Genomic DNA, 70,044 nt, shown 5'->3' with positions numbered 1-70,044 from the left:
TTCAACTCCAACACCGGTGGCTCCTCAATGGATGGTTTAGTTGGTGGAGTTTTGCGGTTTTCAAGATCCAAAGATAGCTTCCTAGGCTCATATGAATATGAACCCATACCATGCAATGCATTCACGCACTCCACCCTACTAGCATCATCGTCTACATCCATGCCAAGAAGTACGGCCTCAAGGGGATCCTCAACATTCATCATGGAACTTGTGTCATCCACTATCACAGATGTGACAATGTCTACAAGTGAACATACTTCCGTGCTATTGGGTTGCCTCATTGATTTGCAAACATGAAATACCACCTTTTCATCACCCACTCGAAATGTCAATTCACCTGCTTCAACATCAACCAACGCCTTCCCCGTAGCTAGGAAAGGTCTCCCAAGAATGATAGGCACTTCAAAATCCACTTCACAGTCCAAAATGACAAAGTCGGCCGGCAATATGATTTGTCCACCCGGACAAGCACATCGTCAATTATTCCCAAAGGCCTCTTCATCGACCGATCCGCCATTTGAAGTCTCATTGAGGTTGGCCTAGGTTGCCCAATTCCCAAAGTCTTGAAGACTGAGTACGGCATCAAATTAATGCTAGCCCCCAAGTCACATAGGGCCTTAGCAAACTCCGCACTCCCGGTAGTGCAAGGAATAGTAAAAGCTCCTAGGTCTTCAAGTTTCGAGGCCATAGAATGCACAATCGCACTAACTTGGTGCGTCATCTTTATTGTTTCACACTCCATAGAATGCTTCTTGGTGACTAAATCCTTCATGAACTTTGCGTAACCAGGCATTTGTTCGAGTGCCTCCACCAAAGGAACATTGATTGTGAGGCTTTTCATCATATCTATGAATTTCTTGAACTGATTGTCACTCTTTTGCTTTGCTAACCACTGATGATAAGGTGGAGGTGGTCTAGGCAGGGGTGCCTTGGCTTTTGGCACCACCGGTTCCGGAATATCAATTATGTGTTCCCTAGACGGGTTCACGGCCTCTTGAGTTTCCACCTTGGCCTCATCAATATCTATTCTCACTTCCTTGTTCACATTTGTCTCAACCACAACTTCATCAATCAAAGGATCCACATCTTCTCGGAGCTCAATATCATCATTCACCACTTGCTTTTCATTTGAGGTCGGCATTGCACCACCTCTTCCACTTCTAGTTGTAACTGCCATCACATGATTGTTACCCCCCTTCGGGTTCACTACCGTGTCACTTGGTAGCGCACCCTCAGGTCGGGTATTTAAAGCTTGAGAAAATTTTCCTAGTTGCACCTCTAGGTTCCGGATAGATGTGTTATGTGAAGCCAATTGTGCGTCAGAATCTTGGTTCTTTTTCATCATCTGCTCGAACATCATTTCTATCCGTCCCATATCACTCCCGGAAGAACTAGATCCTTGCGACTGAAAGGGAGGTGTATTGTTTGGTTGTTGGAACATGGGGGGCCTTTGAAAGCCTTGCCCCCTACCACCATTATTCCACCCTCCTTGATTGTTATTGTTGCTGCTCCAATTGTTGTTGTTCTTGTTCCAATTGCCTTGGTTGTTAACTTGATTACCCCAATTGTTGTTCTGATTGTTATTGTTCCAATTGTTACCACCTTGTTGTTGATTATTGTTATTCCAATTTCCGCCGCCTTGTTGATTGCCCCAATTGCCTTGGGGGCGCCATTGTTGATTCCCTTGATTTCCTCTATTTCCTTGGTAGTTATTGACATATTGGCATTCCTCACTTTGACCGTCATAACACTCGTTCGAATAACCACCACCATCATTGTTGTTGTCAAATTGCTCACCATTACCTTGAGATTGTTGTTACCCTCTTTGCCTCCTTTTTAGCATAGAAACATTCTCCATTGCATTGACTTGGCGCGGATTTTGTACTTGTTGCAATTGCGCCTTCGCCAACTGATTCATTGTTGTTGTAAGTTCGGCAATAGCTTGGCCATGGTCATTCAATTCCTTGTGCAAATGGATGACCGTGGGGTCACCTTGGGCACATTTGCTCGGCTTTGCCATGCCGAAGAAGTGTCAGCCATTTCATCAAGTACATCACAAGCTTCTTGGTAAGAAAGTTTCATAAAGTTCCCACCGGCCAATTGGTTCACAATGCAATGATTCGTGGTGTTGATGCCCCTATCAAAAGTCTGCTGGATCATTGCCTCAGTCGTGTCGTTGTTAGGGCACTCCTTCACCATTGTTCTACATCATTCCCATATCTCGTGCAAAGGTTCCGTTGGCATTTGCTTGAAAGCTAGAATTTCGTCCCGAAGAGCTGCCATATGACTTGGAGAAAAGAACTTGGCAATAAATTTGTCCGCCAATTCATCCCATGTGGTGATAGAATGATTGGGGAGCCTTTCCAACCAATCCAACACTTTACCCCGAAGAGAGAACGGGAAAAGACTCAATCTCAACGCATTCTCGGACACGTTTGTTTGTTTACTCCCCCAGCAAGTATCTACGAACCCCTTCAAGTGCTTGTAGGCATTTTGGTCGGAGGCGCCCGTAAAATACCCTCTTTGCTCGAGCAAGGTCAACATAACATTTGTGATTTGAAAGTTCCCCGCCTGGATTCGGGGAGGAACAATGGCACTAGCATATCCTTGATTTGGCAACACCCGTGGGACCGCTCTTGGAGGTGGCGGAGGAGGGTCTGGAACGTTGTCATTTATATTGGCCTGGTGGCCTCTCCTTGGTCCGAGAGGTACAAGAGGCACCTCCTCATCTCCAATATCCTCTACCTCCTCCCCCGTAATCACGTTCCCCAGAGGGTCATTTCCGTTTAAAGCCATAGTACCTGATTAATTGACACAAACAAAATTAGTAATCAAGAAGGAAAGAGAAGCAAAACACAAAACTAACCAAACCAATAGTCAACACCGTAAGCTCCCGGCAACAGCGCCAAAAAGTTGATCGCTGCCGAATCAACACTACACTAAGGTAGGAAGAGCGGGTTGCAACAGCTTTTACCCGATAGTGGATCGGGATCGATTTTCCACAGGGAGCTAGAGAGGGAGTTGTATTATCTTCTCAGTTTATAATTGTAGTTGTGCTTCTAATATCACTTCTAACATTTTCGGTTTTGGTTTTTATATCTTCTACTTTAAGACTAATATTTGAAGCTAAATTATGCTATGGAGATATTGCTAAGTTGTAATTAATATAGAGAAAGGCACTAGGGTCGTGGCATTACCAAGGTGGCTAATTAACGGGTAGATGCTACTAAGGGGAAATTGACTTATTTGGGACTTATGCTATAACCATTGCTCAATTGTACTCACTCTTACACCTCTCGGTAGAGAGAGTGATTTTGCCCAATTGACTCTCTTGAGACCAATTGGGTAGGCCAATTTGACCAAGCGACTAGGGTTCAAGTGGGGTAATTACTCTTTCGAGGTTTAACTCGTTAATTGGGACTACCATATCTCATGGGTCCATCCCAATTTCTTGTTGGGTCAACTTTGGGGTCATAGACTTTCTTTCTCAAGAAGAGTCAAACCCACCAAGCTAAAATCAGTGTTTGCAACCACCAATCCTTAATGAAAACCTAAAATTAACCCAAATAGCAAACACCCAATATCAATCTAGCCTTAGATTGCAACACCCATTAATTACCCACACTAGGGTTGAGCCACAACCCTAGCTAGTGAGTTTAGCTACTCATGCTAGATGCAAAAATTAAAGAAATAGATGAAGAAGCAAACATAATAATTGATAATAAGGAAGAAATACAAAATTAGAGGTTAAAAATGCCAAAAATGGCTGAACCCAATGTTCTCACGAGCTCAGCAGCCTTAGGTATCTAAAACTTAACCTAAAAATGGAAAAAGGATCTATTTATAGTGGCTGAAAAACTTGGACAAAAATACCCCTGCGGGGTCAGCGCGGGCCGCGCAAAAGTGTAGCGCGGCCGCATGAGATCTGGCGCGAACTGCGTAAATGTGACCGCGGCCACGTGGCTTGCTTTGGTCCCCAAATTTCATCTCTCTGAATCTCTTCACGCGGACCGCGTGAGCTGAACGCGGACCACGTAAATCCAACCGTGGCCGCGTTGTGAGAGTCATGAATTAACACTTCTCTGAATCTCCTAGTGCGGCCGCGTGCACTTTTGTGCGGTCCGCACTAGGATCTTTTTCCTTCATATTTCTTGGCCTTTGATGCTTGAGCAGGTTTCACTCCGTTTTGAGCCGATCTTTGACAATTCAGTCACTTTGTCGCTAAAACCTGCAATCAAGCACAACCTGTGAGCATTTTAGGATTATTTTGTATCAAATTATACTCAAAGCATAGGCAAGTAGGGGCATAAAACACGTTAAAATCCTACTTATCAGATACCTAGAACCATAGGCTAGAAAATATGCCACCGATGACGCCACTATCATTCTCGGATACTGAATCCCAACGTTTCTAGCCCTCCATCTGAAGTATGGATTATTCACTATCTTTTGCTCCTGAGTATCTCGTACGTTGTCCACCTTTACCTTACTTACCTTAAAATATTGCCTCACCTCTTCTAATCCTTCCATAACCTCCCTTACATATAGGTATAATTCGCCTCCACAACTTGAAGCTCGATTATCATACTTGCACCTCTGCTGCATATACAATCAAGCTTCATATTGACTTCTTACGAAGCTAGTACTCTTCAAACCGGCTTTATTGTAGAGCCGTTATAGAATATAGCTATTGTACTATCTCTCTTGTACCTCTGATATTAAGAGAGATTCTGCCATGTTCTTAATCATGAGGTCTATTATTTTCTAGGTCCAATAATCAGACTCCTGGTTTACTTATTTGGTGTAACTCTTTAGTTTCCTCTTTCTTCTGATCAGTCTTTATGTAGGCTTAAGCTATCTTCCGATCTGTGGCTCCTAGTATTAGTCATTACCTTAGCCTTTCATGGGCGTTAGGGAATATCCATGATACAATCTTCTAACAACTCGATCCTTTGTCTATGCCCTGGGTTAAATTCTTTCTTTTAACTTATACCGGAGTCTTCTACGGCTGTATGATTGTAAACATATATGTTGCATGGATAATAATCCAAAATCTTTAGTGTATCCATAATGTACTAACTCTGGATCATTGGTCGAATAATTCCTTTTGTTCCATCTCAGCTTTCTTTAAACATATGCAATTACTTTTTCTGGTCTTTCCGCCCCCTTGTTGCGTGCATACTTAACTTATCCTAGTTCCCACGTATGCCGGAATTTTTGTGCAACTCATATCGTCTCGAATATTACCTTTGATTTATTGTGAGACTGCTTTTACATGACCATTTCTCCTTCGAGTTACTATATTTAGGTTGAAGCCTTCTTCATTATTTCCTCGGCTAGTCTCCCATTGTAGTACTTAGGGAGGACCCTCTGACTCTTGTAAAGATGTGAGCTTATTACATCGTATACCCGATAGAACTTTTAACGTTCTTTCTCGCCTCTAATTATTCGGAGTTACTTACCTTTACGCCCTTGTGCTTGTAGGGTTGCTTCTGAACTGATATTTCGACTATCTTCCTAGTGACACTCTCTTTTATTCCCGTAATACTCATACGATACCATTAACAATCCCAACTCCTATCTAAATATTTCTTAAATATTACAATGATATTACTGCGAGGCTAAATTCACTATATTGGGTTTTACTATATTTATCTTGCACGACCTGCTGACTCATCTGTAACCTCATCTTTAGCCATAACTAGGCTCTTCCTTAATCAACTACCAACTACTCGTTGGCCCATTCTCATATCAATATTTTGCATAATCTTTCTTGGGTCATTTCCTTTGTCTTAACTTACGTCTTGTACTGGCTCCTTATCTATCAATAACATCTCGGAAGGGACCCTTACTTCCTTTCCTTGACGTCGTGTTTGCATAATATTTTGGAATTGTAGCGTATCTGTAGGCTTTGAATAAGTGCAATCTCATCCCTTTTTCATTTTCTTAATCGAATTCTCCCTTTACCATTCCATAATTACTAGAACCACTTAATTCTGACTTAATACCACATCACTCCATATTCCCCCCCTTTAGGGGAGTACTAAGACATGGAGCTAGGACGATCTACCTATAGATGTTTTACCTCTTCATCTTTGGCGTCCTTTCACATCATCGATGACCCTTACTCGCCTTGCAGTAATCCTTTTTGTACCAAGGATAACCACTTTCCTTACTCGCGGGGGTGACACTTAAGTATGACTGGCACATACAGTCCCTTAAGCTTATCTTTGCTCACATTGCTTGCTTTAGGGAAGCGTCTTCCTGAATGACCTTTCTCTGAATTCCTCATGAATATTCTTCTGTTGTCCATTCTATTATTGCCGGAACGCAATCTGAAATTCTCGTGATGTCAACCATTATCAAATCACTTAGTCCCTAATTCATGTTTAGTTTATCTTGTTCACCAGCCCAAACTGATTTCTATTATTCTGGGGTTTAACTTTTCCTTCCGGTAGTTGCGTTAGAGTCACGAACTTATTTCTCAAAGTGAAGATATGACTTTATGGCCTATATTCTTTTGTTGTCTCAAGGCCTGTCACCTCTCATTTTTTCTTCACTTGACTATAGTCTCTGCAATACTATCATTTTAATTTTTTTTTTATCTACCGTTGTCATCCATGTATCACATCTTACTCATAATACTTCATTAACTCTCTTCTTATTTCCTGTTAGCATTTCTGTCTATCACTTTATTCTGAAAACTTCAACAAGATATTCTTTTGCTTTTAGCTCCCCTTTGTTCCATCCACTGGCTCTTCGGGTTGCCTAGCATTATCTCTCTACTAGGGACGTGAGTCATACTAAGATAATATTTATCCTTTCTAGGCTTCCAGTGCCTATCTTTGTAGCACTCATATCTAGCTGTACTATTTTAGGGTGCACCATCTAGGTGTCTCACAAGGAGATCCATTACCACGTTTGCACTATCCTTCGAAAATGTCAACTAACTCTGCCAAGCCATCCACTATTTTGGGTTACTCTATGGCCAGCCGGATCCTGATAATCCGTCCTTCTCTTAAACTATGTCTGTTAGCTCCCAATAGGGCATAACTGAGATGGGTGTGGCCAATTATACATACCTCTGTTACTGTTGAGGGTGACTCAAAATGCTTATTTTTTTCTGCTGGAACTGTAATACTGATAATCTTCATTAACTAGGTGCCTCGTACCCTTCTTCACCTTGCTTCTTTTACTTCTTGAAACTTGTATTTGTCTTTTGAATCTCTCATTTTCTTTCACCATAAAGGTGGATAAATATTCTTGCCTTAAGGTTCCTTATCAAGAGGCTTACACGTCTTTGTACACACATGATCTACTGAGGACCGTACATTTTCTCATCATAAGCATCACGAAACATCGAGTTCCTCTGACTCAACTCTTCCATAGCCACATTCAATCTCTTACCAACAGTCTTTCCGGATGTAGGTAACGTCTTATTACGAATAAGATAGAGCTTAGGAAATTGAGTTCTTACAACTAAGCTCTACCACACGATCTAGAGTAAGAAGAAAGAGTGACAGTCCTAAATGCCCTGTAGCCTCCTGCTTATAAGTGTGGTGCACAACACACCCATAAACAAGATTCTACTAGACACGGCTTGTAGACTCCCTAGGACAGAACTGCTCTAATACCACTTTTGTCACGACCCAAACTGATGGGCCATGACGGACACCCGGTAGCTTACTCAACTGAGTACCAACATAACGTATCTTTTCATGTCATACTATCATAGATAACTGAGCCGAAAGGCTACCGTGAGATAAGTAGAATACAACATGTAATACCATCTAATACATCAGACATACGGGCCTATAAGATAAAAATAACCACTCGCACACTGAACATAGGCCGACAAGGCCATAAAATCTTTTACGTACATGACATCTGTCTACAAGCCTCTAAGAATACATAATTTTCATAAAGGTCGGGACAGAGTCCCTCCATACCAAACAATACACATCTAAATCATACTAACCGAACAAGCAACTCCAAAGCAAATGGAGCGCACCAACATCTTCCGCTGAGATGATAGCCTGCTTGGAGGGCTCTCGACTTGTCTATCGGGACCTGCGGGCATGAAACGTAGCGTCCCCAGGCAAAAGGGATATCGGTACAAATAATGTACCGAGTATGTAAGGAATGAAAATCAGTAAATAATAGACGTGAGAGAAACATGGAGTAAAAGACTCGACATGTATGTTTGCATAGCTTTGTGAATCATTTCATTTTTATAATGTCATGCATATGTGTATAAATGCCAAACCATGCATAGGTATATGCGTTCATAACATCATCACGCCTCTGAAGGCATCCCATCATATCATTTCGGCCACTATGTGCAAATCATCAATGTATACCAACTGATCAGGTGATGGTACATATATAATACCGTAACCTTTTTCCATATCCCATATAAATATAATATACATATATACGGGTATATAACGCCATCTGGTCATGGGTCAATGTACATGTATAAATGCATGAAATGCATAAGAAATACGTTAATAAGATTTTATCAGAATGCCATAAAAATCGATATGACTTTCGAATAAACTTTATCAAATACGTATTTTTCTAAGACCAATGAACAGAAGATATAATAATAATTCACATGGGAAATCAAGAATATAGACACCCCTAGTATTTCTATGAATAGGGTCATTTATGAAAGTTGCGTATTTTTCTCGTTTCATTTGTATTATTTGGATCATGCCAAAAAGAAAGAAGGGATAGCCTTAACATACCTCAACCGATTCTCTTGTAAATCCCTCTAACACACCTCAATTGCTACAACACATAACGGCGGATTGAAGTAGGGGAAAATTCGTATGATATTCTTGAGAAAGATTGTAGCGTGCTCTCTTAGAATTGCAAATCCCGTCGCTATTACGCGGTGTAACTTTGTATGAAAATTTTGCCCAAACGTCTTGGATATCGGTGTTACAGACCGCAAAAATAACAACCTTGTGTGATTGATGTAACCAACCATATGTTTCTTTGACATGAAATGAATGCTTAAGAAAAATGGATCAAGCTTTGCAATAAATAATACTATGTGGTAACATAACTAAATTTCACATCCAACCTAAATTTTCTATATCTAGATTTAGTTGCAAGCTTTCCCATCTCCAAATTAACCGATGTATCACAGAACATACAAGTTTAATTTTTCTTGGGTCTTGATGCATGAGTAACACCTTCTCAACAACTCTTTTAATATGATGTCTCTTTGTTAGAGATATATTTTGTTATAATTTATGTGGGCCTCACCTTATGTGGCAGCTTAACCACATTTTCTTAGTCTTTTGTCTTGCCACCTCTCAATAATGACTTAAGAGTCATGTATATTTGGGTGGTCTGCTGTCACGTTAAGGATGATATCCTTATCCAAAAATTAACCACCAATCATCTTAATTAATTATTAATATCCCACTAAATAATTACACGATTATCCAAATTAATTAAGAATTATCCCAAATTATTTATAATACTACTCACTTTAAACACACCTTATTCACCTTACCATCATGGCCATGTGGTACCTTATATGGTACTAGTCCATAAATACCAGATATTATAGCTCGGACCGTATTTTATCCCAAAATGTCAAACTTCGGCGAAACTCATTTTTTTCGATTTGCTTACCCTCTCACCTTCACAAATTTACTCATCACTTGTTTAAAATAGCATAATTCTTATAATTTCAAAATAATTTCATTTCCGAACTTGCGTCGATTAACTTACGACGAAACTTTAAATTCGAAAATGTGGGATGTAACATCTCATTTCCGAGCTTTCATCAATTTACCTATGGCGTGCTTTCACGTACGAAAACATGGGGTGTAACAGGGCCGGTTGTACTGATACTGCACTCTGCACTTCCTGTGCATATTTTGGAGCTGGTTGTGGCTGATCGAGAGGTCGATTGCAGGTATTCTTCATCCAGGAGACCCAAGGTAGTCCTGCAGGCCTTGTCGTCCCCTCTTATGTTTTCCTCATTTTTGTTTTATTTTCTTTCAAGACAGATGTATTTTTCCTTCAAACCCTTACTTGTAGTATTCATAGAAAGTTCGAGGGTTGTGACACCAGTTTCTGGGTGGTAACTGTTTTGGTTTTGTTAGTAGTATTAGGATAATCAATTAAGTATGTACTTTCGCTTTTATTTTCGTTGATTTGGTTTTGTTAAATTTTAAATTATGAAAAATAAAGTAAAAAGGTGAATAAAACTCTAACGTTGGCTTGCCTAGCGAGTGTGATGTTTGGCGCCATCACGATCCCAATGGTGGGAAATCGGGTCGTGACATTGTTGCATTTCTTTCATACTCTAGATCATGCAGTTAGAGCTATGCTTTCAGGAATCCTTTTAACTCATACGAATTACGTATTTCAGAAAAAAGCCTGCAGAAAGAAAGTACACCAGGAGGGCCTCAGCTACTAGCCAGGGGGCTCGACTAATGCTGCTCAAGAGGAGGACACTCCGGCCCGGGGGGGTGCATCGGGCTCCGTGCCCTATGCATTAGACATGGATGTCAGGGGAGCTATCCAATTGCTCACCCATATTGTTGCTACTCAGGCCCAAAGGTAGGGAACAAGTGTTGTTCATGAGGCGGGTAGTTCTAGGTCCAGGGAATTCCTCAACATGAAACCTCCAATTTTCACAGGGTCCAGAAAGGATGAGGATCCGCAAAACTTCATTGATGAGCTTCAGAGATATTTCGAGTGATGCATGCTACAGAAACTGAGGCAGCAGAGCTTGCTGCATACCAGCTGAAGGATGTTGCTAACACTTGGTACGAAACATGGGAAGAGTCCCGAGGAAAGGATGCGGCTCCTACGACTTGGAAGGAGTTTGCAGATGCGTTCCTTGAGCATTTTCTACCCATTGAGGTCTTGGAAGCCAAGGCTTTGGAGTTTGAGAGACTCAGACAGAACGATATGGGTATGAATGATTACTACTTCAAGTTCATCTCTCTGGCCAAGTATGCTCCGAAAATGGTACGTGATATGAGAGCCAGAGTTAGGCAGTTTGTGTTGGGGCTTTCAGATGATTTGTTTGATGATGCTAATATAGCTGCTCAGAATAATGACACGACCATCAGTAAGATGGTTTCCTTTGTTCAAGGGAACGAAGACAGGTTGAAGGAAGAAGAACGGCTACAAAGAGAGAAGGAGAGGGAATTCAGCAAGAGAGCTAAGTCTGCAGGAAATTTTAGCCATGGGGGATCTCAAGTAGGAGGAAATCGCTGGTTCTTCAAGAAATCAAAATCGGGACCTGCTCCATATTCAGCTAGTGCACCAGTTTAGAGGTCAAATTTTAACAAGTAAAACTAGAATTTTAGAGCAGCAGACTCACAGTCACATGCTAGTGTGGGCTACAAAGTCCCTGGTTACCCTATTTGCAACACGTGTGGTAAGAGGCACCCGGGGTTGTATCGTTCGGGCATAAATGGTTGCTTTGGGTGCGGTCAGCAGGGTCACTTCTTGAGGGATTGTCCATCAGCAAAGCAAAACAACGGAGGCAATGTAGTTCAGTCCACTAATTCAGCAGCCTCTTATAACTCTTAGGCCCAACAAGGGCGTGGTGCAGCAAAGTCTAGTAATGCAGGCGGTGGTCGAAACCACTTGTATGTACTGGCAAGCCGTCAGGATACAGAGGCTCGTGGAGATATTGTCACAGGTATGCTAACACTATTCACTTTTGATGTCTACGCTCTTATAGATCTGGGATCCACCCTATCTTATGTAACCCTATATATTGCTAAGAAATTCGAGATAAAACCAGAAAAGTTGTGTGAATCCTTTGAAGTGTCCACTCCAGTTGGAGAATCAGTTATAGCAAGATGTATCTATAGGGGATGTCCAGTTAAAGTGTATCATCGTCTTACTGTAGCAGACTTAGTAGAATTGAAGATGGTAGACTTCGGTGTAATCATGGGAATGGATTGGTTAGAGTATTGTTATGCCACAATGGGCTGTAGAACCAGAATAGTAAGTTTTGAATTTCTCGGTGAACCAGTCTTAGAATGGAAGGGTGGTGCAGTAACACCTAGAGGTAGGTTTATTTCCTATCTTAAAGCCAGAAAGATGATCTCCAAAGGGTATATCTATCACCTGGTTCGAGTTAAGGATGTAGATGCTCAGATTCCCACTCTCCAGTTGGTAACAATTGTAAATGAATTCCCGAAAGATCTTCCTAGAATCCCTCCCGATAGAGAGATTGACTTTGGAATCGATCTACTTCCAGGCACTAAGCCGATAACTATCCCGCCTTATAGAATGGCTCCAGCAGACTTGAAAGAGCTAAAAGTCCAGTTGAAAGATCTTCTAGACAAGGGATTTATAAGGCCAAGTGTCTCACCTTGGGGCGCACCGGTCTTGTTTGTCCGAAAGAAGGATGGGTCTTTGCGCATGTGCATTGACTATCGTCAGCTGAATAAAGTCACTATCGAGAACAAGTACCCTCTTCCCAGAATAGATGATTTATTTGATCAACTTCAGGGTGCCCAGTGTTATTCCAAGGTTGACCTCAGATCGGGATACCATCAGTTGAAGGTTAAGGAAGTTGATATTCCAAAAATAGCTTTCAGGACTCGATATGGGCATTTCGAATTTTTGGTAATGTCATTTGGTTTAACAAATGCACCAGCAGCTTTCACGGACCTTATAAATAGGGTCTTCAAGCCTTATCTTTATTTATTTGTTATTGTGTTTATTGATGACATCTTGATTTATTCCTGTAGCAACATTGACCATGAAAAACATCTCAGAATTGTGTTGCAGACACTGCAGGATCACAAGCTATAAGCGAAATTTTCTAAGTGTGAATTCTGGTTGAAAACGGTAGCGTTTTTGGGCCATGTCATCTTATGGGAGGGCGTGAAGGTGGACTCTCAGAAAATATTGGCAGTGAAGAATTGGCCTAGACCTACCTCATCATCCGATATAAGAAGTTTCTTGGGTCTAGCAGGCTATTATAGGCATTTCGTATAGGGATTTTCTTGTATCTCGTCCCCTTTGACTAGATTAACTCAAAAGAAAGTCAAGTTTCAATGGTTGGATGCTTGCGAGAAAAGTTTTGAGGAGTTAAAGAAGAGGTTGACTTCAGCTCCAGTCTTGACACTACCGGAAAGAACTGAAGGGTTCGTTGTTTATTGTGATACTTTAGGGGTTGGTCTTGGGTGTGTATTAATGCAGTATGGTAAAGTCATTGCCTATGTATCGAGACAACTCAAGGCTCACGAGAAGAATTATCCGACTCATGATCTTGAATTAGAAGCTGTGGTATTTGCGCTTAAGATCTGGCGCCATTATTTGTATGGGGTGCATGTTGACATTTTTACAGATCACAAGAGTCTCCAGTACATCTTCAAGCAAAGAGAATTGAATCTACATCAGAGGAGGTGGCTTGAATTACTTAAAGATTATGATGTTGATGTAAGGCCCCGTGAAAAACCTTGTACTCAAAACTCAAAAGCTCGTAGTGCCAAATTAGGAATATGTGTTAGGAATGTGTAAAATTCTTCGCGGCGAGCTTGCGAGTCGCGGTTCGGACCCTTTTGTACTGATCTATGCGTTTAAAAATCAAGAATCAAAGTTTTCCAGAAAAGTGCAATTATGCGGTCTAGAATGCGGTCGCATATCAGGTATGCGGACCGCATATCTGCCGCAAAGTGAGTCAGTATGTTGGGCAAAATTGAGGTCAACTATGCGGTCAATTATGCGATCGCATAATCGATATGCGAACCGCATAGTCGTCGCATAATCCCCTTGGGATTTTTGTAAAGGTCAGTTTTGCGGTGCATTATGCAACCGCATAATGGGTATGCGGACCGCATTTCCGTCGCATACCCAAATAGTGTCTTCAGGTTTTGGGGAGTATTTTACGGTCCATTCTGCGGACCGCATGTCAGCTTTGCGATCACAAATGCGATCGCAGATCTGAGTCGGGGCTCCAGTTTTCTAAATTTTAAACCCGACCCCCTGTCGTTATATCCGGTGTAATAGCTCATTTTGAGCCATTTTCCTGATACTTCTAGAGTGAGAGAGAGGGGTCTAAGAGAGGGAAATCACTTCCCATCAAGTTACTCCATGAATCCTTGTTAAATCATTGAAGATAATCAAGGGAAGGGCCTAAAACTTCATCCCAAGAGGTAAGACTTCATCACCTTAGCTCTTATTCTTACACATAGCTATAAGGGATCACTAGTGAGGCAATTCATGGGGATAAGGGGGATTACAGCGCATGCATGTGTTCTTGAAGAATATGGATAATTATAAATAAAGAGGAATGGGTAATGGGCTAGTATAATCTTGCATAAGAGAACCATAAGGTCTTAATGAACACTAAAAATGCTTGATAAAATGCTCAAGAGAGCCTAGATTATGATCTTTTCCTGATTATGAGTTAAATTGTGCTATATTGCTTAAATAGATTGAAGTGCAAACACTCCGGAACATTATAGGATTAAGGAAAGCTCGGTTGAGGTATGTATGGCTAAACCCCGTCTTTTAGAAATCGAGCTCCGTTGTTGCTTATGTAAATGTGTTAAGACTGAAATTTGGGTTCTTGTATTGATTGATACTTTACGTGAATTTGTGATATAACCTTGTATGGGGGAAAGATGTGTTTCAACATGAACGATGTGCTATCTTGATAACTTGAAAAGGGGCTAAAGATATGAACTACGTATTGAAATGCTTAGACCTTAAATTTGAGTTGAAGTTGCATATGTTGTGTTATCCATGTGAAGTCGCATTTATGCTTACAGTCCTAAATGCTATTGTGTGCCCATATTTGTCTAAATTGCGAATCTATCATTGAAATTGAAAACGATGTGAGATATGGCCTAGTGCCAAACATATGATGTGATAGCCACGGCCCCAAGTGCCTATGAAATGATTTATGAGAAACAAAGGGTGATATGAGATGAGTGATGGAAAATGGAAACGCCTCGGTAAGGCGGCCTAGCCGATCGGGCCGTGATCGGACGCCATGATATATATACACATGGTGGTAATGTATTGATGATTGAAACTGGAAAGTGTGAATGAAATAATGGTAACGTCTCGGGGAGACAGCTTAGCCGATCGGGCCGTGATCGGACTCCGCTCAAGAAAGCGGTGGTATTGTGAATAATGATGAACATAGTAAAAGCCCCAATCTAAAGCTATGAAAATTATGTGAAAGCTGTGTGATTCCTTTTATTTGATGATATAGTGATTGTTTAAAGCTTTTGTTGAATCCTTATGATTTATTTGTCCTTATATGGTTGTTCTTTCTAATGAGATGGTGTTTAGATATACATACTAGTGCTATTCGATGGCACTAACGTCCCTTTTGCCGGGGGCGCTACGTCTTTAAATGGATGTAGGTGTTTCTATAGCAGGCAGTGTTGGCCGCAGCTAGTGCCACATCATCCCTTCAGCTGACTCGGTGAGCCCCACTTCATTTCGGGGTCCTGTTTCATCTGAATCATGTACTTTGTATTTGAGGTATAGCCGGAGCCTTGTTGTCGGCATTTCCATATTATTCTTCAGTTGTATTTAGAGGCTCCATAGACAGGTTGTGGGTAGTGTCGGGTATTGGAATTAAAATAGAAATATTGATGTTTGGCAATGATGTATAAAACTTGTAATATCTTCAAAATTGTGAATGAAGTTGCTAATGAAAAGGAAATGGAAATCGTTAATGACATGTTTATAGAATTTGATTAATGGAGTCCATCTCCTATTTATTCATGAATTAGTTTGGTAGAATGAAACCTAACAGGCTTGCTCAGTCGGGTTTACTCGGTTGAGTGCCGGTCGCGCTCCTCGGATTTTGGGGCGTGACAATTGATATCCTCGATCATGCGGGGAAAGAAAATGTTGTAGTTGATGCTCTCAGTCGGCGTTCTATGGGAAGCTTAGCTCATATTGAGGCAGACAAGCGAACTATGATGAAGGAAGTCCACCGCTTAGCAAGTCTAGGAGTTCGACTCTTGGACTCCGAAGATGGTGGCGTTGTTCTCCAGAAGAGGGTCGAATCCTCCTTAGTAGCTGAAGTGAAGGAAAAACAGTTCAGTGATCCCTACTTATTGCAGTTGAAGGAGGAAATTCACAAACACAAGACTACGACTTTTGAACGAGGGGGAGATGATGGTACTTTGAGGTACAGAGGCAGAATATGCGTTCCAGACGTAGATGGTCTCAGAGAGCTGATTATGTCAGAAGCCCACAATTCCAGGTATTCTATTCACCCAGGTTCCACAAAGATGTATCATGATCTTAAGGAGATTTATTGGTGGAACGATATGAAAAAGAATATAGCAGATTCCGATGCTAAGTGTCCAAATTGTCAGCAAGTGAAAGTCGAATACCAGAGGCCTGGTGGTTTAACTCAGAGTATAGAAATTCCCGTTTGGAAATGGGAGATGATAAACATGGACTTCATAACAGGTCTACCTTGCTCATTTCGGAAGCATGATTCGATTTGGGTGATTGTAGACTGACTTACCAAGTCAGCACACTTCTTGCCAGTGAAGACAATAGATTCGGTCGAGGATTATGCCAAGTTGTATATCCAAGAAATTGTCCGATTGCATGGGACTCTTTTGTCCATCATATCTGATCGTGGTGCTCAGTTCACAACGAACTTTTGGAAATCCTTTCAGAAGGGATTCGGCACGAGGGTGTACCTCAGCACCACTTTTCATCCTCGGACATATGGCCAGGCAGAACGCACCATTTAGACTCTTGAGGATATGTTGAGGGCGTGTGTTATCGATTTAAAGGTAATTGGGATGATCATCTACCTCACATTGAGTTTGCTTATAATCACAGCTATCACTCTAGTATCAAGATGGCACCGTACGAAGCTTTGTATGGGCAAAGGTGTAGATCACAAATTGGTTGGTTTGAAGTTAGAGAAGCGGAGTTGTTAGGACCCGATTTGGTCTATCAGGCTATGGAAAAAGTCAACTTGATGCAAAAGCATTTGAAAACGGCTCAAAGTCGCCAAAAGTCCTATTTGAACGTGCGGCGTAGAGACGTAGAGTTCCAAGTTGATGATTGGGTTTTTCTAAAAGTTTTGCCTATGAACGTTATGAGATTTGGGAAGAAGGGGAAGCTTAGTCCCCGCTATATTGGGCCATATAGAATCCTACGAAGGATCGGGCAGGTGGCTTATGAGTTAGAATTGCCACAAGAATTAGCTGTTGTACACCTAGTGTTTCATGTGTCCATGTTGAAGAAATTCATGGGAGACCCATCACTTATGGTTCCTACGGAGATTATAGGGGTTAAAGACAGCTTGACTTACGAAGAAATTCTAGTGGCTATTCTTGATCGTCAAATCCGCAAGCTCAGAATTAAGGAAATTGCTTCGGTAAAAGTGCTTTGGAGGAATCAAAATATTGAAAAGGCTATGTGGGAAGACGAAGAGGACATGAAGTCCAGATATCCCCATGTCTTTGAAGAGCAAACGGAAAATGTGGAAGGTAATTAACCTTTCCATTTAGACCTTATATTATAATCTCCATGTCTTTCAGTATTTACTCAGCTTAGTATTCAGTGATCACGTACTCATTCAGTTTGATATACATGTATTCATGATATTTCAGTATTCACATTTCACCATCACACCCGTTTAATGTCCATAGATAGTCGTAGTTGAAGCCAGGACCATCATTCGAGGACAAATGATTCCAAGGGGGAGATAATGTAACACCCCGTAAATTCGGCTTAGGTGTGAATGTGTTAAATGAGTAGTAATGTTATATTTTAGACTTGTGAAGTTCTATTGGTATGAGTATCAGTGAAAATAGTTATTTTAGAATCAATCTTGTAGCAGAATTTAGTGAAAATGTGTAAAGTATTTGGGAAAACTCAAAACAAGAAAGTTGTAGGCCTTTGAAACATCTTTGCAATGATATATTGTGGAGCCCAAACTAATCTCTGTGCAAATAGTTATGTGCGTTTTACAAAATAGTGTGCAATATGCACGCCCAGTGCGCGGCCGCGCACTTGTGGTAGTGTTACTGCCATTTTGCGTGGTCAGGTGCACGATCAGGCCTTCAGGTGCACAGGGGGAGCACTTGGGGGGTCATTTAAAACCCTATTTCGTCCCCCACACCCCCAAAACACAAAATCTTGCTCTAGAAAGGAGAGCTCTCAAAAACCTAACTCCTCAAGGCTCCCTCCACCATGCAAGGTAAGTTCTAATGGTGATTCTAAGTTAATTTCAATTTCCCAACATCTTATTAACATGGGTAAACCCTCCATATCATTACATATTCGATTGGGACATCATTGTTAGAGAATGAACCCTAGAACTCGAATTCCAGTGGATTGAACTTCAAAAAGGTAATGCTTCACCCTCTAATTGATTCTAGCATTGGATTAATGATTATAGACTCTAGTTCATGAGATATGAGTTGATGGATTTGATAGAAAATCATGAACGGTTACAGATTTGGGGCGTTGATTGTTGATTATTGGTTAAGGGTGTTGTTTACCTTATGGTTGATAAAGAATGATGTTGATTATAACCATTTGAGACTTTAGAATTTATTTAGGAGCAAGAGAATGGGCTATTGGGTGTAGAAACACCGTACTAAGGACTATGAAGCTTTATTCTCACCAAGTGTTTGATAAAATGCTTAAGTGATCAAAACATGAGTATCATAGCTAATATAGAATCCCTTTGACTTGTATTGCTATAGATTAAAGTTGAAAGGGTTGACAAACGTTGTATTACGCTCAAGAGCAGGAAGTTAAGGTATGTGAGGCTAACTCTTTACGCTTGGGAATGTCTATGATTCTCCCTACGTCCCATTAATTATGACTATTACTAGTTTCCTTAGAAAGTAATTATGTCTTAGTTCCATGAATAGTCATAGAACTTCTATTCTCTAGATGGCATAGTTTCATAGTCATTCAATATTCTATGAGTTTCAGTTATGACAAATCAACTTATTATGAATCCACATCTCAGTCTAGCCCTATTCATTATTCCGGTATCATGTAACTCAGTATGGTTCAGTATTTCAGTATGATGTATTGCGGTATCATTCTCAATTCCTGATTCTAAGTTCCTGAATGTTGGACACCTGTATTTGGGCTCGGGGCCGCAGTTTATGCTTTATGCATTTTTGGGCCTGAGGCCGCAGTTATGTATATGTATACTTGGGCCCGAGGCTGCAGTTTGTGCAATATATATATATATGTTGGGCTTGAGGCCGCAGTCTATTTATTCAGATAAACAGTTGGTTCATCATTCAGAAGAGGGATTATTCATAACCTTACTTCCTATGTTTAGTTCAGTTATCAGTTATCAGTTTCAGTTTCAGTATTTACAGTTCTTTCCTTCAGTTGTTTTACATACCAGTGCAATTCAAATGTACTGACGTCCCTTTTTGCCCGGGGCCTGCATCTCGCGATGCAGGTAACGATTTACAGGTTAACGATTATGTTTGCTAGGACATCTCGTATCAACTATTGGTGAGCCCCAGTCTGTCGGGGCATTATCCCTCCCTTTTTCAGTCATTATAGTATTTCAGTTAATAAGGTATACCAGGGACCTTGTCTTGGTAAACAGTTAGCATTTCAGTGTTCTTTAGAGGCTTCGTAGACTATAGCCCAGCCAGTCAGGTATTAGCAGGCTTTTATGTGTTAGCCTTGTCGGCTACTCGTTTATATTTGCAGACTATTCAGTACTTTCCGCATTTATGATATTTCACACAGACTCATTAGTAGATCAACATGTTGAGTGTTTCTATTCAGCTTACAGTTATACCACATGTTGATATAGCCACCCAGTTGGTTTGCTCGGTCATATGTAGTTAGGCACCGAGTGTTGTGTTACGCCCATGCCATGGTTCAGGTCGTGACACCAAAATCAAAGGGAAACGAGGTTGCAAATGGATGTACTGGAGATCGTTGAATCCAAAAATCAAGGGATCTATCACAAACCACTCAAGTAACAAAAAGATATGCCTATCGGATGAAAAACTCGTCAAGACCACAAATCAAGGAAGATCAATGGAAACTTAACTTTATTCTTAGAAAGAATCAATCTATGATTCCTTTCAAGGATCAACTCCCTTGGGTTTGCAATCTCTCAAGATTCACGAATCAAGAAGGCCTCACGAAGTATAAATATATACATATGTTCTAGACTTGAAGAAGACATACTTTGAACGAACCATTACCACTCCTTTTGTTCTACTCCAAACAAGCACTATAGTTCTTTTAGATATGCTGTGTAATTAGTGAGAGAAGAAAAAGAGTCAAACACTGGTGAAGCATTGTATCAAGAAGAGAAAAGTGACATAGAGATCAAACTGTTGGTGTAATGCTACATCAACCATTCCGTACTCAAGAAACTTTGATCACTGAAAGAGAACACCATTGCAACCCAAGGGTACTGGAGCAGCATTCACATTGAATCCGAACCAGTATAAAATTCTGGTGTCTTTATTTCCTGCATTACTATTTTCCTGTTCTTATCTCTAATTGACTAATTGGTAAACTAGTCAACTACTTATAATACAAATTTTAAATAGGCAATTCAAAGCCCCCCCCCTCCTCTTGTACTTTCAATTGGTATCAGAGCTAGTCTCACACTTTTTGCTTAACAGCTTGTGAGAAAAGATCATGGCAAATCAAGTAATTGTTGGAGCACTCTTTCAAGAAGGAACATCGCAAGTTAGGCCACCGTATTTGAATGGACAACACTTTTCTCACTGGAAAGTGCGTGTGGAAATATATGCAAAATCCTATGATGTCAAAGTATGGCGAGTTATCAAAAAGGGGAATTATCCACTGCCAGTAACAACTCAACCACCTGCTGATCCAGAAGATATAGATGAGTACATAGACGAGCAAATGGCAATTGTTCAGGTTAATGCTAAAGCACGAAATTTACTCTATAATGCTATAACTGGAGAGGAATATGAAAAAATCTCAAGTTGTGATACAGTCAAAGAAATGTGGGATAAACTAGAAGTTACTTATGAAGGAACCAGCAAAGTGAAAGAAACTCACATCAACATGTTGGTTCATGACTATGAACTCTTCTAGATGAAAGAAGGAGAATCCATTGAGGAAATGTTTGCAAGGTTCAGCAAAATTATTAGAGATCTAAAAGCTTTGGTAAACCATGCTAAAGTGGTGATCAAGTTCGGAAAATTCTAAGGAGCCAACCTACCACTTGGCAGACAAAAGTAGTTGCACTCGAATCACAAGATCTAAACAAACTTTCAAATGATGAGCTTCGAGGAGATCTTATAGTATTCGAGAAAACTCACCTCAAGAAAACAAACTAGGATGAAAAGAAGAAAACAGTAGCCTTCAAAGGTACAACTGAAAGACCAGAAAATGATATTGATGACCCAAAATCTCTTGAAGAAGAGATTGCCATGGTATCAAGAAACATAGATGGTTTAATGAGAAGATACAGGAACACACGAAGAGGTAGGACTCCCCCCAAGCGAACCAGGCAATACAATGAACAAGACAAGAATGATGGAAAATGTTCTGAGTGTGGAAGATATGGGCATGTTCAAGCTAAATGCCCAAATCTTAAAAGAAAGGTTTCTAGAGGTTTCAATAAAAATAAATCTTTTGGAATCTGGAGTGATGAAGACAGTTTGGAACACGAGGAAATAGCAAATCTATGCTTCATGACCATTCTGGAAAATGACATGAACAAATACTCCGGCTGCTGGACCAATGAAGATGCATCAGACGATGAATGCAAAGATGATAATGAAAATTGTTTCACAGCACGAGGTGAAACAAGAGAGGTAAGATCTTATAACTTGATAGATGTAACGAATTGCAGGATATTCTTGAACTTACTCTAAAAGGGTCTCAAAAAATAATGAATGAACTAAGGAGACTCAATAGGTAAAAGAAAGACAGGAAACTCAAGCTTGAAGTATGTGAAATTGAAAAAGAGGTACTTCAAGATGAAGTTTAGGAATTGCAAATGCAACTTAATGGCATGCGCAAGTCCACCAGTCACAGTTCCGTCAAGTCTAACCAAGCGACTTACAAGTCAATTGGAAAAAGACCGATTAGAACTGAGTCCATAAGTACTAACATAAGTGGTAGATCAAAAAATGGATTAGCCCCTATGTGTCACTACTGTAATAAAAGTGAACATAAATATTCTTTCTGTTGATTTCGTAAATCTAATGTTTCAGGATGGATTTGGGAACCCAAAAACAATTCTGATCTTAGTAGAACTAACCAACAAGGACCTAAGCAAGCTTGGGTACCTAAAAAAAGTGATAATTTTGTTTTGCAGGAACACGACAGGAAGAGCCACAAAGGAAAATGGTACTTAGAGAGTGTGTGTTCCAGTCACATGACATCTGACAAAAGCATGTTCAAAGAAGTTACAAAGATAAATGGGGGAAGTGTCAAATTTGGCGATGACTCAAAAGGAAAGATAGTTGGCACTGACACAGTTCCATTCAATAACAATTGTGATATTACTAAAGTGTATCTTGTAGATGGACTCAACTACAATCTCCTGGGTATAAGTCAGCTATGTGATTCAGGGTACGAAGTTAAATTTAAGAAAACAGGTTGTGCCATTGAAGACGAGACAGGTAAAATAATACTCCCAGGGAAAATGTATGGAAATGATTATATTCTTGATGGTTGTGAAAATCTAGATAGTCACGTCTTCTTAGCATCTATATCTGATGATCCATGGTTGTGACATAAGAAACTTGGTCATGCAAGCATGCATCTTATTGAGAAACTCTCCAAGAATAATTTAGTTATTGGTCTTCCTAAACTCAACTTTTCTAGAAATCATGTATATGATGATGTCAAATTGGTAAACAAATCAGAAACTCCTTCAAAAATAAAAATATTGTGTCTGCCACCAAGCCTTTACAATTGCTCCATATGAATTTGTTTAGACCCACCAAAACTGCTAGCATAGGAGGAAAATGATATGCTTTTGTTATTGTTGATGACTATTCACGTTTTACATGGGTGATTTTCTTATCTCACAAAGATGAAGCTTTGAAAAAACTTTGAGATTTTCTGTAAGAGAGTTGAAAGAGAAAAGGGGTACCTTATTACAACCATTCAAAGTGATCATGGAGGAGAATTCGAAAGCAGAGCATTTGAAGATTTCTGAAATGATTAAGGATATACTCACAACTTCTCAACTCCAAGATCACCTCAACAGAAGGGAGTACTTGAGTGGAAAAATAGAACCCTACAAGATATGGCCAGAACAATGATATTAGAATACTCCTTGCCAAATCATTTTTGGACAGAAGCAGTAAGCAAAGCCTACGACATTCTCAACAGATGTCTTATAAGACCTATCTTGAAGAAGACTTCATATGAACTATGGAAAGGTAAACGGCCCAACATAGGTTATTTCCATCCTTTTTGGCAGCAAGTGTCTTATCCATAATAATGGTAAGGACAATCTTGGAAAATTTAATCCAAAAAGTGAAGAAGGTATTTTTCTGGGTTATTCCGTAAACAGTAGATCTTTTAGAGTTTATAATAAACACACTTTATCTATAGAAGAATCATTACATGTCATATTCAATGAAAATAATACTACAGCCGAGAAAGGAATTATTACAGGTGATAAAGATATCAGTCAAGAAACATCACGGTCAAGCAAACCTCATAAGTCGACTGATAAGATAGACGGTGTCACAGAATCAACTAATGAGCCTGTTAACAGTCAACCAGAATCACAGAAGGAGTCAACTACTTATACAATTGCAACACATCCAAATGAGTGTAGAAATGAACCGGAATATCCCCAAAATTTTATCATAGGAGATCCAAGCGAATGAATGAAAATCAGGGGAGCTCTCAAGAAAAAGGCAAATGTAGCACTCATTTCCCAAATTGAACCAAAGAAGGTTGATGAAGCCCTAAAAGACTCTAACTGGGTACAAGCAATGTAGGAAGAAATCGATCAATTTGATAAGAATAAAGTCTGGGAACTACTACCTAAGCCTGCAGATGCTATTGTAGTTGGAACAAAATGGGTTTTCAGAAACAAGCTCAATGAAGATGGAAAGGTTATGAGAAATAAAGCCAGATTAGTAGCTCAAGGCTACTCACAATAGGAAAGATTTGACTACGATGAAATCTTCGCACCAGTAGCTCGACTAGAATCTATACAGAATCTTCTTGCATACGCATCCTTCAAACGATCTAGACTTTTTCAATGGACGTCAAAAGTGCCTTTTTGAATGGCTTTATTGATGAGGAGGTATATGTAAAAAAAACCTCCTGGTTTGAAGACTCAAAATTCTCTTACCATGTGCATAAGTTGACTAAAGCTCTGTATGGACTCAAACAAGCTCCACGAGCCTGGTACGAAAGGCTTAGTTCATTTCTACTTGATCATGGGTTTACAAGAGAATTCGTTGGTCTTATGCAAAGTGAGTTTGAAATGAGCATGATGGGAGAGCTTACGTTTTTCCTTGGACTTCCAATTCAACAATCTAAAGAAGGAACGTTTGTGTATCACATGATATATACAAAGGAGTTAGTTCAGAAGTTTGGCATGAGCAGTGCTAAAGCAATTGGTATGCCAATGAGCTCGTCAACAAATCTTGACAAGGACAAAAAAGGAAATCCAGTTGATGAAACTAAATATCGTGGAATGATTGGCTCCTTGATTTACTTGACTGCCAGCCGACCAGATATTATGTTTAGTTTGTGTAAATATGCCAGGTTCAGTCAGCTCCTAAGGAATCGTATCTGACTGCAGTAAAGAGAATAATCGTTATCTCATCAGAACTATTTCTTATGGACTATGGTACCCATGTTCTAACAATTTTAAGCTGAAGGTTTTTCAGATGTTGATCTTGCAGGTGATAAGGAAGATTGAAAAAGCACTAGCAGAACATGTCAATTACTGGGAAAGGCATTAATATCATGGAACAGTAAGAAATAAGGCTCAGTTGCATTATTCAATACGGAGGCAGAATATATTGCCATTAGGCAATGTTGTGCACAGTTATTGTGGATGTCTCATCAATTGGGTGACTATGAACTATTTTTTAAACCTATTCAAATATTTTGTGATAATTCTAGTGCTATATGTCTCTCAAAGAATCCTGTGCATCATTCTAGGGCTAAACATATAGACATCAAACATCATTTCATTAGAAATCATATCCCCAAGAGAGATATAGAAGTATCATTTATTGGCACCACTGATCAATTAACAGACATTTTCACTAAGCCTTTACTTGAAGCTAGATTTTTCTCCCTAAGAGAACTACTTGGTATTATTTCGCTTGATCATAAAAATTAGGACCTATGTGTATTCTTGTGTGCCTAATGTTTTAATCTTATTCTTTCTGTAAGTATGCATTAATTTAGCGCCTTAGATTTCCCTCTCTTTTCCCACCAGTCGCAGCTTTCAAGAAAAAAAAAAGAAAATCATCATGACCCTTCATTGACACCCTTTCTTTTCCTGCACTCAACCGTCAAAATCCCTTCCTTTTAATCCCTTGAACCACTCTTCTATGTCTTCATTGTTCCTATCACTCAGAAGCCCTCCTCAAAATCCTCAAACCCTTCCTAAAAAACTTTCAATGTCTAAACATTCCAAGAATTCGTCTGCCTCTACTAGAAAAAGTACTCGTTCCAAGGGAAAACTCTTTTCTCAGCCCCTAGAACAAGTAGACCTAGGTCTGACCACTGAGAAGGGTTTGCCTCTTTTCAGGCAGAACTATCAGACCACTCTCACCAAATAGGAGAAAAAGGTCCACATTGTTGCAACTACTCTTCTTCCTCGTACTGGATTATTCTCCACCTTCTCTCAATGAGATACCTCTCTTGTCTACTGTCTTATGACCAAACTAAATGTTAACCTATCCTCATGGGGTTCATAAACTTCATGATTGAGAGTGCTGATGATCCCACCAATTTTTCCTATGGTATGGCTATCACCCACATTTTGGAAGCCCACAACATCTCTATCTCAGAATACCCCTTTGTCTCTGTTTCAAAGTCCTACAACTCTAGAGCTTTTGCTAGTACAGGGTATGTGTGGGCTAAGAGTTCCTGGGTGAAGAAACAGGAAGGTGAAGTTAAGGACGTTCAGCCTGATTCCAAGATCAAAGCCTCTGTTTCCCATCATAGTGTAAGTGATCCTAGCCTTATGGAGAAAGTGACTGCTATTAACAACAAATTGACCATCATTAAGGACCTTCTTGCTGCAATCAATCCACTGTTGGGGACATCCACGCGATCTCCAAAGAGACTGGGTCCGATATTTCAAAGATAAGGGTTAAAATTCTCAAACTTGGAGAAAATGTAGTCAAAGCCTTCAAGGAAGTACATGACATTATTGATGGGGTGATAGTTTCAGCCAATGCCAGCTTTGAACGTCTGAAGGAGGCGATTTTAAACACTCTTACTTATTTCTTGCGTCGTTAGTTCTGGAAGTTTCAAACAATCTCTTTTTGCTATTTTGCTATTTTGGACTGAATAACAAGTCGCTGGATATTTTTCTTATTTTTTCTAAACTCTGCATGCCTATAATTTGCAAATATTTGCCTAAAATGTGTCTGTTTGTGCTTTATTTGCCCATAATTTATATATATGCATAACCCCTCTTTGCTGATGTCAAAAGGGGGAGAAAGAAGTTGTACATTGCATGAGAGATAGTTAGCAACTCTTGTTAAAGGGGAGTCGACTAAAGTATATGCAACACCTGTTCAGCGGGAGTCAATTGAATATGCAGCACCTGCTGCTGGGGAGTCGACTACAGGGAAGTAAACTATTATTTATATATTATTTTTTTGTCATCATCAAAAAGGGGAAGATTGTTAATTATGAGTTTCGATGATGCAAAAAAATATATCACATTTGGTGCAGGATCACAATGAATAAAACAAAGGAATCAAGAAGCAATATCATTCAAGAATAGATTAAGGAAACAATCTATTAACGGGAGCTCTAAAAGCAACGCAAGTAAAATAATAGGGATGAAAAAGGAAGAAGCAGCGGAGATCCGAAAGAAGAATCAATCAATGATTCTATAAATGATTGACGGAAGCTATTACTGGAAGGTCCCAAATCAAAGAGAAACGAGATCGCAAAGGGATGCACTGGAGATCGTTGAAGCCAGAAATCAAGGGATCTATTGCAAATCACTCAAGTAACAAAAAGATATGCCTAGCGGATGAAAAGCTCATCAAGATCACAAATCAAGGAAGATCAACGGAAACTTAACTTTCTTCTTGGGAAGAATCAATCTATAATTCCTTTCAAGGATCAACTCCCTTGGGTTTGCAATCTCTCAAGATTCATGAATCAAGAAGGCCTCACGAAGTATATATATACATATGTTCCAGACTCGAAGAAGACATACTTTGAACGAACCATTACCACTCCTTTTGTTCTACTCCAAACAAGCATTGTAGTTCTTTTAGATCTGCTGTGTAATTAGTTAGAGAAGAAAAGAGACAAACACTGGTGAGGCATTATATCAAGAAGAGAAAAGTGACAAGATATCAAACTGTTGGTGTAAAGCTACATCAACCATTCTGTACTCAAGAAACTTCGATCGCTGAAAGAGAACACCCTTGCAACCTAAGGGGACTGGAGTAGGATTCACATTGAATTCAAACCTTTATAAAATTTTGGTGTCTTTATTTCCTGCATTACTATTTTCCTGTTCTTATCTCTAGTCGACTAATTGGTAAACTAGTAAACTACTTATAATACAAATTTTAAATAGGCTATTCACCACCCCCCCCCCTCCCGTACTTATACAATGACCTCCTTAAGTCCTACTCATGGGATTATACTGGGTTTGTTGTTGTTGTGTCGTTGTTGAAACCCCTTTCTCCTTTGTAAAAGATGCGATCTTTACACAAATAGCATGCCATGTTCGTTATTTACTTTTTCTAACCATATACATATACTATATTGATTATACACGATCATACACATATGTACATATATTATACCTCAACTGGGTATTTTCCGTTTAAGCGAATGGGTGAGCGGCTAATCGGATTAATTCTTCTTAAAAGATTGGAAAATCCTTGACCCGAAAAAGACAAGAAAAGAAAAATAGCAGGAAAAAACGGAAAAGGGCCAGATATGCCAGTGAACTATGCGAATTAGGATAGATATGTCCGTCGTTATTAGTTTGGCACAGATAATCCAATACTTGCTCATTCATGCCCTTAATTAAACGTAACCCACTATTTTGTCTTTCTTAAATAATTAATAACCGGACCCAACCAAAATCTACTAACCCGATCCATTATGACTCGACCCACCCTTATTTCTAGATGACCCCACTAGTTATTCCCTTCATATCCGTATATTTTTATTTCTATTTCTATTCACTCAAGCTTCTCTCCTTATTTTCACAAGTAGGGTTTCCATCTTTGAGGGATTTTTGACCGAAGGGTGTATGCCTGTCTATTTTCCGCTAGTCTCGACTAAGGTATGACTATTTTATGCTTTCTTTGTGTGTTATATATGTGAGTTCAAATTTTTTCTTGTGTGTTTCATATGTAGGGATTGACTATGCTATGTTAGAATTTATTAAAGAGTGATGTTGTTTATGATATCTTTTTGTATTTTAATACACTAAAGAACAAAATACAGTCAATAATGTTGAAAATTTTGACGGTTTTGTCGGGTTTAGGTCTTGGACAGTATCTGTAATTTTTTTTTGGTCTGCAGTTGAATATGACTTTATATGTACTGATGTAGTCCCTTCTTGTATCTTTTTCTATGCCTTTGCATGTGAAGTCCGTTGAAGATGATTGATAAAGTGGACTTGATGTTTCACTATGGGGGTAACTGAATCTTTTCCCCTAAGATAGTATATAACAAGATGTTGGTGCACACTTTTTCTGGTTATGTCTCTTATCTGGTTAAATATGATTTTATTTCAAGAGCTAGCATCATATAACCCAATTGAGACATTGTGGAATAGGCTAAACCTCTCTTAATGTCTTTTTGAGCAAGAGCTAAAGTAGCCAGATCATTGATACAAAAAATATCCAAATACCAAATCCGACTTCTATATACTCCCCATAAACTAGAAGAAGCTCGTGGGAAAGTCAAAGAAAGAACTTGTTCTTCCGAAGTTAAGAATTCTTCCAATAATTCCGAGCCCGATCTTTTCAAAAAACTGCTTACAAAAAAGTTAGGGTTTAGCTATATAAAACAATTTTTTAGTGACCGGACCTTCGGGGAGGTACTACCTGGGAACTGATGACGAAGGTGTGATGACTCTTCAGTACTTTTTTTCTAAAGAACTTCGAGGTGATTAATTTCTTTATTGTTGGTGAGTCTAAAGGTGTTTGCTCAAAATATTACTCATCATACAGAGACATATTCTGTAGACATTGATGTAGCTTTTGAATGTGAAAATAGTCTTGGGGGAAGTGACTTTGATGAATCATATAGTTTTGATGGTCATTCTATAGAACTTGGTGGTATTATCAAAGAAAAGAAGATGGTTGTAACTGATAAGTTGGAACGTTTCAAGGAGTTAGAGCTAAGTATGACATTTAAGGATATTGTAGAAGCTAAAAGGCAGTAAACTTCTATCATTGGTAAATAAAAGAGTGTTGAAGTTGCTCAAAACGATACAACTAGGGCTAGTTACAAGTGTGTTGAAGGCTGCCCTTTTAGACTGTATATTTCAAATGATGCGAAGTGTCCTACCATTAGAATCAAAACACTTAGAGATGAACATACGTGTGATACACGTTTCAAAAATCCTAGGGCTGGTCAGAATACTTTGGCTCAATTATTTTTGAGAAAGGTGCAGTACAATTCTAAGTACAAGTTAAAGGATATGAAAGCTGAGTTGGAGACTAGTTTTGATTTAAAGGTGTCCAAAAGTAATCTCAAAAGGGCCAAGGGGTTGGCTCTTAAGAAGTGGAGGGAAGTTTTGTTGATGACTACAACAAAGTTGAGGCATATTGTCAAAGAGTAAGGCAATCTAATCCTAATAGTGATGTTCTGATCAATTTATCAAAGGATGCTCTTGAAGAAGGGAAAATAAAGTTCTTAAGGATGTACATATACTTCAATGCATTGAAAAATGGGTGAAAAAGTGGCTCGAGACCACTGATTGGACTGGATGGTACCTTTCTAATGGTCAGTTGCTAGCGACTATTGGTCAAGATTATATGAACTAATTTTATCCTTTTGCATGGGCTGTGGTAAACAAGAAAACTGCCAGGACTTGCATTTGTTTTTAGAGTGTTTGAAGCTTTCTCTGGAGCTAATTGATGGACAAGGAGTGACTTTCATCTCGGATATGCAAAAGGTAAACACTACAACTTTCATCTCTAATTTCTGTTGTTCTCTTTTATACACTTAATATTTTACCTTTTCTGACTGTTTGTTCTTATTTTATCGTAGGGGTTAATTGATGCTATGGAGAATATACTTCCTAAAGCTCATCATAGGTATTGCGCAAGACATATTGAGGCAAATTGGCAGAAGAAGTGGAAAAGTGGATAAATGAAGAGTAGTTGTGTGGTGTACTTAGAACACTTATGAAGAAGATTTCAAAGATCAACTAAAAAGGATGAGTGAGCTATGTGAGGATGATGATGCTTCTGGTGCCAAATATCTCCTGCATTATCCTCCCATTCTTGGTGTAGAGCATATTTTTACACTCGGTGTAAAAATACGATGGTCGACAATAATTTTACTGAGTCGTTTAATGCATGGATTCTTGAAGCTAGACATATGCCAATTATCAAAATACTCGAGGAGATTAGGACAAAGGTTATGAATCTTTTGGCTATCAATGAAGATAAAATCAGGTAATGGCTAGTTATTATGAAATGTTCTACTTCTGTTTTATATAATGTTAATTTTCTTATATTTTCTTTTGACTCCTTGTATCTATTTTGTCAGAAAATGGAAAGATGACTTTCGTCCAAGTGATACTTTACAATAACTATAGGGAAATAGTTCATTATTGCAAGGTTGAGTTTAATGATGACTTTGGATATGAAATCGCAGAAGGTGATGATAGACATACTGTGGATCTTGAACATAGAAATTGCACTTGTAGATTATGGCAACTTTCTGGGATCTCTTACCCCTATGATATCAAAGATATAATATATGATTGGGTATGAAATATTATAATTTAATTTTCTTTTTTAACCTTATATTTTTCAAGTTATCTAATTAGTTTTATTTCTTACTTCTGAAGGGTGATCCTAAGGCATAAATTCATTGGTACTATATCAAAGAAGCATATTCCTTGACTTACAAGCACAAGTTTCAACCAGTTAGGGGTGGTATAAAATTCTGGAAAATTGATCCTAGCTAAGCAATGGAACCACCTGAAATTTTCAAGACTGTGGGTAGACATTGTAAAAAGAAATAGAGAACCCGATGAAGCAAGGAAGAGGAAGGGAGAGTGGAGTAATTCAAGAAAAGGAACCGTGATGACATGCAACAAATATAGCAGAGAGAACCATAATTCTAGGACTTGTTTCAAGGTAAAACAAACTTATAATGAAATTTTAAAGTATGACAAATTCTTATTAACACATTCTTTGGATGGCAGGGCAAAATGATGGAGAGATTACAATATCAAGTAAAAGGAAGCAAAAGGATAGTACAATATCGACTCTTAGTACTGAAGATGATTGGTTGGACTTTGAATCAGAAACTGAAGCACAGACACAACAATCTGATTACTCTTCTCAAGTCACAACATAACAATCACAAGCCTATGGTCCAAATATTGGTGATGAGGAAGATCCACCGTCGAGGCCACAAATCATCTCTGAGTCACAGTCAATACTTAAGGCAAGAAAGATTGAAAGCAAGACTACTAACTAGGACAAGAAGGATCCTATTTACTGGGGGTGCAGATGGAGTGTCTATGCCAACAAACTTGCCTTACTCACCAACTAAGACAACTTGGAAGAGGAAAGTCGCACTTACACTTAGCCAGCTCCAAGATGAAGCAAGAAAAAAGAGAAAGAAGATGGCGCCAAATGGGAAAGGAGTCCTGTACCAAATTCTGAAATTTAGCAAAAGTTGGGCAGATCATCATTTGGCTAGTTATATTTTTTATGGATGGTTGTGTACAAAACAGGTGGTATTTTGCTAGATATTTTTGTGAAAAACTTAATTAACTTAGTTTATGGATGACTATTATGCGCAAAACTATATGTTTTTGGTGAATTCACAATCATATTTGACATGTCGAGGGTTTGATATGTTTAACTGATATGAATGTTATCTTGGTTTAGTTGATATGGATGTCCTTTTGGATAATGGATGCGAAAGTTGTTTGTATATGAATATTGTTTGGGGCCCCGGTGAATTGGTTCAGTGGAGAGAGTCGTGATGTGTGTTAACTAGGAGCATATGACGAGTTCGAACCCAAAGCTCGGTATTCAAGGGGAGAAAGGTTGAGCTAGTGTTTAAAAGGAAAAAAGTATAGTGGTTGGACCATTTAAGTTGGATATCTCGCTTATAATTTTTTTTTTTTTTTGGTTTGTGCTTCGAACTTTTTGCTTTTGATATTATGAATATTTATAGGGATTAGCTATACTTTCCCTGTTCAACTTTTGCTATATGTTTTGTGGTTAGATTTAGTGTGGCTATGTACATATGTGGGGATGCATGTTCATTTTACTTTGAACTTCTCTTGATATGGGGAGAGTTAGTAGATTTATTAGTAGTTAGTCTCAAGAGAAAAAATAAAGAGATATAATTCCTATTTTAAAGGCCAAAATCCTTTTCTTTAAGGTTCATCTATAGGCAAATATATGAGCTTTTCTAATTTATAAGAGAGAATGAGTAAAAAAATAAAAAGAGAACTTCCTGTCCACATCTGTTTACTCAGAAAGATGTTCAGCAGATTTTGAATTTAGTCTATTTGGGCTGAAGGAACAGCTCCATGAATATTTTACTAGTCTAGTTGTTCTTCAGGTCTTGAAAGCTACTAAGGAAGAAGGAGAAGTTGAACAGAGCTTATTGCAGTTAGTTGAGCTCGCAGGTTTAGCAAGCAGCAACATAAGATTTGTTGTCCTAAGTGGTTCTTTCTGTGATCATCACATCAACAAATTTTTCTCTTACATTTTGAGATAAGCTAATATTTAACATAGCACAAGCACAATTGATATCAGTTGTATCTCTTCATTTAAAATATTTTAACATCATATTTAATGGAACATTATCAATGTGCCTTTAGGTATTTTCAGCAGTCTCTAATTAGGCTCGTATTACAATGATAGTGAAAATATTAATATCTCATCTAGACAGAGCGTCAAGGCATGAACACTACCCTGCTTGGCTCTGCCACTTTTACAAAGTTATGCATAATACAGGTACACAATTACAAAAAGTAGTTTATCTTTTTAGTTATTTTGCATATTCTCCGTTCAACATGCAAATTATTACTTCATAGTCTTCACTTGGCTAGATGAATGTCTTTCTGTAGGCATGGATTCGAGGAAAATTGGAAATATTGACACTAGTCTGAAAAATTATTTTCTTGAGAACATTGATTCCGTATAGAAATATTTCAAACAATTAATACGACACAAATGACATTGCATTCCAAATCATCTAAAACATTTCCAATTATAATCATCCGACCATCATATTAAAATGCATCTAGATTATACAACTAAAACAACCATAAGCAATTACAATCATATTTTCAAGTCTTCCCTCAAAACATGAAACTAACCACAAATTCAATAATGAAACCCAATAACATAAGAAATAATTCCCCCCCCCCCCCCACCCATTTCCTAGTCTTTCTTTTAGAAGAGCATCCTTTTCCCTTTTCAATTTGTTGATGACAATAATAGCTTTTGGTGGAAATTTATCGTCTTCCCATTCCCAATAACCACATCCAGTTTTCTGTAATAAAACATTAACATCATAACAAAAATCGGTTACAAATATGCCAAAATCATCGATACAAATCTGTCAAAATAAACATTAACAAGGAAAAAGAGAAAACTCACACCAGGCTTATGACACCTGAAAAAGCGTCTCCCAGGATTCATTTCAGTACGCGATGTGAGATGGAGCGCAGCAACTCCACATCCACATATCCTTCTACGACTATTTGAAGAACTCGAGTATTCCGACATTTCAAAAGCAAATGAAAGAATTAAGAGAGCAAAGTGAGTGAAAATCAAACGAGATAGCTAACCTGCTTAAGAATAAACTCAATATAGCGAGCAAATTGAAGCCTAATTGAGGGTTTTAAAAAGAAGCCATCTTCATGAAGAGATAATGTGAAAAGGAAGGGCTAGAAATAAGGGAATAGCTAGTGGGGTCATCTAGAAATAAGGGTGGATCCGGTCAGTAGATTTTGGCTGGGTCGGTTTATTAATTATTTAAAAAAGATAAAATAGTGGGTTTCGTCTAACTAAGGGCTGAATGAGCAAGTATTTGACAGTTTGAATGTATGTGTGCCAAACTAATGATGACGGACATATGTGTTCTAATACACATAGTTAACTGGCATATCTGGCCTTTTCAAAAAAGAGAGAGAGAAAACTCAAAAGTGCTACTTTTACAAAATTTATTTAGATACCACAAAAACAGCAAAATTCCATAGACGCCCCAATTGCTGCACTCTCAAGAAATACTTCCCGCCATTCCCCTTTCTCCCTCGTTTCTAAATTCCACCCCTCTCTATCAAATGGGTGCTCAGATATTAGGGCTTTAACAGCAATTCCAGCTCAAAGCCATTTTTCAAAAATGCAAATATTCTTGAATTGAATACGGTAACAGAATAATGGGTATACAAGGGCTTTTGCCCCTCTTGAAATCGATAATGTTACCCATAAACATCAAAGAATTGAAGGGTTGCAGTGTAGCTGTTGATACATATTCCTGGCTTCACAAGGGTGCTTTCTCTTGCAGCAAAGAGCTCTGCAAAGGCATCCCCACTACCAAGTATTCACCTTTCTTTCTCCGCTGATCTTTCATTTTCCGCTAATCTTTTTTTTATTTTTGTGTAATTTAATCAAGATAGTAGATGAATAAAAGAATCTTTTTTTTTTAATTTCTTCTGTTCTTGATTTGTTTTTTAATTTGTACTACTACTATTTAATGGGTGAGGGATTATGGTTTTTTTTCCTGGTACATTTTTTTCTTCTGTTGTTTCATTCTTCTAAAGTTTTGTGATTTGATTTTCATGATGGGGTCCTTGGTATGTCTTTTTTCGTGGTATGTGTTTTGTATTTTTCTTTTTCTCTTGATCTTTCTTTTGCAATTTATGTGAAATGTGGAAAAAGTAAATGAATTTTTGGACTAATTTTTGATTCAGCTGATGATTAATGCAAAGGGACTATAAATCTCAATCCATGTGTTTATACCGATTCATGAACAGGACATTTTTGCTTTGCTTTCTGTTCACGATAGCAATGGGGTTTAACCGGATAGTTGTTATGGATTTTATAATAGCTTCATTTCTTGGTTTGAGTTTGCTAACTAGTATTCATATGGAACAACAGTCCAACAAGCTTTATGTACTTTTAGAAGGAAACAACATTGTGTTTGTCTATTTTGGGCAGATTAATTGTTGAGATCACATTAGTAAAATACTCTGCGGCCAATATATTATAGATTTCACATTAAGATTAGATGTGTGAACTACCTTTAGGGAGGTAAACAAATTTCCATCTTTCACTAATGCATTGGAAGTCTTAGAAAGTTCTTTCTTCAAAAATGAAACTCTAATGATTGTCTGAAAAGACTGAAATGTAAATAGTTCAGTTTTAGCTTAATCAAACCCTGACAATGTTTCCACTGTATTTTCATTTAGGCATATTGATTATTGCATGCACAGAGTAAATCTATTACGCCATTATGGTGTCAAGCCTATTCTTGTGTTTGATGGAGGTCCCTTACCAATGAAGAATGACCAGGAGAACAAGCGGGCAAGGTACTTATAACCTCCTAACTTTTAGGTCTACGTTGTGAGTTCCTTTTAATTTTTTAAATGAGCTAATTAGAATATTTGATATATTGCATCTACAGTATCCATGAAAATTACAAAAAGAAAAGGATAATTAGCTCCTATCAACTCCAAACCATGCCCTTAAAGCTAAATGTTTATTTGATCTTTTTACTTGGCTCAACCAGGCACATGTATCTAGTTGTAATCATTTTCTGGACTGTGTCTGCTCCTTAGTTTTAACATAGGTTTTTTGTTGATGTTCATGATCAGTCACACTCTATTTGCTTGTACTCTCTTTTGTTTTGCATCTTCTTGATACCAATAATTTATTTCCATGCTTTGCATTTACTACCTTCCTCCAGTAGCATCAGATTCGTTACCAAAGCACTTCGTTAGTTGGCTTTGTATAGCTGTAGATTTCTTACCCCATACCCCCGCAATACTTCGGTTTCATTGCCACATCCCATATAATAATGGAACTTGGGTTGATCACCATTCCCTTCCCATAATAATTTCTGACTTTTTCCAGTTGTTTGACTACCTTACCTGTAATTGGGAATAGTTACCCTATTGAAGGTTACTGCTTCTTCCATGTTGCCAACATCTTATTAAATCTTTCAGTCACCTCTACTGTACCTCTCTTGCCTTGATATCCAGCCCTTAAAGGTAGTAGGGAATACCTTAATTTGCATCCCTAAATCATGGCAAGCTTTTTACTGTTGCTAACTTCATCCCCATATTTTCCTGCAGGTCTAGGAAAGAAAACCTTTCTCGTGCAATAGAGCATGAAGCTAATGGAAACATGACTGCTGCTTATGAGTGCTATCAAAAGGCAGTTGATGTATCACCTTCAGTGGCTCACGATCTAATACAGGTACTAAATCCATCATGATTTCACTACTGTCAACAAGTCAACCTTTTGTTTCTCATAATCTGATATTTACATTTGAAGGTCCTAAAGCGGGAAAATGTATGTTACATTGTGGCTCCTTATGAAGCAGATGCTCAAATGACCTTTCTGGCCATTAGCAAACAAGTTGATGCTGTTATAACCGAGGACTCGGATTTAATAGCATTTGGTTGTCCTAGGGTAAGCTTTTGGCCCCTTTTAATGGCAACTTTTGTTAAAAAAGTTTTCCTTTTATCTGTTACAATGTTCATCGTGGAAGTCCTGCTAATTTCTTATTGAATCCAGATCATTTACAAAATGGATAAGTTTGGGCAAGGCCTTGAGTTTCAGTGCTCCAAGCTGGACCAAAATAAGGAACTAAATTTAACAGGTTTCACGAAGCAGATGCTTTTAGAGATGTGTATCTTGAGCGGTTGTGACTATTTGCAGTCCTTGCCCGGGATGGGCCTCAAAAAAGCTCATGCACTTATAAAAAAGTTCAAGAGCTATGACAAGGTGAATATTATTATTGGAGCATTAGAAATGTGACTTCCTTAGAAAAATTTGTATGTAGTAATTTGCCAAAGTCTGATCTTGCTTCCTCAGTTTACTTATCTTATCTATTGACCTGCATTTGATATTGAGCATTTACATAAGCATGATAATTAGATATTGATTTGCTTGTTTGCAGGTCATTAAGCACTTGAGGTACAGTACTGCTGCAGTTTCTCCTCTGTATGAAGAATCTTTCAAGAAAGCAATTATGACCTTCCAGCATCAACGAGTTTATGATCCCATTACTGAAGATTTGATTCATTTGTCTGAGCTCTCTGATTGTGGTAGTCAAGATCTAGATTTCCTAGGCCCATATCCTTCCAAATTTATTCATGATGCAACTTAGATGCATGTAAGAATCTATTTCCTTTATTTCCGTTTTTTCTATGAGTCATTCCTTAACTAGAAGAACGCTGATACCAACAGAAGTTGCTCAAGGAATAGCAAAAGGCAATATTGATCCTTTCACTATGATGCCATTTCAGGTATTTAGGCCTCTTTCCTTTATTAAAATTTCTTGATTTCAGTTCTCGTGATTTTGAAGACCAATAACTTTTGGTTGCTTTACCTACAGTCCCCTTCAAATTTATGTCACTACTGCATTTATGCTCTAGCTTCAGTGATATTTATGTTTCGATTAAACTGAGGTTTGAAGGGAACTCGAGGCAGCCTATTGTTAACCATCTTGGTAAAATACTACTTCTGTCCTACTTTCATTGACATATTTTATTTTTTCGTCCCTTCCAAAAAATTGACCTCTTTCTAATATGACAATTTCTTCTCCCACTAATCTTGCCTAATAAATGAATACTACATTGTATCATTTTAAAGTTGTTGCAACAGCTTTCCACTAATTCTCTACCTTTTTGTATTTTGAAGTGTACTTTTAAACCCTTCTCCACCAAACTCAACACAAGATTCACTTGAAAATTACTCTTGAACTCTGTGAAAGTCGATACATGTCAATTAGAATGGGACAGAGGGAGTAATTGAACATAGGGCCATAATCTGAGGGATATATGGGCATTATCTCATGTTCTAGTGAAGATATACATGATGGCATGAAACTTACTGGTTTTTCTTCATATATAACATCTTTCCTCTGCTGCGCTTCTTGTTGCGTGTCTTCCTCTTTTATGATTATCTAGATCTTTATCCATTTCAATACAAATGATTTTTTTTTGTTGCAACTTTATGAAAATTGGATGAAGATAGTGTGCTGCTCTGTAACTTCTGACAACTGTTTCTTTCCTTATCCTTAAGTATATTTCATATCAAGTTTATAGTACTTCTAAGCTATGGAATTTCAATTCACCAGAAAGAATGCAATGCTGCTGAACTGGTGCATAGCAGAACTTATGAACTGAATGACTTCAAAGTGGAAGGTGAAAGGAGGAAGCTTGATTTGCCTGCACAGAACAATCTCCTAACCAACTACTTCTGTATCCTACTGTACAAGTACTTACGTTTACGCTTTTACTGTCATTGGAAGCTCAAAGCATCATTAAGGGTGATTTTTCTCTTTCTTTTTCTATATGTTTAAGACAAAGCAGTTATTTAGCAATATACCTTGTATATTTAGGAGGAAAGAAGCCTAAAGGTATCTGAACATACATCATTTATTTTCCTCCTGTTTATGATGTAAAATGGTATTTCGTTAGTATATCTCTTTTTCCTTTTTTCTGAATAGATTAGGACTTTATATTAGGTCTGACGTTTGCCAGGATCTCTTTGGCTGGTTGGAGACGTGAATGTCAGTGTAGGGATAAGTACGAGACTTAGATAACCTCTGATTTTAGAATATTACTTCCCAATATTAGAATCACAAAGGCAAATATAGAGCTGATTGAGTATAGAGGGTTCATATTGTTGAATCCGACTAGTTTAGGATTGAGGTATAGTAATTTTAGTTTGATTTCTCACAGCTATTGCTGAGAACTTACATCCACAGATATTTGAATCTGGCATTCGAGGCTTAGACTTTTGTAGGATTCAATGCTTTGAAGATTCTAGATTCGTATAATCCCCTGAAACTTTAAGTTTAGCCCTCTCAGCAGCTGCAAAGCTTTTGAAGCATTGCAGTGTCCTAGATATTCTTGGTAAGTCAAAGAATTTCATTCATACAACCAATGTGGTTTGACTATTAAATGGTGTTGTATTACATGTATGCCTCAAGCCTCCCAAGAATCTAGCTGATTCTACATACAAGGAGGAATCCTCTTTACACCAACATACCAAATGAAATAAAATAGAAGGGAGCTCTTAACATCCTTATAAAAAAATAACAATGAATCCTCACATTCCCCTAAAAATCATCTATTCTCTAAACACTAGTCAGCACACAAAGAGGTGATCTTCCCATAGTTCTTCTTCCTTCATTTTTTTTGGGGACCCCGAAGGACAATAGCGCATGATTCAGAACTTGGTGGATAATGGGCCCTCCCCTTTACCAACTTTCTTCTTCCTTTCACCTAGCATCTTCACTCTCCATGTTGTCATAGCATCTGCCACTGTTTTAGGAACTACCCATTGAAACTTGAATATAGAGCATATCATGCCGTACAAATCCCAAGCAAAAAGAACAAACAAAAGAATGTTGCGGGAAACACTTTCTTTAGGTGGATGATGATATTCTTTTGAGAGCTTCTAAATAATGCTGGATCTGAGACTAATTCGAACACAAATGTTCAGCAATGCACCTTTTATATTGAGGAGCAAAGATGCCCAAGGTAGTTGAACATAGATCATTTCTCTTCCTCATGTTTATGGCGTAAATCTGCATTTTGTAAAATCTTTTTCCTGATACTTTGTTTGATTGGTTCTTGTGATACTTAACTATTTATAGGCATTGCTTCTCTTGAAGCAAAGCAGAAATTTAGGGCACCAAGAACTAGCCCTGTTCATCCAAACACGGAGATTGGAGTGTCAAGCCCTTGGGCAGACAGTAAGAAGGGAGCTGATTCTCCTAAATTTGAGAGCTTGCCAATGTCCTCGCCTAATCTTCTGGGTGTATCTTCTGCTCCGGTGAGGAAAGACGGTTTTGCAGTTAATACTCTGAGAATAACATTGTTGTATCATATTGGAATTCTGATTGCATCTCTCTGAATAGTAGAAGTTTCCTGTCTTTAGGTGGATGATGATATTCTCTTGAAAGCTTCCTGGTGTTTGGACTCAAAAAGTCAAGGTAAATATACAGATTTTTTTAGAGCATCTAAGTGCAGTTAAACACTCTTTCCTTATGTCCTCTGAGCAGGACGACTGGAAGAGGAAGAAATTGCAAATGATACAGGACTACAACCTGTTGCGCCACAGCATCCAATATGTAAACCCTGCATGACATCGAGTAAGGAGCGTGCTTTAGATTTGAGCAAGAGCACGATACAAGCTGAAAAAGGAAAAGTGATAGTGAGGAGCTCCTATTTTCTGAAGAATAAGAAAAAGGAAGATAATCAGGATGATAAGAGTGAGATAAATGGGGCTGCCAATGATAAATCTCATAGAAGCATTCAGGAGAATGATTGTGATCCTATGTCAGATGCAAGGGATGAAACAGTAGCAGCAGTTGTTGAAAATGCCATTGTGCGGAGTTCTTATTTTCAGCATAAGCCATCAGCTGAAAATGGTTGGTTCAATAATAGTTCTAAACTTTTTATTAAGGATGATGCTCCTGATGACAATAATTTCATTTTTGGTTCCATCAGGTGATACTGAACAGAAAGAGAAAGAGAACAAAAGAGTAATAGTAAGGAGTTCTTATTTTCAGCACAAGCGATCAGCAGGAACAAAAGAGAATGAAAATTGTCAGGACAACTCACATGTTGCTGCTGAGCTGCAACATACCAGTCCCAAGGCTTCTCCAGGAAATGACTGCTGTGAAGTGAGATTAAAGAAAAGAAAGGTTACCTTCATTGACACTGCTCAAACCGTAAGTTGCTTTCCATTGATGTGTCTCTTCCTTTCATCTTCACTTTGTTTTGATGCAAAATTTAGTCAAGCTTGCAGCTTGTTACACCAAATTTGTCTTTATTTAATAGGAAAGTGAAAGAGCTGAATATTTAGAGGCTGAAATATCTGCAGATCAAGGTATGTACAAGGCTAAAAGCAATATTTTGAACTCATCGGATATGTGCAAATTATTTTACTCCAATTATTGTTTCTTTCCACATTTTTATACTCCTAATTTGTGCTGATACTGCTAGAGCTGTGCACTTACTTTTTCGTAACAGCTAATGTATCTGGGGATGCTAACCAAATACTACACTATATAATTGAAAAGCGGAAATAAAAGATCAATTAACAAGTTAGCGATAAATGTTTATTTTCTTCTATGTACAGTGTTGTATATATGAAGGTTGTGGTTGATGTAGGGACCAGTTTGTGGTTAACTATACTACAATTCATCAATACTAGTGAAGGTTGGAACTTTGCAATTGAAAAAAGCAGAACACACATGTCATTTGGTATTAGAACATTTTTTTTAGTGATTGTTACCAATGTAATATATATGTGGCACTAGTGCAATTCTCCTATCAGAAATATCGAAGGTTTTGTTCCTCTTTTTGGCACTTAGAAAGCTGGATTCTGTCTTGCTCGTGCTGAAAAGATGAAAAACTCATTTGCTGTTGTTGGCAAATACTGGTGATCAGAGTTCCATGAATTAAAGAATAGGGAAAAAGATGGTTTGCTTGCTGATAGACAGTTAAAGGAAGAGGCTAAGTCGAAAAAAATTAGACTGAGGAATTCCACCTAAAATGAAGGAAAGGTCTGGGGGAGGAGGTTTAAGTCCGATACAGGCAAGAAATCTGGTGCTTAATTGAGAGGCTTGACAGGAATTAAGTCTTTTTCTGACTTACTACAAAATGGTACAGTTTTCAATAAAATTATACTGAATTTGACTTAGGAGAGATTGAGGAGGTTAAAGGAATTCAGACGTTCAAGTATTTTCGTTCAGTTGCAAGCAACATTAGATGAGATCTGCCTTCAGCCATCCAAAGTTCATCTTTATCCAATTTACCAATATCTGTGTCCTTCGAATATTAGGAAATGACTAGGGATCAAGGGCATGTCAAAGGAATCTCATTTTAAAGAGGTCTTTTTTTTTTCTTGTGGTAAACTTTTAGGTCGAAGTCCCATCTTTCACATACATATCTTTTTCTCTTGTCAATTTGTCTACAGTTTTAACCCTTTCACAGACAGGATGAAAGTTCTTGTTTAACTTCTATTTGCAGTGCTTCTTAAACCTTTTGAATTCCTTTCAGATCCTTCAGCAAACTATTATCTTTCTTACTCTGAGTAGCGATAGATCCTAACAACTTTAGCTTTGGCTTCTGTGTTTTGGAATAAAAAGGGATTCTCAACAACCAAAGCAGCAAAAACTGGAATGCGGTACTCCTTTCTTACCAAAAAGAACGACGTCGTTCACTTTACAAGGTCAAATTGATCAAAGTTTCCATCTTTTTTCTGACATCGATTAACTTTAACTTGTCATTTAGAAATATAAGTTTAATGTTTCAAAGTATGATAAAAAAGAACAATAACCACAACTTTTACAAATAAAATAGGTAATAAAAACAAAAATAGAAACAGAAGGAAGACCTATTCTCCTTCCTGATACTCATTCTGTACCAACTTGGTACTATTTAATAATAATCCTCTACTTTTTCATCTCAATTTTTTTTCAGGAAACTGTCGTTTAAGAAACATTTCATTTTTGACGTTGTAGCTTGGTTAAACCAAAATTGTAAGAGCCTAGGAGTACATGTTGGACTTAACCATAATGACATGCAACAATCTAGAAGTTGTTACAGAATTCTATATCTTCATGATATGTTGCCTGGAATTGCCATAAGAAGGCACATGTATTTCTTTTGACAGTAATTAAAGATCCTTCTTTTTTTTGTTCTTGCCAATAAACTTTCTTTTTGTGCCCTTCCAGGGTAGCGGTAACGCTGCGTACATCTTTCCCTCCCCTGACCCTACTTGTGGGAAATTACTGGGCTTGTTGTTGTTGTTGCCAATAAATTTTTCGCCGGTAAACATTTGATTTGTGCCTGCAACTAGGACAGTATAGTTGAGATGTGCTATATTGGATATCTTTCTTGAGGACGGTGCTTCAATTTTCCATGGCTTGACTCTTCAAATCATTTGGACGATCCGATGATTTTCTTAGCTTCTCAAGCGATTGAGTTCTGTTCCATGTGATAATTTGAACACTTAATAAATTTTCTTATCTTTTCTTTTTCTCTAAACCATTTCTTACAAAGAAAAGGCTTTGTCATACAATTATGAAGAATCTCCTTCATCCACATGCTTTTGTTGGTTACCTTTACTAGAATCTCTTTACAGGAGAGACATCATAACATCTTTGTATTTCAGGCAACTTCAACTCCGACCTGGATGATTCCAACAGAGATGCCAAATTTGGTTCCAATATCTCTCATTTAGGACGTTATTCTCAAATAGCGGAGAAATCAATAGAAAGTTTTGCTTCAGTCATATCATCGTTTAGATTCACCTCAAATGGTTCTCGAGCCAGTGGGCTCCGAGCCCCTCTAAAAGATATTAAGAATACCAGCACTAACAGGTAAGCAATATTTTAGACATCTGAGTTTATGTTTAGCTTAAAGATTTGTCTGCTTTTTGTTGCTATCTCTGAATTTACCTTTTGACTTAAGGTCCGCTAGTAACATGGATCTAAGCAAGTTCGTATACAAGCCAACAAATCAGAAGCGATCATCAGCACGTCGTAAAGTTTAAAACTTGGAACTACACTGCCTGCATTTGCATACACTGAATTCAGCAGCCCTCAGCTTGATAACTATAAATTTAACTCAGCACCAGCTCCTGCTAAATTTCCATTTTTATCGGTGAGTGGCCATTTCTTGTCTAAATACACAGTTTCTTTTTGTCTCTTTAAATTTTCTAGGTAACTAAAACTCTGTCAGTTTTTGATTCAGGGTCAGCTCTGATTGGGTAATATTGTGGAGAAGCCATTCTTTTGTTTTTTTGGCTGCCCGAAATTTGATTGTTCCTATCACATTCCTTGTAATTTTACTGAGAAATATTGTAGAGAAGCTATACTTTAATTCATTCTATGAGGATTCATATTTGAATTGCAACATAATTTAAACAATTGGTATATGTTTTTTTCATTATCCGAACTTGTATAACATTTTCCAGACTATTAGGTAACTCTTTCTCCGTGTCTAAATATCTCTTGTCCTTGTCACTAACTATTATGCAAAGTTAGGAATGCAAAAAACTTTAGTCATGAAATATCTTGACATGCTTTATATATCATTGTTAGATCTTTTTTATTTTTAATGGATTTATTAGAATAATGCTAGAGGAACAAAGGACAAGTTCATATTAATGTGTAACAACAAAATTCAGTGTAATTCTACGAGTGGGGTCTGAGGAGGGTAGTGTGTACGCATACCTTACCCCTTTATTGTGAAGGTAGAGAGGCTGTTTTCGATAAACCTTTGGCTAAAAAAAACAGTAGCAACAGGGAGTAATAACAACAAGATAGCAAGAAAACCAAAGCGAAAAAAATAAAACACAAGATAGCAAGGAAACCGAAGCGAAAAAAATAACACAAAACAATAGAAAATCTAATGTAAACCTGATTATAATTTCACCATAACTCCGAGTAAGGTTATATGTTTTACTGATGCAAGTAACGTATCTTAGAGAACTAGTATTGGTGTAGTGGCAATGATTTCCTTTGTTTTATGAGCAATCTTTTGAAATCATGCAAAACAGAATTTTCTAACAGAAAATTATGTGTTCAAGTTTTTCTCTAGAAATCTTTGTAAGGGCTTTCTAAAACTTTGCTTTTGAAGATATAGTTTTTGGGTGTTTTTTATTTTTCTTTTAAAAAGAAACACTTTCAAAAAACTGCAAATCTTTAGAAACAAAACTATAACTATTCAAAGACGTTTTCTTTTTATAAACTTATTTTGCTCCAAAAGATATCCAAACATTTTCGTATGAGTACAGTGAATGGTTCCACTGTGAAGTCCAATCAAGGTTGTCTTAAGAGACAACTTTTCTTTCAACATTTATCAATAGACCCCATGAACACTAATATTCTTAGTATAAACAACAAATTTCTTTCATCTTTGGTCCTATGTTTGGTCCAATTCTTTGCTATTTTTAAAGAAATATTCCTTTCATGTGGATAACTTTCACCTGTCAAGTGTTTTCCCATCACCACTGCTTCGAAAATGATATTCCAAGAGGTTTACTCATGCTTATGTATTATATATATAATGGTGATATTCCAACAGGATTCAAGATTTAAAATTTATGAATTCTTATAACGATTTCAAATTATATATATTGATACTGAGTTACAATCAAATATTTATAAATATTTGGTGAATGATAGATATAAATAATTTGAGAAAAATTATTAAGTTCACGTGAATCCATAGCTTACAAGCTAGATCCACCTACGTAAATAATAATGGTATATGCCACGACACAAGTTAGGTATAAGTTGATTATCATTTCTTTATTTAGTTAATGGAACCTTGATTGTGCTTTAGTTATTTTCAGTTATAAATATGTCATTCTCATCTTCCTAACCTAAAGTGAATAATAATACTTCCTCTTATAAACTCCCAATTGTATGGAATAGCACAAACAATGCACAGCCCTTAACCATACGCAATTCTCTTTTTCTTACCTTCTACTGTTTCATGTCACTATCAAAATTAACAAACACTTAAATTAAGATTTATCTTCAAGGTTGTAAGAAGTAGAAGGAAATTTCTACCTGAAAGATTCTGCATCTCTTTTTTGGGAAACAGAGAAAAATGATAAATAAGAGAAAAAGGAAGATGGAAAGAGGTGTTTTGGATAAGTGTAAAATATATTTTATTGAAATGAAATCTGAAAACCCTACAAAAGAAACTAGAAATGGTTACAAACGCCGGCTAACATGTCGCTAAATTGCTTATAGCTAACAGAATATCTTGATATAATGTCGCTAATCCGCCGATAAATTGATAGCGGCGAATTTTTTTTTATTTAGCTACAGAATATCGTTAATATCTATTTTTTTTAGTAGTGAAAATTGCTCTTTTACAAATAGTAAAAGCTTAGAATTTCTTTCTCTATTATTTTCTTTTCCAAATTTCTATTGGCCAAAAAGTAAAAGAAACAAAGAGAAAATGTGGACATTTTGCACATTTTAGCTAACTTCCTACCAATATATGAATTATTCATAAAATTAGTTCGGCAATATTACTTGGTTAGGTTGTGTTGGTTTAGTTAGTTCTTTTATGAACTTATTTTCAGACCTCAAGGCTTCAAGGAGCAAACTAACCTCACGTGTTTTCTATTTGTTTAGATAATTTCTATAAAATATTCTGTCCACATTGGACAATCTATTTTTGATATCTTTTATCAATAGTTTATTTTCCGAAATTTTGAAGCTGCAGCTGATTATATCGATTGATTTTTTTTTTGATTACAAAAGAAATATTTCATTTGAAATTTTCAAAAGTAAAATAAGGCTCGTTTTGAAATCATCAATAGCAGATATATGTGGGAGCTAGGAAATTCAACAAAATCCCCCTTCGTTGAAAAAAAAGTAGTATAATTTTAGTACATTATAAGCCAGTAGAGATGATTCAAGCTACCACCAAGAATTGTGGTTGGTTGGATAAGATTCCTTCATCTTTACTAGAGTTATGAGTTCGAGTTCTTAAAATGAAACAATTAGAGCGATTTCCCTTATAATAGGTCTTACTAAGCTCGAATCCAGATTAATCGGGATGGATTCTTGAGGACATGTATGCAAGTTAATTGGACAATCTTCGTTCTTTTATTTATTTTATTTTAAATAAGAAAAACACAAGTCTCTCAAATTAAAGGAAAATGAAACCCTATTTTTGTTTGACTCAAAAATGTTAAAATCCTTTTAAGCAAATCAATCACAGAAGTGAAAGGGCAAATCGTAGTCGGAGATAATAATCCCCAGGATCGTTTTACTAATCGGAATAATAACAACAATGTATGGATAATAGAGAGGGAGAGATAGAGAGATAAGATTAGAGAGATAAATATTAGAGAGATGAATATTAGAAAGAGAGTCAGTTCTTTTGTTACAAGTCCCACCCTATTACAATGTTCGGACCTCCTTTATATAATAGAGGGATTCGAGCTAAACCCTAAGAGTGATAACGTTAGTGTACTTTATAACGGAACTAATAACAGGTCGAGGTTGTCCCCCACCTCACCCGGGGTCGTTCTCTTGTGTCGAGTCGTAGACATTCGACGGTTAGTCACGCAGGCGGTGGGACGTGGTTAGTCAAATTCGATCCCATACAGTTAGTCCCTCCGCTCGTCGGGGTCGCAACGGGATGCGTCATCGATGGGCCGAATCAACGTGTTCGCCAGAGAGAGTTTGACTTTGTTGACTTTATGCGACATGATAGGTATGAAACGGCGATCATTTCTGTCGGAACGTTAAAGTAGAACATTCTACGTTGGATGACGTCAGTGTTCTCATGCGTCATCATTACGCATATTCTCGAGGCGGAAAAGAACTGACATTTTGGCGCTTGGTTTCCCGCATCGATTTGAAACCTGACGCTTCGATTCTGGCGCCACCCAACCCTATAAATAGGGGAAGGGTTCAATTTCGGTGAAGAACTTTTAGTCACTCTTGAGAACTTACCAGCCCTCTTATTGATTTTCGTGTTTCTATACTCTCTGTTCTTGATCAGAGGTTTTCTTCTTCTTCATTTCTCTTCGGGTGATCTTTTTCGGACAAAAACATGCCCAAATCTCGTCGTACCAAAGAGGCTCCTAATGCTGATCCGTCGAATGCACCGCCCTCCTCCGATGGCGGAGAGGTGGAAGTGGAAGAGGATCTCGGTCCTCTCACGGTAGAAGCTCTATTACCGAGGCATTCTTTGCCTCGGTGTGATTTTAACAAAAATTCTGCAGTTCCGGCTTCGGTGCATTCCGAGACGGGACTCAACCACTTAGAGGACCTCCGTGCGAAGTACAGCATTCCGGACCACGTAGAGATGGTTCCGGCGGGGGAGGACAACGTCGATGTTCATAGGCCGGGCTACTGTGCCTTTTATGAGTACCCCTTTTTGATAGGCTATGGACTTCCTCTCTTTCCCTTGGCGGAGGAGTTCTGCAGGTTCTACCATATCTGCCCGGCTCAACTCACACTGTATACACTTAAAGTACTGTTGTTATTGACCAAATATGCAGCGTTGGCCAGAAATAACGTCTCCGTCCATCATCTTTTGCATTTATTCACAGCCGGTTTCCTTAGGGGGACTATGGTGCACTTGAGGATGCGTGGTACGAAGGGATTGGTGGTTGGGACCGACGACCGACCGAGCCATAAATTCTGGCACAAGTATTTCTTCATTAGGACCAAGCATCTGGTTTCCAACCCTACCGGGTTTCCGGAAAGATGGAACCACACACGTAAGTGCCGTAGTTCATCAAGTTCTCTGTTGCATGTTGTTGTCGTGGTTCTAACTTTTATATTACAGCCATGGCACGCCCACCCCAGCCCGTTAACGGACTAAGGAGCTGGGTCGCCGGTCTGCTGCCTCATGCGGAGGAAACCCGGACCTGGCCTGCTTTCATGCAACGTTACGGCCCTCAAGTTCCTACAGGTAAACTTTTGATTTTGCTTGGTCGATTAGTCAACCTTGCCTAACTGTGATCTTATGGTGATAGGTCGAGGTCCTTCCAGGAAGAAGGAAGCAGCTCCTGTTTCCGCGCGTCCTACTACCGTCGCGGACGCTTAGGACCTTTTATGCGAGTTTGTTCGTAGGGGTCCTTCTCTTACGCCCCGCCAGGGAGCTATGTCTGAGGTTGCAGCCGCAGGGGAGCCAATTTTGCTACCGCGGGCTTCACATCCTGCCGACGAATCTTCCCAGGGCGAGGAGCCGCCGGAAAAGAAAAGGAGAAGATTAGAGAAGGGGAAAGGGGTAGCCGTTGAAGCTGATGACGGCAGAAAGTCTCGGGTAGCCTTGGCGCCCACTTATATGGCCGACGCTATTCGGTCGGGAAGGTCGGCACGTGAGGAGAGAGCCGGCCCAAGGGTCGACCCGGCGCGTCCTGTTGAGGGGGGCTCGTCGATAAATATTGGTGGGGCCGACGTGGAACCCAATGAATCGGGTTCCGATGTCGCCCCTGAGGATGTGAACGAGTTTTTGGGTTGTCATACCCAAGTGGAGGCGGCGACGGATGGACCTGCCCGTCATATAACGATCCCTAGGGATTGCAATCTATTGCTGAATAGCGAGCAGGTCGTGTCATCGCTCACCCTATTGTGCGCCGCCCTTGAGAGCGGGATGCTTAGGACAATGGACGATGCGGAGCTATCTCGGAAGGTTGCCGGTATGGATTTGCAGGTAAGTTTCGCCATCTTACTGTTTTTCTTTGTTTATTGTAGGATGGGTACGGAAATATGCTCACTTTTTTCCCCTCTTTTTTTTCTTTTTAGACCCTCTTCCTAGAGGTGGAGAGAGATCGTCGTGAGCGGACCTCTACAAGAAGTTGTTGAGGAAGTACCGAAAGTGTCGTGCTAAGCACCAGTCGGTGGCCGACCTTTACCGACAGGACCTCGAGTTTCAAGTATTCCGCGAGGGGATTAAGGAGAGGGAGGCCCAGTTGGAACGCAGGGGGGCGGAGCTCGAGGAGGCGGATGGGAGCTGGTAAGGGTCATTGCCCGTAACAGCAAGCTGGAGGCTCTCCTCAGGGCGAAGGATGATGAACTCGAGCTGAATCGAGGGGTGGTTGCGGAAAATGCCGATTTGCAGCAAAGGGTAGTGGGCCTGACCGCTGAGCTTGATGTTAGGAAGGCGGAGATCGATAGGCTTAAGGGCGAGCTTGATGCTAATGCCGACAAATTGGCCGCGTTACAGAGGCAAGTCGCCCTACCGAGGTCTAAGGAAGCGGGATGCCATTCTCGGCCCTCCTCATCCCGTCCGTAATCTGGTCGGGGCCCGCATCGTAGTACCCATGAAATGTGGGTCTATGCGGAGGCTCGGCTTGATATATATAGAGCTTTGCACGCAGAGGGTCGGGCGACGGAGGCGGAGGTTCAGGCTGTGCGAAGAGAAGCGCACACAGATCGTGAATCGTGTGGATACTACCCCGACTCTCCCGATGGGGAGAATGTTGCTTCCGAGGATGTCGATCGCCTTGACTCAGATGCCTGGTATGAGGAAGCTTATCCCACAGGGGGTGGTAGCTAGTTTTAGGCTTGTGTATTTTTGCTTCCGCATCTTTTTTAGCTGTGCAGTGTACTAAAATCCGTCCATGTGGGCGAATGTATATAATTTTTGTTGTAATATAAATTTTGTTTTTGTCGTATCGTCTGTTCATTGTTTCTCCCTTTTGTTGTTTTTGTTTTATACCTAGCCTTCACAGACATCGCCTTTTAGGGTATTTCACCGTGGTTCGAACAAGGTCGAACAATGTCGATGGCCTTAGCCATTAGGACGTTGCCTCGACTGTCGTCGAGGTGAAATCCGTCGTGGTTCGAACGAGGTCGAACAATGTCGATGGCCTTAGCCATTATGATGTTGCTTCGACTGTCGCCAAGGTAACATCCGTCGTGGTTCGAATGAGGTCGAACAATGTCGATGTCCTTAGCCATTAGGATGTTGCTTCGACTGTCGCCGAGGTGACATCCGTCGTGGTTCGAACGAGGTCAAACAATGTCGATGGCCTTAGCCATTAGGACGTTGCCTCGACTGTCGTCGAGGTAACATTCATCGTGGTTCGAACGAGGTCGAACAATGTCGATGGCCTTAGCCATTAGGATGTTACTTCGACTGTCGCCGAGGTAACATCTGTCGTGGCTCGAACGAGGTCGAACAATGTCGATGGCCTTAGCCATTAGGATGTTGCTTCGACTGTCGTTGAGGTAACATCCGTCGTGGTCCGAACGAGGTCGAACAATATCGATGGCCTTAGCCATTAGGATGTTGCTTCGACTGTCGTTGAGGTAACATCCGTCGTGGTCCGAACGAGGTCGAACAATATCGATGGCCTTAGCCATTAGGATGTTGCTTCGACTGTCGTCGAGGTAACATCCGTCGTGGTTCGAACGAGGTCGAACAATGTCGATGGCCTTAGCCATTAGGATGTTGCTTCGACTGTCGTCGAGGTAACATCCGTCGTGGTCCGAACAAGGTCGAACAATGTCAACATTAGGATGTTGCTTCGACTGTCGTCGAGGTAACATCCGTCGTGGTTCGATCGAGGTCGAACAATGTCGATAGCCTTAGCCATTAGGATGTTTCGATGGTGATTCGACTTCTGTCTATATCGTGGAGATTTCTGTTTATACAATGGAGATTGATTTCTATTCATACAATGGAGATTGATCTCTATTCATACAGTGGAGATTCATATGGTGGAGATTCATACGGTGGAGACCTCTGTTTACACAGTGGAGATTTACTGGGGTAGTCCCTTCATTACTTTGGTCCAGAGGCCGTGTTGATGGACCGAGGTGATGAATGCGCTTTCAATCCACAGGCATCTCCTTCGCCGCCTCGTTAAAAACCTCCCCGAGAAAACCCAATTGGGATAAAACTCAGGTGAGGGAAAAAGAGTACGACTTAGGATATGCCTCTCAGAAGTGGAAATATTTGAGGTGAGCGATGTTCCAGTTGTTTTGGAGTGGTTTTCCGTCCATTGTTTCCAGTTGGAACGCTCCCTTGTTTGCGGCTGCTGTGATTTTATACGGTCCGTCCCAATTGGCTCCCAACTTTCCGTTGTTTGGGTCTTTCGATGCCAGCGTTTTCGCCTTGAGGACGTAATCGCCAACTTTGAGCAACCTTACTTTGGCTTTTCTGTTGTAGTATCTTTCTACTTGCTGTTTTTGGGCTATCATTCTTATATGGGCTATATCTCTCCGTTCTTCGACTTCATCTAGGTCTTGTAACCTATTCTCATCGTTACCCGCTCCGTTGTCATGGGAGTATCTCAGGCTTGGCTCCCCGATCTCTACGGGTATGACTGCATCGGTTCCATAGACTAATGAATAGGGCGTTTCTCCCGTGCTGGACTTTGGCGTTGTTCGGTATGCCCATAGTACTTCAGGCAGTAATTCGGGCCATAACCCTTTAGCTTCCTCGAGCTTCTTTTTCAATATGTTCAATATTACTTTGTTGGAGGACTCGGCATGACTGTTGGCGGCTGGGTGGTATGGAGTGGAGAGTATCCGCTTTATCCGCCATTTTTCGAAGAACTCGGTCGTTTTCTTTCCGATAAACTGGGGCCTGTTGTCGCAGCTAATTTCTTTGGGGATGCCGAAACGACATATAACATTTTTCCATATAAAAGTGATGACCTCCTGTTCGCGTATTTGGGCGAATGCACCTGCCTCCACCCATTTGGAGAAATAGTCAGTTAAAACTAAAAGGAAACGTACCTTTCCTCGCCCAGCCTGCAGGGGGCCGATTATGTCCATCCCGCATTTTATGAAGGGCCATGGTCAAGTGACTGAATGGAGGAGTTCTCGCGCTTGATGTATCATGGGGGCGTACTTTTGACACTGCTCGTATCTCTGGACGTAGTCTGCTGCTTCTTTTTTCATAGTGGGCTAGTAATAGCCTGCACAGATGAGGCATCGGACGAGGGCGCGGCTCCCAGTGTGGGCACCGCAATGGCCCTCGCGTACCTCCTCCAATACTTGTATTGTTTGGTGGGGTTCGAGGCATTTAGCGAGGGGGCCGCCAAACGTTCTTTTGTTGAGGTCTTGATTCATCAGGCTGTATCGGGCAGCTTGCACTCGGAGTTTCTTGGCTTCTTTTTTGTCTTGCGGGAGTGTTCCGTTCTGCAGATAGGATACAAAGCGGTTGTGCCAGTCCCAGGTTAAGTTCAAGGGAAATAGCTCGACATGATCTATCGCTAAATGGAGGAGAGTGACCACGTTTCCTTTGTTGATGTTCTTTGTGGCTGCGGCTAGCTTGGCTAGGCCATCTGCTTCAATGTTTTGTGCCCTAGGTATCTGCTCGAGTCGGCATTCATCGAATTCAGGCATCAGTTTGTGGATCTCTGATTGGTACTTCTGTAGTCTTTGTTCTTTAATTTGGAAATTCCCGGTTACTTGATTTACGACGAGTTGAGAGTCGCAGTGGAGGATGAGTCGCCGGGCTCCGTACTTGAGTGCTAACTTCATACCTGCAACCACAACCTCGTACTCGGCCTCGTTGTTAGTCATCTGGGGACATCGTATGGACTGGCGAATTACTTCGCCTGTAGGGACTTCGAGGACGAGTCCCAGTCCTGATCCCGAGGCATTCGAGGCTCCGTCAGTATAGAGGGTCCAAATGTCGGTGAGAGTGGAGGTGCGAAGGGCCTCTTGCTCCGCTTCCGACAGAATTTCCGCACTGAAATCGGCAACAAAGTCGGCGAGTACCTGCGACTTAATGGTAGTTTGCGGGTGATATGTTATGTCATGCTCGCTGAGCTCTATGGCCCATCTGGCGAGACTGCCTGAGAGCTCGGGTTTATGCAGAATGCCCCTTAGGGGAAATGTTGTTATTACTTTTATGGGGTGACACTGAAAGTACGGTCTAAGCTTTCGTAAAGCTACGACTAGTGCCAAAGCCAGTTTTTCAAGGTGTGGATACCTTGTCTCGGCGTCGATTAAGGTCTTGCTGATATAGTAAATGGGGGATTGCGTACCTTTATTTTCGCGGACTAAGACTGCGCTGACGGCGACTTCGGATACCGCTAGGTATACGAGCAGACTCTCGCCTGGGTCTGCCTTGACGAGTAGTGGTGGCGAAGACAGATATGCTTTTAGTTTCCTCAAGGCGGTGATGCACTCTTCGTTCCACTGTAGTCCATGATCCTTTTTCAGTACATTGAAGAACTTGTGGCACCTGTCCGAGGATCGTGAAATGAACCTCGATAGGGCGCTATTCGCCCCGTCAGCTTTTGTACCTGTTTCTTGCTGTTCAGTACCTCAGGTATCGTGTCTATGGCCTTGATCTGGTCCGGGTTGACCTCGATGCCTCGTTGTGATACAAGGAAACCCAGAAATTTTCCTGAGGCCACGCCGAAGGCGCATTTTTCCGGATTCAGTTTCATCCCGTATTGCTTTAATATCTCGAAGGCCTCTTTCAAATGACCGATATGGTCTTCTTTCTTGGCTGATTTCACCAACATGTCGTCGATGTAAACCTCCATTGTCTTGCCGAGCTGTTCTTTGAACATCTTGGTAACTAACCTCTGGTATGTGGCCCCCGCATTCTTGAGTCCGAATGGCATCACCTTATAGCAGTAAGTCCCTTGGTGGGTAATGAAAGTTGTTTTCTCTTGATCCTCCTCGGCCATTAGGATTTGGTTATAGCCGGAGTAGGCGTCCAAGAAACTCAGCAGTTCATGTCCCGCTGTTGCGTCGATCAATTGGTCGATATAGGGCAAGGGAAAGGAATCTTTTGGACACGCCTTGTTCAGATCGGTGAAGTCCATGCACATTCTCCACTTGCCGTTACCATGACCACATTAGCGACCCATTGGGGGTATTTCGATTCTCTGATGGAGCCGTTAGCCAGTAATTTGTCTACTTCTTCACTGACTGCCTCGTTAATTGCGGCATTGAATTTCCTCCTCATCTGCCGTACGGGCGGATAGAGTGGATTGACATTCAGCCTATGAGTGGCGATGTCTTTTGGAACCCCCGGCATATCTGAGTGTGAAAAGGCAAATAAATCGGCATTGTTAGTCAAAAATTCACGATACTCACCTGGCTCGAAGAGATTGTGGCCGATATAAGCCTTTTTGTGTCGTCGGCGTCGTCCAGGTGTACCGTGTCGAGATCTTCGATAGTTGCTTTGCTAGCTTCTACAACGTCGGGCTCTATGATGACTTCTTCTGGCGGGTCAGTTTTAGCTCCCAACGTGGTTGATTGCTATGCTTCCGCGTTAGCCCCTTTTAACTGCTTGGTATGTGTGTAATCTTGGGAAATTCGGTAGCGCTCCTGGGCGGTACGCGGCTCGCCTCGAATGCCAAAAATTCCCCACGGGGTGGGAAACTTGATTACCTGATAGAAGCTTGAGGGGATGGCTCGCATGGCGGGTATCCATGGGCGTCCTATGATGGCATTATAAGCGGTTTCCTGGTCCATGACGTGGAATGTAGTTTCCAGCGTGACTCCCCCAGCTAGGACTGGTAGTGTTATTTCTCCAGATGTCCGCTCTACTGCATTGTTAAAACCCGTTAGTGTTATGCAACGAGGTATTATCCTATCCTCGAGCTTCATTCGCATGAGGACTCTTGGGTGGATAATACACGCGCCGCTTCCGTCGTCTACCATAATTCTTTTTACATCTATATCAGCGATGCGCAATGTTATGACTAAAGCATCGTAATGAGGGAAAGACAAACCGTCGGCATCTAACTTTTCGAAGATGATACTGTCTTTGAAGCCGTCATACCGTTCGTGAGTGATTGTTCACTTCAGCTTATGCGTGGTGGCAAGCTTTACGTGGTTGATCACTAAGTCGTCACCACCGCCGATAATCATTTGTATGGTACGCGCCGGTGACGGTGGCCTGGGTGGTCCTTGAGATGGGTCGCGTCCTCTAGCGAAGTTGGCCTTCCCTTTGTCGCTGAGCAGTTCTTTCAGGTATCCTTGGTTCAACATTCTGACCACCTCCTGTCGTAATCCTATGCAATCCTCGGTCTTGTGTCCTCTTTCCTGATGGAATTCGCAGAGGACATTTGACATTCTCGCATTTGGGTCTGATTTCATCTTTTGTGGCCATTGTACCTTCGTGCCCAGCTTCTCCAGTGCGCATACTATTTCTGAAGGGGAGACATAAAAGTTATGAGCAGATAATAACGGAGGCATACCTTTTTCATTTCGAAGGGGCGCAATATGTCGCGGCACGGCATCTGCGTGCCTCGGGGGAGGTGGATTATGGGTTCTGACATAGAGCTGATACCTTTCTCTGTTGAAGCACGGGAGCTGATCCTTTCTTCTGTCGTTACGTCGATCCCTCCTTACCTCGGATTGTACCAACGTTAGTCGCTGGGTCGGACCGTTGAGATCGTCTTCGTCTGCTCTTACTTCGGCGCAATAGGCATTATGGATTTCTTCCCATGTGGTGGGAGGGTACTTTATGAGTCTGTTGAGTAACTTCTTGGTCGCCTTCGACCTGCTTCTGCTTAATCCGTTCTGCGACCGCCATTCCTTCCGACACATTTGGCAGTCCCATTCTTACACTATTGAACCGGGCTAGGAAGTCTCGAAGCCCCTCGCCCGTCGTTTGTCTGATGGCGAAGATATCGTTGACCCTAGCTTCAGCCTTCTTTGCTCCTGCATGTGCAGTAGCGAACTTATCCGCCTTTCCTCGAACGTTGAAATCGACCGTGCTGGTAGCTGAGAATACCAGGTTAGCGCTCCTCCTGTCAGAGTCTCAGCGAACTTTTTCAACAGCACGGATGGCACTTGCTCTTTCGACAAGTCGTTACCTTTTACCGCAGTGACGTAATGGATCATGTGATCTTCTGGATCCGAGGTTCCGTCATATATTCTCAAGTAGGGCGGCATTTTAAAGGTTTTCGGGGTGGGATGGGGAGCAGCTTCTTCACTGTAAGGCTGCTCGACAAACCTTCCCACATCGCGCTTTGGCAGCAGCTTAGGGGCGCCGGGTATTTTGTCAACCCTTTCCTGGTGTTCCTTCATTTGGTCACGAAGCATCTTGTTCTTGTTTTCCATTTCTTTCACTTTCTTTAGGATGGCTGCGAGTGTACCATCACTTGCATCGGTGGTAGTGCGATTGTTGATTGTTTGTACAGTGCTTGGCTCGCCGGTGACAGCAGCGACTTCCAACGTTGGCGAATCTCCGGTATTTCCTAGAGAGGATTTTTCGAGCATGGTGTTTAGAGCGCTTGTCAACCATTCTTCTAACAGCTTTTTGACTGCTGGTGGTGTTTCGATCACCGTAGATGTCGAAGTTCCTCTTTCGCGCAAGATCGTCAGATCCTCGAGTATAGCGGGTGAGATCTCCCCCTCCAATATACCTCTTGGTGTTATATTCTCGTTGTCTTCTCTACCAGCTTCGTTGAGGGAGTCTAAGAGGTTGTTTGAGACATTCCCTATCGCTTTCAACCTTGCTTCTTTCTCTGCCATCGCTGATTTCTATGGAGTGCGAAGGACAGAGATCGTTTTGTTTGATATCCCAGGTGAGAACTATGATTTCGACTACAGAAATCCCCACAGACGGCGCCAAATTGTTTGACTCAAAAGATGTTAAAATCCTTTTAAGCAAATCAATCACAGAAGTGAAAGGGTAAATCGTAGTCGGAGATAATAATCCCCAGGATCGTTTTACTAATCGGAATAATAACAACAATATATGGATAATAGAGAGGGAGAGATAGAGAGATAAAGATTAGAGAGATAAATATTAGAGAGAGAGTCAGTTCTTTTGTTACAAGTCCCCCTCTATTACAATGTTCGGACCCCCTTTATATAATTGAGGGATTCGAGCTAAACCCTAGGAGTGATCACGTCAGTGTACTTTATAACGGAACTAATAACAAGTCGAGGTTGTCTCCCACCTCACCCCGGGGTCGTTCCCTTGTGTCAAGTCGTAGACATTCGACGATTAGTCACGCAGGTGGTGGGACGTGGTTAGTCAAATTCGACCCCATTCACTTTGATTTCGTTTTCACAATTTATTTTATAGTAATCTTCTTTTTTTATGATGGGAAGCTCGGCCAGCTTGTGAACACATCCATGTCAACTATTCTATTGGGTATCTATATGTCTCTAGAATATATACCTAATTACTTTATTTGCCAAAATCTGAATAAAGGAAAAAAATTCACCTAGTGTTAGTTTAAGTCCATTTCCCCGAATGACGTTATCCATTTAAATTTCATTTTAACCAGTTAAAGATTGGAATTTCGCCTAAGTATGTCAAGTCCTCTTCGGTTTATAAAACTTTACTTAATTTTCATTTGAATTATAAGAAAATTCAACTTGTGGATTTAGTCTCTAAATTTGTAGTAATAGTTTTCAATAGAGGAATTTATGTGCATACGTATCCCTCAAAATAAAGAAAAGCCCAACGATCTAGCCATATAGGTATGAAGATTGTTGTCAACTCTAAACCTAATGCAGTATTTATATAAGCAATAAACAAATAAAAACCGTCTGCGGCGAAAAATAAATTTTCCAGTTGGTAATTCCTTAATAGAAAAAATGAAAAAATATTTTGGCATCTAAAAATAGAAGAGATATTAAAGCTTTATATTTATTGGAATTTCCGCCGCACCAATCATGCCGTATTGCATTGGGCTATCATTATCTCTCTTTCTCAAGTTATTTCTTTCACCAACTCTTTTTTTCCCACATTTTGTTTTCCCTCAAACACTGAGGTAAAGAAGAAATTTATCCCTTTCGTTTTCTGTTCAAACACTCCCTTCTATTTCTCTCTCTCTCTTTTTTTTCCAATTCTTTTCTCTTTGTTCCATGAGAAGAAGAGTGTAAAATCATCTATATTCTTGATAAGATTCTATTGACAAAAGGTTAATTGCAAAATAAATGACAAACTATAATGTCATTGTTTAATTAAAGATACTAAATGTACTATATGGATTTTTAAAAGTATTATGCTACTTTTTAGGAATCTTTAGCCGTATTAGAGATTTGTACACACCACTAAAAGATATAGCGAATTTATGTTTAATACACACACAAACACACACACACACACACACATATATATATATATATATATATATATATATATATATATATATATATATATATATGTATATATATATATATATATATGTATATATATTTTAAAGTTGCATAAGATGAAACGAACTAATGTAATAAACTTAATGAGGATTCATATAGTCGTCCTAACTTGTTTGAGTTTAAAACATAATAATAATAATAATAATAATAATAATAATAATAATAATAATAATAATAATAATAATAATAATAATAATAATAATAATAGTGCTATTGTATTCATATACTCGTGGAGTAAAAAGAAGCATGAAGTCAGTGAGGACTTAGGCAAGGGATCATTTTCAATCAATTAGCGTGGCAAATATCTATTCAAAAAGATCGTAGCTCGAGCTAAAACGTGCACAGTAATTTGGAATTTACATGAACTACACATGATAATTTTAAAAGAGATAATTCGGTAATCTTTTTCAAATAAATTATGATAGCATTACTGATTTTGGAAAATAGACGCAGAACTAGAGATACAAATTTTTAATATCTATAAACGCTTTACGAGATTTACTTACAGAGTGAAGAAAAGAAAAAGATTAACATTATAAGAAAATGTCAAAGAATAAAAAACGAAATTTACTATGCACTTATTTTGTTTGATTTACCATACAATTAAAAAAAAAAGCGAAATCATCACTATGTACTTATTTGTTTGATTTACCATAGGATAACCATAGATCATAGAAATGATGACAACTTTAAATCTATATCTATCTATATCTATCAATACTATATTAAAAGCACGAAGGCCCTTAGCGAAATGTCGTTTGCCTTTTTTACCCTTTAAAAATAGAGTTTACATTAAACAAAAAAGTCTTTTTATTATTTTTTTAATATTTAGGACTTTTAAACCAACTATAATCTTTACTATTAAATCTATTTCCTTATTTAAATTATGTAAGAATTCTAAATATTTAAGAATTTGAAATCAACTAAACTTTTCTATATTAAATTTTTACTTATTCCAACTATGCACAAACACACTTTGGCTTAAGTATTCTCATACCAAATAGAAAATTTTCACTCTTTCTTCTTGAAGGCCGTTTCCATTTGAAATGCTTGGACTAAAATAAATTAAAAGATAAATTAAATATAAAGAATTTATTTAATAACCAATAAAAGAAAGGTAGACATTACTTTTCAATGGAAAGGAACATATTGTACTCCATTTTTTAAATATAATAATCAAGTAACATGATGTCTTATTTATTGAATCCAAACAGACGATATATTATTTTTAATTGTTAATGATTTATTTAAAGTCAATCAAGATATTATCACAATTTGAAGACATGCATACCGAAATTTGTTTTCAACAGTTTTCTTACCTATATGTTAATTAAAATTAAGAAAATAATTTAAGAGGAAGAAGTTTAGCATTTCGATACCAAATATTCAAATGTGATAAAATATTAGAATAATTGCGGTAATTTCTTTCTGATATCTATAACTTTCAAATCAGTAAAATTTTATTTATTATGTCTTTTCGTACTCAAACTATGCAGGATATTATAATATTTAAAATTTCAAAATCAATTAATAGTTTATCTTACTAAATTATTCTCTTTAATTTGTAACAATAAATTCGTGACAAATATCGGTATCAACATTACGATTGCGACAACGCCAATTCAAGTTATAAAAGAGAACATCAATCTTCTTTTTAATTAAGTAAGATTCAATCGGTTGAACTCAAGTACCATGTCAGTATAATATTACTAACAAATAATTTTAATTAATTAACTGTTATTTTATATCGTAACTCAATAAAATATCTTAAAATACGTATGCAAATAAAAATAAATATTTTAAACACTATTGTAATGATTATATGTACACATCAAAATCTCCATAAAATATTAATAAACTTTTATACCTTTTGAGAATTATATTGCACTACAAAATACTTCATGTTAGATAAAATAGTAATCAACGTGAATTATCTACCTTAATTTTTTTGACAATCATTATTTTCTTTCAAGAAAAAAATTAGTTAGATATAGACAGTACCCATCCAATTGAATTTTTTGGTACGATAACTAAATCTAATAACATATCTCGTTGTTTTCCTATTTTTCAATTTGAGTTTCACTAGAAATAAGATGAAATTCATACTGTTAGGTATTTAAATTAACATAATTAATTTTTAAGAGCATAATGAATATAGTATTGTTGCACAATATTTGAATACAAGTTGACATTTTATTCAACTACTAAAGCAAATGCATAACTCATATAAGTTTAAGTTATGATAAGAGATTAAAATACTCTTACATGACACAATTCTTTTTATTATTACATTGGGTAAATATGACAAAAATTTATCATTTTTAAGAGCTTGCGCTTTTTTAAAAATTTATTTTATAATTCAGTCACATAGTTTAACAATATTTGTGTGATTTTAAAATTCATTTTACATTGGACAAAATAATAATATTATTATTTTCCTAATATATAGGATTCTAAAATCCTAATTTTAGTTAATAAATCTTTCCTTGTTTGAATTATGTAAGAATTCCTAATATTTAGGAAATTGTATGTGAATCTTACCTTACATAAATTGGTAAAAAATAGATTAACCTACAAAATTGTATATTTAATGCAAAAACATTATAACAATGAACCAGAAGAATTACTTAAAATTTATATCCAAATAATAAGGTTTAAAGCATATCGGCCACCTTGACATGGTAATATATTTATTTCGACCTTGACATGGTAGTGGAATTCACCATTTTCTACTTTGAAACAGTTTTTAAGCACAATTTCACGATTTTTTAAAATTAAATTATTAAACAGTTTAAACTAGATCTCTTCAATTACGGTTCAATATTTTTCTTCCATCATTATTATATCTGATTAAATTAACATATTAAGTTATGTACGAGTCAATATTGTTATATTTATCTAACATTGTCTTCTAGAATGAACTTAAGAATATACAATTTTCCCAAAAAAAAATCTTAAATTTTTCATGATTATATTTTCTTGCTTAAACTTTAAAAGGAGTATAATAACTTGTGAAATTGAAGTAATTACATTATAAGTGGAATCAATTTTAAGCTATATATTTACAAAGAATATTGAACACTTATAGAATAGATTTTTCTTCTTCTTATTGAATAGCTAAATAGGATAAATAATTATCATTTAAAGAACTTAATTATACTTTTTATTTTATTTTATTGCTAAATTACAAGTTTTAATGTAATATTTTTATATTCTTATAAAAATAAATTTTGTTTGAACAGTGCAGAAAGTTTTAGCATTCATAATACTTTAAATAATTAAATTTTAATTACCTTATATAATTATTTTTATATTTAAACGACACATTTGTAATCCCTTTCATGTTACAATTAAATATCGAAAAAAAATCCAATTCAATTATTTGTTAAATTCATCGTATAATTAAATTATTTTTCAAGTTGACAAAACTCTTAGGATGCCTAAATTTGTTTGCAAAAATAAAAATAAGATAGAAAAATTAACATGGAAAATTTTATAGATAAGCCTTTTCAACCAAAACTAATACTATATTTTAAGGAGTATAAAATAATTTTTATTTTATAATACAAACATATTATATTTAATAGTACAAACATAATTTTCTAAAAGATCGTATATTCACTGACTTAGGCACACGCACAAAGCGCGTACCATAAGATCGACTAGTTTAATTAAAGGAGTGGAGTATCTTCGAATCTTTAGAAAGGAAGAGGAGCCAATTGCTTAGAAGTGCAATTTGGTTGAGTCAAACAATTCCATTTTCTTTAATTTAAAACAAATCAACTTGAAATTTTCTTTTTAAAGAAAAGTCATAAAGTCTTACTATCAGGTCTTTGTCTGGGCGTAGTGGTTACGTACGAATCTATTTCTAGGTCCACATGCAATTTTCCTTTTCAGTAGTAGTAATATTCTCTTCGTTGACATGCAAAATCTCCTTTTATTACGTTTATATTATGATGGAGTAGTATTAAAAACATCTATTTAATCTACCATGTATGACGTTGGAAGGAAATATATATTGTAATCCATATTAATTTACAAACTATCACAAATGTGAAGCTGACTAACTGCCGACAGGTGACAGAGGCGTATCTAGTGTAAAAGCTATGGGTTTAATTGAATTCATTACTTTCGCTCATAGTTTGTATTTTTGTCCAAAAAATTATTAATATATACAAATAATAAATTTTGAATCCATTAAATTAGAAGAGATGTAATAGAATTGCGAATCTGAACCCATAAAATTCAAATCCTGGATCCACTTCTGACTGCCAAACACGTTTCGATGGTATATTGCGCAAAAAAAAAAAAATATTCAACATTTTACCAACCAGTGGGAAATTGTAAAGCAAATTTATTCCTTCCATCAGTCCACCAAAACATAAAATATAGAAAAAGAAACGAAAAGCAAAAGGAAGAAACAATATATTATAGGATTTGTATAGATAAGAGATTGTAAAAGATTTTTGCCACTCTTCGTTACAGATCGTAAAGCATCAAATCTTATGATGGACAAGTTTAAATTTGGTGCACCATAATTGATTCCGACATCTGGGAAACTGATTAGCTTAAACAAAAGGCAAACATGGCCTGACCCAACTTTAGGTTATTGATTTGTCATATAAGGTCTATTTCCTGCCTCCATTTTCTCCTCCAAAATAAAGTAAATTCCAAAATTGAGTAAAGTTACTTCAATCATTAATCCATTTTTTTGCTCCAAAAAAGAATATTCTATTTTATATTCTTTTCTCTCTTCAATATTATATTATTATCTTTTATTCAAATTTAATTTTCTTATTTCTATTAAAGAAATTCTATCTTTTTATCTTTTTTACATATTTATCACATATAATTTATATTCCTTTCTTATATAACCATTTAATATAAAATTATTTTATACCATAAATTTTTAAATAATATAATTTTAAGCAAATATTATAGATTATATATATATATATATTAATGGATAATTAAAATAAAAGTGAAATCATTGAGATACAAGATAATTAAATACATATTACATTATGGTAACATTCAGATTAAATATTACATAAATATTCAACTTCCACCTCTAGTATGCTCCCATAAATGACCTATTAATGCATTACGAAGTGCAAAATGAACATCTTTCAATTTTTAATTTTAAATGATCTATTTTCAATTTTAATGTATTTTCAATTCTCACCTTTCCATTTTAGCAACATCTAATATTTTATATTCGCACCTTTCAATTTTAGCAACATCTAATATTTATATTTGCACCATTTATTTTTTGAGATGATTATATATTTTTTTTAGAATTATAACTTATAATAAAATTAACTTACAATTTCACATAAAAATAATGAATGCACAAAAATTAATTTATCAAAATTATACGCCAAAGTTAAGATGTAAAATTAATATTATAAAGATATTACATATATAATTAGGTATATATAAAGAGATAAATTAAAATAGTTAAATAATAAAAATGATAATAAAGTAAGGATGAATAATAATGGAGGAGATGAATAGTGTCACTCCAAATTTGGAGTAACACTATTCATCCCCGATTTTGCAGTCAACAATGGGGAAGTATTGGAGCCACATTTTGGCCAAAAAAAATGTTGTAGCGTTCGAGATGCTCTAAGTATGTTTTTTTTTAGAGAAATTTTCATAAAGCACTATCTTTTAGTAGTAATTAGCTATCTATAGATACCATTTGCTATATTACGGATTATAGATACATTTTCTGTGGTTATAAGATGTATTTGATGTATTTAAGCTATTGTATTTATGAATACAGTAGCAAAAATAGGCGTGAATCAGGGAAGTCCAGCTAATTAGTTGTTGTATTCGAGTGTATTCGACTGTATACATGGAGTGAAACATGGGATTACAGCTGGACAGATTATTGTATTCGACTGTATTCACGGTGTGAAATAGGGGATTACACTGTTTTTTAAACGGAAAGTGAATCAATTAACATAATATACTCCTAATATAACTCAACAAACTCAATTATAACCCACAAATTTTGTATTGTCAGTTATAAAAAAGATTCTCAATCGAAAAATACCCAAAAACATAGCAATCTTCAGAGAAATTATATAATACATCTAAATACATAAATTATGTTAATTAAAAAAAAAATATTAATACATTCATGGCATATAGCGAGACAGTGAATACAATGAAATACATATAATACAGTGGGATACATTGAAATACAATAAGAAAAAAAGACAGTGAATACAATGAAATACATGGAATACAACGAGATACATTGAATTACAATGAAAAAAAGACAATGAATACAATGAAATACATGAAAATACAGCATGATAATGTTCTGTAATTGTAATTGCAACGTAAGGACGAAGAATCTGGCTCTCTCTTAAGGATGCTATCAAAGAGAAGTTCACAGTCCTTGATAATGTTCAATGGTTCGAAGTTCTTGAAGGCAAGCAAGGAAGATCTTCTGCAATTGTAATTGCAACGGATCCTTGTAATTGTGGTTATAGGGGATTTTTTATCAAAATCGATCCTTGTAGGGTTGATTTTTAGGGTCGGAGGGTTTGATTATGGATCCGGAAGTGAAAACATACTGTAGGAATTTTAATGGGATGGGGAAGAGAATGGGATGTATTAAAGTAGAGAGAGAAAGAAAATAGTATAACTGATTAGCGTATTTAGTGGCTTAGGGCTAGGAGGTAACCAAAATTAAATATTTTGCTATAAACCTTAAAAGGTATCTATAGAATATAATTTTTTGAATGGTATCTATTTAAAATAAATAAGGTATTATCCTTTACTATAGGAGGTAAAAATTCCTTTTTTTTTTAATGTCCTTTAAGTTTATGAATCCCATAAACCAAAATAGTCATTCATTACATGATTTTGCCTCAGTTGGTTCTCATCCCTCTTTTTGTTATTTCCATTTCATTACAACAACGATAATAATTATGTCTCACTCTTAAATAAGTTAAGTCAGACATATAATGTCACGATCCGGATTTCCCACCATCAGAGTCGTGATGGCGCCTACTCGTGGTAGCTAGGCAAGCCAACTTAATTACCTTTCCATCATTAGCAATTATCTTTAACAGTTTATAACATCAATATAGAACATAAAGTCTAATAAGAACAATAGCGGAAGTCTGTCTTAAAATGATGAATTTAAAACGCGGAATAGTCAAAAACTACCTCTACCCAAGATTTGGTGTCACATTACTCACGAACCACTAAGAATAAACTAAATACAAAGGTCTGAAAGAAATATAACAGCTGTCTGTCTCAAAACAAGGAGGCAACAGTCTAAAAGAAAACAATGAGAAGAGACGCCGGGCCTGCGGAACCAAAATACGAGCCCGATACCACAATCTTTTAACAAATTTTCATTTCCATTTTCCTTAATAATTTCAGAAAAACAATTTCACAGAAAAATTCATTTCTCGGGCTCTAGACCTCGGAATTCGACTCCGGGCACATGCTCGAGTCCCATATTTTTTTACGGACCTTCCGGGACCGTCCAATCTCGAGTTCGGGTCCGTTTACCAAAAATGTTGACCGAAGTCAACCTTAAACATATTAATATCATAATTCTTCAAATTTTTCACAGAATTCACATATTTCAACATAAAAAGCTTTCCGGCTACGCGCCCGGACTGCGCACGCAAATTGAGGCAAGTAAAAATGAGGTTTTCAAGGCCTCGGAAGCACAGAATGAATGAGGAAACAGGTGATGACCTTTTGGGTCGTCACATCCTCCACCTCTAAAACAACCGTTCGTCCTCGAACGGACAAAAGAAAGAAGTACCTGAGTCAGGAAATAGATGTGGATAACGGCTCCGCATGTCAGACTCGGACTCCCAGGTCGAGGCCTCGGGGGGCTGACCTCTCCACTGAACACGAACAGAAGGAAAACTCTTCGACCATAGCTGTCGAACCTGCCGGCCTAGAATAGCTACCGGCTCCTCCTCATATGACAGATCCTTGTCCAACTGGATCGTGCTGAAGTCTAATACATGGGTAGGATCGCCGTGATACCTCCGAAGCATAGACACATGAAAAACTGGATGCACGGCTGATAAGCTAGGTGGCAATGCAAGCCTATAAGCCACCTCTCCTACTCGATCAAGAATCTCAAACAGACCAATGTACCTAGGGCTAAGCTTGCCCTTCTTTCCGAATCTCATCACGCCCTTCATAGGCGACACCCAGAGCAATACTCGCTCTCCGATCATGAAAGCTACATCTCGGACCTTACGATCTGCATAAGTCTTCTGCCTAGACTGAGCTGAACGAAGCCTCTCCTGAATAATCTTGGCCCTATCTAAGGCCCCCTGAACTAAGTCTGTACCCAATAACCGAGTCTCTCCCGGCTCGAACCATCCGACTGGAGACCGACATCGCCTACCATACAACGCCTCATATTGGAGCCATCTGAATGCTGGACTGGTAACTGTTGTTGTAGGCGAACTCTGCTAAAGGCAGAAACTAGTCCCACGAGCCTCCAAAATCCATGACACACGCCCGGAGCATATCCTCCAAAATCTGAATAGTCCGTTCGGACTGACCGTCCGTCTGAGGATGGAACGTTATGCTCAACTGAACCTGGGTACCTAACTCTTGCTGAACCGCTCTCCAGAAGCGCGAGGTAAACTGCGTACCCCGATCCGAAATGATAGATACCGGCACACCATGAAGGCGAACAATCTCCCGGATATAAATCTCAGCTAACCTCTCGGATGAATAGGAGACTGCTACTGGAATGAAATGCGTTGACTTGGTCAGCCTATCAACAATGACCCAAATAGCATCAAACTTCTTCCGAGTCAACGGAAGTCCAGTAATGAAATCCATGGTAATCTTCTCCCACTTCCACTCGGGAAGCTCAATCCTCTAAGACAAACCACCAGGCCTCTGATGCTCATACTTGACCTGCTGACAGTTTAAACACCGAGCCACATGCGCAACAATATCCTTCTTCATCCTACGCCACCAATAATGCTGCCGCAAGTCCTGATACATCTTCGCGGCGCCCGAGTGAATAGAATACCGAGAACTATGGGCCTCCGCTAAGATCAACTCTCGAATCCCATCGACATTGGGCACACAAACTCGCCCCTGCAATCTCAAAACACCATCATCATCTAAGGTCACCTTCGTGGCACCTCCACGCTGCACCGTGTCTCTCAGGACACACAAATGGGGATCATCAAACTACCGATCACGGATACGATCCAATAATGAAGAACGAGCGACCGTGCAAGCTAACACTCTGCTAGCCTCAGAAATGTCCAACCTCACAAACCGATTGGCCAAGGCCTGAATATCCAAAGCAACCGGTCTCTGGCTGATCGGAATATAAGCAAGACTACCCATGCTGGCGGACTTCCTACTCAATGCATCGGCCACCACATTGGCCTTACCCGGGTGATATAAGATAGTAACATCATAATCTTTCAACAACTCTAGCCATCTCCTCTGCCTCACATTCAACTCCTTCTGCTTGAACAGATACTGCAGGCTCTTGTGATCCGTGTACACCTCACACGTCACACCATATAGATAATGCCTCCAAATCTTTAAAGCATGAACAACCGCTGCCAACTCTAGATCATGAACCGGATAATTTTTCTCGTGGATCTTCAACTGTCTCGAAGCATAAGCAATAACCTTGCCATCCTGCATCAATACTGCTCCAAGTCCAATACGGGAAGCATCGCAATAGACCGTGTAAGGCCCTGAACCCGTGGGCAAAACCAACACCGGTGCCGTGGTCAGAGCTGTCTTGAGCTTCTGGAAGCTCGCCTCACACTCATCTGACCATCTGAACTGGGCACCCTTCTGGGTCAATCTGGTCATCGGGGCTGCAATAGAAGAAAATCCCTCCACGAACCGACGGTAATAACCTGCTAACCCCAAGAAACTCCGAATCTCGGTCGCTGAAGCTGGTCGAGGCCAATTCTTGACTGCCTCAATCTTCTTCGGGTCCACCTGAATACCCTCTGCTGATACAATATGACCCAGAAATGCAACCGAACTCAACCAGAACTCGCACTTCGAAAACTTAGCATATAATTGACTATCTTTCAGAGTCTGAAGAACCACTCTGAGGTGCTGCTCGTGCTCTTCTTGGCTGCGAGAGTACACCAAGATGTCATCAATGAAGACTATCACGAATAAGTCTAGATATGGCCTGAACACTCGGTTCATCAACTCCATAAACGCTGCTGGGGCATTGGTCAAACCAAATGACATGACTAAAAACTCATAGTGCCCATACCGAGTGCGGAACGCCGTCTTAGGGACATCAGACGCCCTAATCTTCAGCTGATGATAGCCAGATCTCAAGTCTATCTTTGAAAACACCTTTGCTCCCTGAAGCTGGTCAAACAAATCATCAATTCTCGGCAATGGATACTTGTTCTTTATCGTCACCTTGTTCAACTGTCGGTAATCAATACACATCCGCATCGAACCATCCTTCTTCTTCACAAATAACACCGGCGCACCCCAAGGAGAAACACTAGGCCTGATAAAACCCTTCTCTAGTAATTCCTGCAACTGGTCCTTTAACTCCTTCAACTCTGGCGGGGCCATGCGATACGGCGGAATAGAAATGGGCTGCGTGCCCGGAGCCAGATCAATACAGAAATCAATATCTCTGTCGGGCGGCATGCCCGGCAGGTCTGAAGGGAAAACCTCAGGGAACTCTCGAACAATAGGAACAGAGTCAATAGAAGGAACCTCTGCGCTGGAGTCGCGAACATACGCCAGATAAGCTAAACACCCCTTCTCGACCATGCGTCGAGCCTTGACATATGTAATAACACTGCGAGTGGCATGACCTGAAGTCCCTCTCCACTCTAGTCG

The 70,044-nt window shown here is 38.6% G+C and overlaps 5 protein-coding genes across 6 annotated transcripts in view; 3 read left to right on the top strand and 2 right to left on the bottom strand.

The window, feature by feature from the left end:
- On the top strand, window positions 15,903-17,560 carry LOC109230257. Its single transcript, XM_019395776.1, has 4 exons — window positions 15,903-16,231; window positions 16,828-17,059; window positions 17,237-17,483; window positions 17,535-17,560. The coding sequence occupies exons 1-4, from the start codon at window positions 15,903-15,905 to the stop codon at window positions 17,558-17,560; spliced, it is 834 nt and encodes a 277-aa protein (XP_019251321.1).
- On the top strand, window positions 23,829-24,751 carry LOC109230255. Its single transcript, XM_019395775.1, has 2 exons — window positions 23,829-23,927; window positions 24,314-24,751. The coding sequence occupies exons 1-2, from the start codon at window positions 23,829-23,831 to the stop codon at window positions 24,749-24,751; spliced, it is 537 nt and encodes a 178-aa protein (XP_019251320.1).
- Window positions 34,576-44,540, top strand: LOC109229469 (exonuclease 1). Of its 2 annotated transcripts, none has more exons than XM_019394922.1 (16): window positions 34,576-34,938; window positions 35,810-35,929; window positions 36,695-36,818; window positions 36,897-37,034; window positions 37,140-37,349; window positions 37,525-37,700; window positions 37,801-37,873; window positions 38,707-38,830; window positions 40,234-40,412; window positions 40,518-40,572; window positions 40,642-41,010; window positions 41,090-41,313; window positions 41,423-41,471; window positions 43,764-43,971; window positions 44,063-44,254; window positions 44,345-44,540. In XM_019394922.1, the coding sequence occupies exons 1-15, from the start codon at window positions 34,778-34,780 to the stop codon at window positions 44,142-44,144; spliced, it is 2,292 nt and encodes a 763-aa protein (XP_019250467.1). In that variant the 5' UTR covers window positions 34,576-34,777; the 3' UTR covers window positions 44,145-44,254; window positions 44,345-44,540. The 2 variants fall into 2 exon arrangements, with proteins under 2 accessions (XP_019250467.1, XP_019250466.1); XM_019394921.1 differs by having other exon boundaries at window positions 40,234-40,433.
- On the bottom strand, window positions 55,315-55,665 carry LOC109230254. Its single transcript, XM_019395774.1, has one exon. The coding sequence runs from the start codon at window positions 55,663-55,665 to the stop codon at window positions 55,315-55,317; it is 351 nt and encodes a 116-aa protein (XP_019251319.1).
- LOC109230253 overlaps window positions 68,950-70,044 on the bottom strand; it is a gene marked incomplete at its 3' end in the record, with an annotated part of 6,512 nt that continues 5,417 nt past the window's right edge. The window contains exons 4-6 of the mRNA XM_019395773.1: window positions 69,684-70,019; window positions 69,541-69,549; window positions 68,950-69,176 (exon numbers count right to left, since the gene is read on the bottom strand). Of these exons, the coding sequence (XP_019251318.1) occupies window positions 68,950-69,176; window positions 69,541-69,549; window positions 69,684-70,019 (572 nt within the window). The remainder of the gene's footprint in view (window positions 69,177-69,540; window positions 69,550-69,683; window positions 70,020-70,044) is intronic.

Source organism: Nicotiana attenuata, chromosome 7, assembly GCF_001879085.1.
Source record: "Nicotiana attenuata strain UT chromosome 7, NIATTr2, whole genome shotgun sequence".
Lineage (NCBI taxonomy): Eukaryota > Viridiplantae > Streptophyta > Magnoliopsida > Solanales > Solanaceae > Nicotiana > Nicotiana attenuata.
This window is presented reverse-complemented; position numbering and strand designations above follow the sequence as displayed.

What these genes read in the sequence shown, in the direction of transcription:
- LOC109230255 (XM_019395775.1), top strand. Translation starts at nt 23,829, where the DNA reads ATGAAAATCAGGGGAGCTCTCAAGAAAAAGGCAAATGTAGCACTCATT. An exon ending in CCCTAAAAGACTCTAACTGG is followed by an intron (nt 23,928 to 24,313) that starts GTACAAGCAATG and finishes CATGTGCATAAG; the next exon opens with TTGACTAAAGCTCTGTATGG.
- LOC109229469 (XM_019394921.1), top strand. Translation starts at nt 34,778, where the DNA reads ATGGGTATACAAGGGCTTTTGCCCCTCTTGAAATCGATAATGTTACCC. An exon ending in TGGCTCACGATCTAATACAG is followed by an intron (nt 36,819 to 36,896) that starts GTACTAAATCCA and finishes TTACATTTGAAG; the next exon opens with GTCCTAAAGCGGGAAAATGT. An exon ending in AAGAATACCAGCACTAACAG is followed by an intron (nt 43,972 to 44,062) that starts GTAAGCAATATT and finishes TTTTGACTTAAG; the next exon opens with GTCCGCTAGTAACATGGATC.
- LOC109230257 (XM_019395776.1), top strand. Translation starts at nt 15,903, where the DNA reads ATGGGAAGCTTAGCTCATATTGAGGCAGACAAGCGAACTATGATGAAG. An exon ending in AGTTCCAAGTTGATGATTGG is followed by an intron (nt 17,060 to 17,236) that starts GTTTTTCTAAAA and finishes TCCATGTTGAAG; the next exon opens with AAATTCATGGGAGACCCATC. An exon ending in GCAAACGGAAAATGTGGAAG is followed by an intron (nt 17,484 to 17,534) that starts GTAATTAACCTT and finishes CATGTCTTTCAG; the next exon opens with TATTTACTCAGCTTAGTATT.
- LOC109230254 (XM_019395774.1), bottom strand. Translation starts at nt 55,665, where the DNA reads ATGAAGCTCGAGGATAGGATAATACCTCGTTGCATAACACTAACGGGT.